The following is a 72,089-nucleotide window of genomic DNA, read 5'->3' as shown; positions in this document are numbered from 1 at the left end:
TTTGGTAATGAGACTTGGGAAAGTGAACCTCCCTTGCTCATTAGTGAACTAGATACCTGGATTCAGCAAACTCTACCTCAAAAGAAACAAGATCCTGGCAAGTTCTTAATACCTTGTACCATAGGCACCATGACCTTTGAAAAGGCTCTATGTGATCTGGGGTCAGGGATAAATCTTATGCCACTCTCTGTAATGGAGAAGCTGGGGATCATTGAGGTACAACCTGCCTTGTTCTCATTACAATTGGCAGACAAGTTATTGAGACAAGCTTATGGAATAGTGGAGGACGTGTTAGTAAAGGTTGAAGGCCTTTACATCCCTGCTGATTTCATAATCTTAGACACTATGAAGGAAGATGATGAATGCATCATCCTTGGAAGACCTTTCCTAGCCACAACAGAAGCTGTGATAGATGTCAACAGAGGTGAATTAGTCCTTCAATTAAATGGGGACTACCTTGTGTTTAAGGCACAAGGCCATCCCTCTGTGACAAAAGAGAGTTAGCATGAAGAGCTTCTCTTAGTTCAGAGTCAAGAAGAGCCTCCACAGTCAAACTCTAAGTTTGGTGTTGTGAGGCCACAACCAAACTCTAAGTTTGGTGTTAAGATCCCATATCCAAACTCTAAGTTTGGTGTTGGGACTATACAACATTGACCTGATCACCTTGTGGCTCCATGAGAGCCACTGTCAAGCTATTGACATTAAAGAAGCATTTGTTGGGAGGCAACCCAATTTTATTATTCTAATTTTTATTTTATTGTTATTTTATGTTTTATTAGGTACATGATCATGAGGAGTCACGAAAAAATAATAAAAATTAAAAACAGAATCAAAAACAGCAGAAGACAAAATTCGCACCCTGGAGGAAGCACAGGCTGGCGTTCAACACCAGTAAGATGCATCTGGCCGGCGTTCAACGCCAGAACAGAGCATCATTTTGGCGCTGAACGCCAGAAACAAGCAACATTCTGGCGCTGAACGCCAGGAATGTGCCTAGAGGAGAAAAGCTGGCGCTGAACGCCAGTAACAAGCATGAAACTGGCGTTCAACGCCAGAAACATGCTTTACATGGGCGTTGAACGCCCAGAATGTGCACCACACGGCGTTTAAATGCCAGAATGGTGTGCAAAGGCAATTTACATGCCTAATTGGTGCAGGGATGGAATTCCTTGACACCTCAGGATCTGTGGACCCCACAGGATCACCTCAGGATCTGTGGACCCCACAGGATCCCCACCTACTATATTCCCACCTTACCTCCTAATCCTATTTTTGTGATTTGTATACCTCAATTCCTCTTCCCAATCACCCCCTTCACCACTCACATCCATCCACTCTTCCCCATAAACCCCACCTACCTTCCGAAATTCAAAACCATTTTCCCACCCATTCCCACCCTAAATGGCCGAACAAACACTACCCCCTCTCCCTATATATACCCTTCCATTCTACTTCATTTTCACACAACACAACCCCTTCTTCTTCACCTAGGCCGAACCTACATCTCTTCCCCTTTACCATATTTTCTTCTTCTTCTTCTTCTTCTCTTCTTTCTTCTATTGCTCGAGGACGAGTAATATTTTAAGTTTGGTATGTGGTCAAAGCACAATCTTTTTTGTTTTCCACTACCATCAATGGCGCCTAAGGCCGGAAAAGGAAAAGGGAAGACAAAAGCTTCCACCTCCGAGTCATGGAAGATGGAAAGATTCATCTCCAAGAGCCATCAAGACCACTTTTATGATGTTGTGGCAAAGAAGAAGGTGATCCCTGAGGTCCCTTTCAAGCTCAAGAAAAATGAGTATCCGGAGATCCGACATGAGATCCGAAGAAGAGGTTGGGAAGTCATAACCAACCCCATGCAACAAGTCGGAATCTTAATGGTTCAAGAGTTCTATGCCAATGCATGGATCACTAGGAACCATGATCAAAGTATGAACCCGAATCCAAAGAATTATCTCACAATGGTTCAGGGGAAATACTTAGATTTCAGTCCGGAAAATGTGAGGTTGGCGTTTCACTTGCCTATGATGCAAGGAGATGAACGCCCCTACACTAGAAGGGTCAACTTTAATCAAAGGTTGGACCAAGTCCTAATGGACATATGTGTGGAAGGAGCTCAATGGAGAATAGACTCCAAAGGCAAGCCAGTTCAACTAAGAAGACTGGACCTCAAGCCTGTGGCTAGAGGATGGTTGGAGTTCATTCAACGCTCCATCATTCCTACTAGCAACCGATCTGAAGTTACTGTGGATCGGGCCATCATGATTCATAGCATCATGATTGGAGAGGAAGTAGAAGTTCATGAGGTCATCTCCAATGAAATCTACAAAATAGCCGACAAGTCCTCCACCATGGCAAGGCTAGCTTTTCCTCACCTTATTTGCCATCTATGTTACTCAGCTGGAGTTATCATAGAAGGAGACATCCCCATTGAAGAGGATAAGCCCATCACCAAGAAGAGGATGGAGCAAGCAAGAGAGACCCTTCACGGTTCTCAAGAGATGCATGAGAAAGCTCATCATCAAGAAATCCCTGAGATGCCTCAAGGGATGCACTTCCCTCCCAACAACTATTGGGAGCAAGTCAACACTTCCTTAGAAGATTTGAGCCACAATGTGGAACAATTAAGGGTGGAACATCATGAGCACTCCATCATTCTCCAAGAAATAAGAGAAGATCAAAGGGCAATGAGGGAGGAGCAACAAAGGCAAGAAAGGGACATAGAAGAGCTTAAGGACATTGTTGGTCCTTCAAGAAGAAGACGCCACTAAAGGTGGATTCATTCCTTGTTCTTATTTCTTTCTGTTTTTCGGTTTTTAATGTTGTGTTTATCTATGTTTTGTGTCTCTACTTCATGATCATTAGTATGTAGTAACCATGTCTTAAAGCTATGAATAAAATCCATTATTCCTTCACCTCTCTTAAATGAAAAATGTTTTAATTCAAAAGAACAAGAAGTACATGAATTTCGAATTTATCCTTGAATTTAATTTAATTATATTGATGTGGTGACAATACTTTTTGTTTTCTGAATGAATGATTGAACAGTGCATATGTCTTTTGATATTGTTGTTTATGAATGTTAAAATTGTTGGCTCTTGAAAGAATGATGAACAAAGAGAAATGTTATTGATAATCTGAAAAATCATGAATTTGATTCTTGAAGTAAGAAAAAGCAGTGAAAAGTAAAAAGCTTGCGAAAAAAAAAGAAAAAAAAGTGGCAAAAAAAATAGAAAGAAAAAGAAAAAGCAAGCAGAAAAAGCCAATAGCCCTTAAAACCAAAAGGCAAGGGTAAAAAGGATCCAAGGCTTTGAGCATCAATGGATAGGAGGGCCCAAGGAAATAAAATCCAGGCCTAAGCGGCTAAATCAAGCTGTCCCTAACCATGTGCTTGTGTCATGAAGGTCCAAGTGAAAAGCTTGAGACTGAGTGGTTAAAGTCGTGATCCAAAGCAAAAAGAGTGTGCTTAAGAGCTATGGACACCTCTAACTGGGGACTCTAGCAAAGCTGAGTCACAATCTGAAAAGGTTCACCCAGTCATGTGTCTGTGGCATTTGTGTATCCAGTGGTAATACTGGAAAACAAAATGCTTAGGGCCACGGCCAAGACTCATAAGTAGTTGTGTTCAAGAATCAACATGCTCAACTAGGAAAGTCAATAACACTATCCGAAATTCTAAGTTCCTAGAGAAGCCAATCATTCTAAACTTCAAAGGAAAAAGTGAGATGCCAAAACTGTTCAGAAGCAAAAAAGCTACAAGTCCCGCTCATCTAATTAGAATTAATATTCATTGATATTTTGGAATTTATAGTATATTCTATTCTTTTTATCCTACTTGATTTTCAGTTGCTTGGGGACAAGCAACAATTTAAGTTTGGTGTTGTGATGAGCGAATAATTTATACGCTTTTTGGCATTGTTTTTAGGTAGTTTTTAGTAAGTTCAAGCTACTTTCAGGGATGTTTTCATTAGTTTTTATGTTAAATTCACATTTCTGGACTTTACTATAGTTTGTGTGTTTTTCTGTGATTTCAGGTAATTTCTGGCTAAAATTGAGGGATTTGAGCAAAACTCTAAAAAATGGCTAACAAAAGGACTGCTGATGCTGTTGGAATCTGACCTCCCTGCACTCGAAATGGATTTTCTGGAGCTACAGAACTCCAATTGGCGCGCTCTCAATGGCGTTGAAAAGTAGACATCCAGAGCTTTCCAGCAATATATAATAGTCCATACTTTATTCGGGAATTGACGACGTAACTTGGAGTTGAACGCCAAGTACATGCTGCTGTCTGGAGTTAAATGCCAGAAAAACGTCACGATCCAGAGTTGAACGCCCAAAACACGTTATAACTTGGAGTTCAACTCCAAGAAAAGCCTCAGCTCGTGGATAGATCAAGCTCAGCCCAAGCATACACCAAGTGGGCCCCGGAAGTGGATTTATGCATCAATTACTTACTCATGTAAACCCTAGTAGCTAGTCTAGTATAAATAGGATAAGTTACTATTGTATTAGACATCTTTTGACTTTGTAGTCTTTGATCATTCGGTCTTTTGATCATGGAGAGGGCTGGCCATTCGGCCATGCTTGAACCTTTTACTTATGTGTTTTCAACAGTGGAGTTTCTGCACACCATAGATTAAGGGTGTGGAGCTCTGCTGTACCTCAAGTTTCAATACAATTATTATTACTTTCTATTCAATTCTCTTCTATTCTTATTCCAAGATATATGTTATACTTAACTTTGATGAATGTGATGATCCGTGACACTCATCATCATTCTCACCTATGAACGTACGTGACTGACAACCACTTCCGTTCTACTTTAGGCCGGGCGCATATCTCTTAGATTCCCCAACAGAATCTTCGTGGTATAAGCTAGATAGATGGCGGCATTCATGAGGATCCGGAAAGTCTAAACCTTGTCTATGGTATTCCGAGTAGGATTCTGTGATTGAATGACTGTGACGAGCTTCAAACTCCTAAAGGCTGGGCGTAATGACAAGCGCAAAAGAATCAAGGGATTCTATTCCAACCTGATTGAGAACCGACAGATGATTAGCCGTGCTGTGACAGAGCATAGGAACGTTTTCACTAAGAGGATGGGATGTAGCCATTGACAACGGTGATGCCCTACATACAGCTTGCCATGGAAAAGAGTAGGAAGGATTAGATGAATGTAATAAGAAAGTGGAGATTCAAGAGTAGCACAGCATCTTCACATACTTATCTGAAATTTCCACTATTGATTTACATAAGTATTTCTATCCCTTTTTATTTTCTATTTATTCCATTAATCAAATTTAAACCAATAATATGCCTAACTGAGATTTACAAGGTGACCATAGCTTGCTTCATACCAACAATCTCTGTGGGATCGACCCTTACTCACGTAAGGTATTACTTGGATGTCCCAGTACACTTGCTGGTTAAGTTGAACGTAGTTGTGATCACATATGCCAAAGAGCCATTAAATAAATCTCATGCAAATACAAAGAGGGCAATCACAATTTCGTCCACCAATACACCATTTATCTTTGATGAGAAGTGCATGCTTGTATTTGAAAACTTGAAAAAGAAGCTGTCCTCAGCTCCTATCATCACCCCACCTGATTGAAATTTGCCATTCGAACTAATGTGTGATGCATCTGATTTCACAGTTGGGGCAGTGTTAGGATAGAGAAAAGAAAATTTGGTGCATGTCATATACTATGCCAGCAAGGTCCTCAATGACACTCAACAAAATTATACCATTACCGAAAAGGAGTTGCTAGCAATAGTTTTTGCATTTGACAAATTTAGATCATACATCATTGGCTCTAAAGTGATTATTTTTACTGATCACACAGCACTCAAATACCTATTTGCCAAACAGGAATCAAAACCAAGACTAATCAGATGGATCTTATTGTTGCAGGAATTTAACATTGAGATTATAGACAAAAAGGGTGTAGAGAATAAGGTAGCAGATCATCTATCCAGGATTTCTTGTGAGAAAGGTGCTACACATGATACAAGTGTAAATGAGTTCTTCCCAGATGAACAGTTAATGTTGGTTCACAAGGTACCCTGGTTTGCAAATATTGCCAATTTTAAGGCAACTGGTGACTTGCCTCCTGGAATCAACAAACATCAAAGAAGAAAACTCATCAATGATGCTAAATATTTCATTTGGGATGAGCCATATCTCTTCAAGAAGTGCTCAGATAGAATCCTCAGGAGGTGCATTTCAGAAGAAGAGGGACGAGAGGTCCTATGGAATTGCCATAGTTCTAGTTTTGGAGGTCATTTTGGAAGAGAAAGAACTGCAGCAAAGGTACTACAATGTGGGTTCTTCTGGCCCACTATCTTCAAGGATGCTAAGGAACTGGTAAGGAGCTGCGACGAGTGCCAGAGGGCTGGAAACTTGCCCAAGAGAAATGAGATGCCACAGCAATTCATCTTAGAACTCGAACTGTTCAATGTGTGGGGGATCGACTTCATGGGACCATTCCCGACCTCATATTCAAACAAATATATTTTGGTGGTAGTGGACTATGTATCTAAGTGGGTGGAGGCCGTGGTAACCCCAACAAATGATAACAAGGTGGTCATAAACTTTCTTAGAAAGAATATCTTCAGCAGATTTAGAGTTCCACGAGCCCTCATCAGTGACGGAGGGAGTCATTTCTGCAACAGACCATTGGAAACCTTACTCCTAAGGTATGGGGTGAAGCATAAGGTTGCCACACCTTATATCACCCCCCAAACAAGTGGGCAAACTGAGATATCCAATAGAAAGTTAAAAAGGATCTTGGAAAAGACTATGGGGGCATCAAGAAAGGACTGGGCAAAAAAGCTAGATGATGCTCTTTGGGCATACAGGACAGCCTTCAAAACACCAATTGAGATGTCCCCATATCAACTGGTGTACGGATAGGTCTGTCACTTACCATTAGAGTTAGAGCACAAAGCCTTTTGGGCTCTCAAGATACTAAACTCCGACAGCACTACTGCTGGTGAAAAGAGGGTCTTGCAGCTGCAAGAACTGGAAGAGTTTAGGTCTCAAGCCTATGAAAATACTAAAATCTATAAGGAAAAAGCAAAAATGAGACATGATCTCAACCTGGCACCAAGAAGTTTCGAAGAAGGATAACATGTACTCCTCTACAACTCCAAACTGAGACTCTTCCCTAGAAAACTCAAATCAAGGTGGTCTGGACCCTTTTTGGTCACCAAAGTCTCACCTTATGGACACATAGAAATCATGGAAGAAAGCTCAAGGAGGACATTCACTGTGAATGGACAAAGACTCAAACACTACTTGGGCAGCATGGGGGAAGACCCCAAACAGAAGTATAATCTCAACTAGAGAAGCCACCGTCGAGCTAGCGATGTTAAAAAAGCACTTTGTTGGGAGGCAACCCAACCTGAGGTTATTTTTTTTCATTATTGTCTCAATAAAGGATTCAAGTAGAATTCTCTATTTTGTGAAGAGCTAAGTTTGGTGTTGCACACCAAAACCTTCCAAGGGTGAATGTGAAACTCTAAGTTTGGTGTTCCACCAAAGACCCCACCTGAAGAGTGCATTGCAACCCTGCATTGATACAGCATCTGCTCTAACAAACAAAGAAACTACTTGACAAATGTTTAATCTCTAATGCATGGTTTTCTTTTCTAATTCATAATCGTTTCTTAATAAAAGCACACGAGGTTTTGCATGTATTCAAATTGTTGCATTAGGCAAAGAACTAAGTTTGTTGTTCTCACACCAAATTAAGTTCAGAATTTCACAAGCATACATGCATGCTAACCATTTTCCAAGTACTTGAGGAAACAAGCAACTTCAAATAGTTTTACAGGAAGTCAATCAATCTCAGGAAGGAACCATACATCATCATCCAAGGAAGACATCAAGAGGTTGTATTAAACTATCTCTGAGTGTAGTGCTTATGATTGAATATTATTCTAAAGGATATCCATATTCTGCTTGTTCTCTCCTTAGTCACATATAAGTGTGTTGGTCAAAGTCCCTAGCTTTCACTTCATCTTGCTTATATGTATGCCTGTCCTTGTAAGTCAATTAAAAAGAAAATGTTATGAAAAATAAGAGTGGGTTTATCTTGTGAAGTGAGTTCTTAAGTTTGTGGTATGGTAATTAATTAGCTAAGTTGATTCACCAACAAAGTAATTAGGCAATTAAATGCTCTAAATCACATGCTTGGAACACATCCTATTGAGACTAACCAAATAACATGATCCTAATAAGAAAAGAGAAAGAACAACAATAGTTTGAAAAGGAAAGGAAAACAATAAAAAATAAGGCTAGGCACCAAGGGTTTGAATATTGAGGCATATGTCTGTGGTGTTCCTGTGCAAGGGATATGCTTGGATGAATAAGCTCTCAGGGGTGCTTTATCACTTGGTAACTTGGGTTAACTAACCCGGGATTATCAGCTGAAAGTCCACTATCGAGAGCAACCTTTGCTACAGAGCACTTAGTAACCCAAAGAGGTGTTGGACACCAATGTCTCAAGAAAGAAAAAAATAACAAACCATGTGCCTATGGTGTGCATGTTTGGGGAAAAGAGACTTGAGGGAGTAAGTCCTTAGGGGTGTCTCAACACCTAGCACTTTGAACCAACTAGTTCGGGAGTGTTGGCTGAAAGCTTATCTTAAACCTTTTTTTTTTTGAAACAAAACGCTGGGTGCTCCCCTTAGTGTTCACAACTCTTATTCACTCAACCATCATACAATTCACAAAAATGCAATTTTGATATTATTCATCTACTACTAAACACAACATGTATATGACTAAGCTAACAATTAAATTGTACAAACAAATTTGTATGAAACATCTACCTACAATGGTAACTCAAATCACTTATTAAGTAAATGAAAAAGATTGGAAAGAGTTTACCATGGTGGGGTGTCTCCCACCTAGCACTTTTAGTTTAAGTCCTTAAGTTGGACATTTGAGAAGCTTGTTGTCATAGTGGCTTGTGTTTGTACTCATCCTTGAATCTCCAAGGATCTTTGCTTCTCAAGTGGTTGACAGAATTTCCAACCATTTTTATCAGGTTTGGGTAGAATTCTACCCAAAATACGAGTTCCCATATTTGGTCTTCACATATCGAACCGGGATCCCATATCTTATTTTCGCATCCATCCGTTAGTTGAGTTCCATGATTTTGTCGGATGGGTAGTTGACACATGAATTTCTCTTTACTCCACCAATGCCTCCTTCTAGATCCACACAAGGTGGTCCTTGTCCCAACATCATCCCTATACCTTGAGGCCTTGACCTTAATGAGCTTAACACCTACTTTCCAACCACTACACAACTCATTCTTACTTTTAATTCCACAAAGAGTTCTAAGTTGACCATCATTTTCAATCAGACCATATTCAAGCGAGAAATTAAAGCTTAGAGATAGAGATTTTACCCACTTAAATGTCGTGTTGGATGGTGACTTGGGAAGGAAGGCTTCCCCACACTTAGACAATGCAAGATCTACCTCTTTGTGCTCTTCTTTGGTTGTTTCCACCTCTTCACAAGCTTCTTCAACTTCAACCTTTTCCCTTTTGTTACATGGCTTGATGTTGACATATTGTTTAATGGGGGGTGATTCAATTTTAGATAGGAATTCATCGATGAATGAATTCATCTCTTGATCAACCTCTTCATATTCTTCAATTTCGATATACACCATGCCATTTTCGTTTTCCGTGGGAGGTAGTACACACTCTTCTATAGCTTCAACTTCATGTCCAATGGGAGGGGATTCCATTGTAGAGAGGAATTCATCCATGATTGAATCCATCTCTTGATAAGCTTCTTCCAAGTTTTCAATGATGGTATGCCTTGGAAGTTGCGCACCCTCCTCAACATCAATTTCAAGCTTCTTGGAAAAGTGCTCCATGATGCTACATTCCCATGGACTTTCAACATCCCCTAGATCTTCAACCACTTCTTCCTTTTCTTCAATGATCATAGGCTCCTCCAATTGTTCCAACACAAATTTCGACTCTCCCTTCTTTTCCACCGAGTTTTCCAATTTCTCCTTCATGCTTTGCTCTTCTTTTGACTTTTCACATGGGATCATGGAAGTACTTTGAGCATTCAAACATCGGTAGGCTAAGGTGGACACTACCTTGGTCAAGTTGGTCACAAACTCAAGTGTATCCCGCTTCATGGCTTCTTGTCTTTGAAGTAACAAAGTAAGAGAATCGTCTATTGGTGCTTGTGGTGGGTAGGAAGGTTCATCATTTTGGAGAGAGGGTTCATAATAGGAAGGTGGTTCTTCTTGGTAAGGTTGTGGAGATTGTGTGTATCGAGGTGGTTCTTGGTAGCAATCTAGATAGGGTTGTGGTGGTTCTAAAGGTTCTTGCTCATAATCGTCATAAAAGTATGGTGTGGACGGTTGGTCATATGACGGATATGGATCATAGGAAGGTGCTTGGTATGGAGAGGCTTGTGAGTATGGTTGAGGTTTATGTTGAGGATAAGATTCATAGGCATATGGTGGTGGTTCTTGGAAGTCACAAGGTGATTCACCATAGCCATTGGGTTGATATGCATCATAGGATGGCTCTTCTTCATAGTGCATTGGTGGAGGTTGTTGCCATGAAGCTTGATCATATGCATATGGCTCCTCCCACCTTTGATTGTTCCATCCTTGATACACATCCTCATTAAAGCTCTCATTACCTACAACATAATTAGAACCAGACTCATAGCCAAAGTGAGAATTCATGATGGAAAGAGAAAATAAAATTCTACACTAGCAAATGAAGCAAAAAGCAAGATATTTACACTATTCACATATGTGCAACAACCAATAACATAACACCATTGCAAGTCCCCGGCAACGGCGCCATTTTGACGATTGGATTTTTGACGGTTTAGAATTTCACTAATAAAATCTCGTTGTAAAGTATAGTTTCTAAACCAAACAATAGTCCTTTCGTACAAAAAGTTGTTTGTCACTAGTACAAACCCCTAAAATTTATAAACCGAAGTATTGGACCTCGGGTCGTTCTCCCTAGGATTACAATAAAGTGTCTTGTTATTGGTTTGAGTTATTTTGGGGTTTTGGATAAGAAGCATGAAAAGTAAATGGCAATGAAAATAAACTAACAACTATAAAAGGCTCTTGGCAAGGTATGAAAATTAGAAGTCCTATCCTAGTTATCCTTCTCAATTGTGATGAGGATTGTCCATTGCTCCCACTTAGTTAACCCTTACTAAATAAAGGAAAGTCAAGTGGATGAATCAATTTGGTTCCTCAAGTCCTAATCATTTCCTAAAGGAAAGACTAGCTTTAGAGGTATTCAAATCAATTAGCAACTTCTAATTATCAATCAACAAAGGAATTAGATAACTCAAGAGTCACTAATTACTCAACCTAGGCCAAGAGGAACAAAATCTATACTAAAATCCAACCAAGCATTTCATCAAACACTTGGAAGGCACAAAAGAAAAGCATAGTAAATTGACAACAAGAATAGAATCTAACAACAATTATTGCAAAGAATTAACAACAACAATCAAGAAAATTACAATTATCATGAATTACCTCAAATTGCATTATTGAAATGAAACTAAGGAACAACAATCTATCCAAAACAAAATGAAGAATTACAATTATAGAAACACATAACTAGAAAGAGAGAGATAAGAAGATTGAGAATTGATAAAGGAAAATTGAATCAAAGTATGAATTAAACCTAGATCTAGAAGAGAGATTAACCTAAACCTAATCCTAATTCTAATTCTAGAGAGAAGTGAGAGCTTCTCTCTCTAGAAAAACTAAACTAAAACTAAACTAGTGAGTGTGTATGTATGTATGAACATGTGTTGTCAATCCCCTTCAATCCTTGGCTTTTATGTGCATTTTGGCGCCAAAGTTGGTTGCTGAAACCTCTCCAAAATCGCCAGGCACGTGTTACATAAATGAAGTCATGTGCCCTCATCGGCGCGTGCGCGTCCTTGGCCTGTTTCGCAATGTGCGTGCGAGCGCCTTGTGCGCGTGCACGTGTATGGCCTGGATCAGCTCTTTGGATTTTTGTGCTTCTCTCCACTTGCATGCTTCCTTCCTTGCTTCCTTTGATCCATGCCTAGCCTATTTCAACCTGAGATTACTAGCAAACACATCAAGGCATCTTATGGAATCAAAGAGAAATTAGAATTCATCAAAATAAGGATTGAAAAGCATGTTTTTACACTTAGGCACAAATACGGGAGAGATAACAAAACCATGCTAATTTATAGGCTAAATGTGGCAAAAGGTTATCAAAATACTCTAAATTCAATACACAACAAACCGTCAAATTGGGGTTTGTCAACCTCCCCACACTTAAGCCTTAGCATGTCCTCATGCTAAAATAAGAAGGAACTAAGGGTTATGACATTTATTGAATGCAACTAAACTATATGAGTCCTATCTAAATGCAACTACCCTAAGCAAATGCAAATGCTTAATTCAAACATATCAAATTGCCAAGAGAGCATGTGTAAGCACAAGGGCTAGGCAATAGGAATTAATTCCAAACCACAATTGTATTGAACTATCAAAAAGAATTTAAACTTGCAAGAATATAGATAATATGGGTGAACACATGTAATTGAACTTTTGAACCCTCACCGGATGTGTATCCGCTCTATTCACTCAAGTGTTTAAGGGTCAATTCACTCAATTATCTTCTATTTCAAGCTTTCCAAAATTTGATTTTCTTCTAACAATCAACATTTATTCAATGCATGCATACATTCATCATGAGGTCTTTCATTTAGGTTGTAATGGGGTTAGGGTCAAGGTAGGCTCATTTATGGTTAAGTGGACTAGAATCGAATCTTTGATTAGCATAGACTTCCCCACCTAATTGTATAATGACCTATACAAGTTCAAACTATTCTAACTACCCATTCTTCACTTTTTCTTATATATTCATGCATCCTTATTTGACTCATAACACCTATGCATTGATTCCTTTTTATTGACTTCACTTTGGGGCAATTTGTCCCCTTTTTATTATTTTCCTTCTTTTTCTTCTTTTTCTATTCTTTTTTTTTCTATTCTCTTTTTTTTTCCTTTTCATCATTTTTTTTCTTTTCATTTCTTCTTTTCTTTTGTCAAACTTTACACAAGAACATCAATGCATAATGTCTATTCAATTGATCAATACACGAGTATGTACCCAATTCCTAATCATGAAAGTATACTACCCCTTTTATCCCATCCAATGTTCCCAAGCCTCACCAACTTTGAATAATAAACACTCTCACTAGCCTAGGCTAATCAAAGATCCAAACAAGGGCTTTTATTGGTTTTTCGCCTTGGGCTTGTAATGTGCTAAAATGAAAATAAGTTGGTTAAGCATAGGCTCAAAATTGGCTAACAATGGAGAATAAAGGGTTGGCTATTTGGGTAAGTGGCTAATGAAGTAATGGCCTCAATCACATAAATGCATAAATACAAGAAATAAATGGACATATAGAATCAAGCAAATCGAGGATTACAATCATAGAAAGAGAACAACTTCACACAAGAATGGAAAATAAGTGGTTATAAAATGTAACCACATCAATAGGCTCAAGTCTCACAAGCTTGTGTTCTTAGTTCAATACATGCTTCACAAAGTATGAAATTCAAGCAAGTTTTACCAAAAATTTTCCTTTCAATCAATTGGGTTAATGCCTATATTTAAACTTCTTGGAAAAATTCAATGTTTGGCTACGCATTGTTGTGATTGAAAAAATTCAAAAATTTCCTTAGTTCACCCTTTTATTTTTCACTTAAAATTGATTTCTCATGCAAAAAGGGTGACTAAATATTTGCAATCCAAAATATGATTTCTAATCACAACTACAACTAAAAGTAAAGATAAACACAAAAATGTATAAAGAAAAATCCAACTAAAAGTACGGAATCTATCATCCAAAATATCTAAAGATATCCAAAAGCATCAAAATATCTAAAATTCAAGATAAGCAATAAAAGTATCCAAAGCAAACTAGAAGTGCATCAAAATATATACAAAATATGCAAAATAAAATAACTAGGCTGAGAAGTTCACCGGTTCCCAAATAATGCTACCGGTGCCCTCCCCACACTTAAAACCAAGCATCGTCCTCGATGCTAAACCGGAGGATCAGTGGGAGGTACAACGATAAGCGCAGGCTCTGACTGTGGAACCGGCTCCTCCTGAGTCTCTGGTGGCTCTGTAGTGGCATGGGCATCCTGCTGAACCGGCACCTCCGCAGCCTCCTCCTGATGATCCTGGTCATCGGAGGCTGGAGAATCGGGAAGTGGGGGCAGCTCAAGGCCCTGGGCCACAAACATCTGGTCAATCCGATCCAAGCGGCGTCTAATATGGCGTTTCTCACGCTCTAAGAACCGGAAAAGACGCTGTACTAGGAGGTAAGTAGGCTCAGGTGCCGCTGGAGGAACAGTAGATGATGAAGGAGCTGCGGCTGTAGAGGATGATGGGGCAGCTGTAGGGGCTGAAGGTGAAGGTGTCCCCACAACAGCTCTGGCCCGAGAACGATGTCTAGCAAGTGGCCTCTCGTGCACCCAACCACCCCAGGGAATAGTAACCTCCTTGTCATCATCATCAGGGGGCGGGGGTCGCACATCATCATCCAACCAAGGAACCTCAGCTAGGGCCGCCATACTCGTGACCAATGTAGGAAATGGAAGTAGGCCACGAATATGCGCCCGCCACATACACTGCCGGATAAGCCTAGGGAAAGAGACCTCCTTCCCCTCCATGACACACCCAATAAGTAGGAGCATCTCCATAGGAATCTCAGAGAAGTGGGTGGTGGGAAGGACATAGCAAGCAAATATCATCTGCCAAGTCTTGGCCTCCCTAGTCAAATGAGTAAACAACATCCCTTTCGGCTTGGTGTTGTTGGCATCCATAACCCAAGTAGCCTCTGGTAATCCAATAACAGTCCTGAGTGCCTCATAATCAAAGGTCATGCTGTGGATGGCTAACTCAGCCTGCTGATGGGCACACAACTCATCCGAGACATGTCGGCACTGTAGCGCCTCCTCAATCACAGTCTCAGTGATCATAATCTCCCTACCCCTCACCTGAACCGAATCCAATGTCGGACGGAAGAAGTTGCAGTAAAATTCCTTCACCCAGGATACATTAATATCCCCCAAATCCCGGTCAACAAAGTTGATACCTAACTCAAGGATCCGACCGTCAATGGATCGTCTCACATCAGTAGGGAGAAGCAGCTTCTTCTCAATGTTCAACTTTGTAGTCCGATATTTAGAAAACCGGAGCTCACAGTAGAGATTAGGGAATTTGTCTGGATTGGTAGAAGGCAATAACTGGTTTTCCTTGTCCACATCATTCAGTGGATTCTTGGCATAATTCTTATATGTGGAAGGAAGAGAAGGGGTAGAGTGTTTTCTCTTTTTGGAGGTAGTGGCTATGGCTTTGCCTTTGTCAGACATCCTGAAAAATATGATAGGATATATAAGACATTTAGCATTTAACAAAGAAGCATGTTCAGGATACAATGCTCAAGAAACAATCATGATGTTGCAATGAATATGCAAAAGTGAATCAATAAACCAAGAAAGCAAGTTTCATTAAAATTAACAACTCATATTCAAAATACACCAATATCATCATAATTTTGAAAGAATTGTTAAAGGGTAAGCGGAAGTTAGATGGTTAAAAGAAATTAATGAGGTTAGAAAAATGGATTAGTGATATGATGATATATATGCATAATGAAAAGAAAAGATATGGTTCATGTTCACAAATATTGTGCAAATCCGGGAAGTCAAAAGGAAAACGGAAAGTTGCCCAAAATTAAAATGAAGACCAAAATGAAATTAATTTCTTTGAAAATCGGGCAGCATTCCGGCTTGAAATTGGACGTTCCCGGATATCAAATTACCACAATGAGCATAGAAAACAACATCAATTAGGCAAAGTGATATTGATATAGCATTCAGGCAACATGAAATGCACAAAATCAGTCCAAACATCAGCATACAACATCCAAATAGCAGACAGCAAATTAAGCACGAACGGAGCACTTATCAGGCCTAGAATCTTCTATCCAGCCCTAGCTACCTAACCGCAATTATCTCTATCTAACCTAACATGCAGAATTTGAATTTAAACTAACATACAATTGGACTAACTAACAGAAATTAAAGACTAACAGAAAAACAGAAAAAAAAATTGAGTGGAACCTGGGAGCAGAGGAACGAATAGTGGAAGAGAAATGGGGGGTGGGGCAATAGAGCCAGGGGCTGCGCCGCCGTGGACGGTGGCGAGGAGTGGCAGAAAAGGAGCGGCGGTGTGGGTTGCTGCGGTGGTTGTGCCGGACAGCTGTCAGGGTTGAGAGACAGAGAGAGAGAGGCTTAAAGAGAAAGAATGGTGGATGGGTGGAGGGAGAGAATCACCGGCGGTAATGGTGGAACGGCGGCGGTGAATGCTGTCGGCGGCAGAAGGGAGAGGAGGAGAGTTGGAGGCGGAGTGAGAGAAGGTTGAGAGTGAGTGGTGATAAAAGGGAGAAAGAGAAGAAGAAAGGAGGGTGGCCGGCGGTGGTGACTGTTGCTGTTGCCGCGGTGGTATGGAGGTTGAGAGGAGGAAGAAGATGATGGAGGTTGGGGAGGTGAAGTGCGCGACTGTGCAGCATGCGTCGCGTATTAGGGTTATCCCATCTTTTGAATCGACGCGCGCGCGCACTTTGCGCGTCCGCGTCCATTAAGAAAACTCGGGGCCTACGCGTGCGCGTAAAGTGTGCTGACGCGTGGATGATCGGAATAGGAAGGGACGCGTGCGCGTACAGAGCGCGCACGCGTGCATGGGGTTGGGCTAGAGACATAGAGGTGGCCCAACGCAGGCCTAACTCTCTGGAGAATGGCCTGGAAGTCGCGCATTCAGATCGGCGCGCACGCGGCATGTACGCGTCCGCGCGCAGTAAGAAAATTAGGAGGTCCACGCGTGAGCGTGCAGTGCGCTCTAGCGTGGGTGGCAGAATAGGTATTGGCGCGTACGCGTAGAGTGCGCACACGCGTACATTAGATTGGGCCTGAGGCTTAGAGTGGGCTTGAGGCACGCCCAACTCTCGGGTCCGTGGCCTAGATTGGTGGCAGCGCGTATGGACGCGAGCGCGGCAAGTGCGCGTCCGCGTGCATCGCTAAGATATGAAACGGCGCGTTGGCGCGATGTGCACGCTCGCGCAGACCGAGTTGGGCCTGGGGCCTAAAGCTAGCCCAGAGCCGGCTCAACTCTCTGGAGTTTGGCTCAAAAACCTGCAGCAGCGAATCGGCGCGGACGCGGCATGTGCGCGTCCGCGTGAACGTCCACGTTCTTAAAAACGGCGCGCACGCAGGTTGTGCGCGTCCGCATGGGTCGAGTTGGGCTTAAGGCCTAATGTTTGCCTAAGGGAGGCCCAACTCTCGGGAGTGTGGCTCGTGGTGCATCCTCACAGGGACGCGTGCGCGTACATGGTGCGCTCGCGTCCACCCTTTTTTTCCTCTTTCTTTTTTTTTTTTTTGAAACAAAACGCTGGGTGCTCCCCTTAGTGTTCACAACTCTTATTCACTCAACCATCATACAATTCACAAAAATGCAATTTTGATATTATTCATCTACTACTAAACACAACATGTATATGACTAAGCTAACAATTAAATTGTACAAACAAATTTGTATGAAACATCTACCTACAATGGTAACTCAAATCACTTATTAAGTAAATGAAAAAGATTGGAAAGAGTTTACCATGGTGGGGTGTCTCCCACCTAGCACTTTTAGTTTAAGTCCTTAAGTTGGACATTTGAGAAGCTTGTTGTCATGGTGGCTTGTGTTTGTACTCATCCTTGAATCTCCAAGGATCTTTGCTTCTCAAGTGGTTGACAGAATTTCCAACCATTTTTATCAAGTTTGGGTAGAATTCTACCCAAAATACGAGTTCCCATATTTGGTCTTCACATATCGAACCGGGATCCCATATCTTATTTTCGCATCCATCCGTTAGTTGAGTTCCATGATTTTGTCGGATGGGTAGTTGACACATGAATTTCTCTTTACTCCACCAATGCTTCCTTCTAGATCCACACAAGGTGGTCCTTGTCCCAACATCATCCCTATACCTTGAGGCCTTGACCTTAATGAGCTTAACACCTACTTTCCAACCACTACACAACTCATTCTTACTTTTAATTCCACAAAGAGTTCTAAGTTGACCATCATTTTCAATCAGACCATATTCAAGCGAGAAATTAAAGCTTAGAGATAGAGATTTTACCCACTTAAATGTCGTGTTGGATGGTGACTTGGGAAGGAAGGCTTCCCCACACTTAGACAATGCAAGATCTACCTCTTTGTGCTCTTCTTTGGTTGTTTCCACCTCTTCACAAGCTTCTTCAACTTCAACCTTTTCCCTTTTGTTACATGGCTTGATGTTGACATATTGTTTAATGGGGGGTGATTCAATTTTAGATAGGAATTCATCGATGAATGAATTCATCTCTTGATCAACCTCTTCATATTCTTCAATTTCGATATACACCATGCCATTTTCGTTTTCCGTGGGAGGTAGTACACACTCTTCTATAGCTTCAACTTCATGTCCAATGGGAGGGGATTCCATTGTAGAGAGGAATTCATCCATGATTGAATCCATCTCTTGATAAGCTTCTTCCAAGTTTTCAATGATGGTATGCCTTGGAAGTTGCGCACCCTCCTCAACATCAATTTCAAGCTTCTTGGAAAAGTGCTCCATGATGCTACATTCCCATGGACTTTCAACATCCCCTAGATCTTCAACCACTTCTTCCTTTTCTTCAATGATCATAGGCTCCTCCAATTGTTCCAACACAAATTTCGACTCTCCCTTCTTTTCCACCGAGTTTTCCAATTTCTCCTTCATGCTTTGCTCTTCTTTTGACTTTTCACATGGGATCATGGAAGTACTTTGAGCATTCAAACATCGGTAGGCTAAGGTGGACACTACCTTGGTCAAGTTGGTCACAAACTCAAGTGTATCCCGCTTCATGGCTTCTTGTCTTTGAAGTAACAAAGTAAGAGAATCGTCTATTGGTGCTTGTGGTGGGTAGGAAGGTTCATCATTTTGGAGAGAGGGTTCATAATAGGAAGGTGGTTCTTCTTGGTAAGGTTGTGGAGATTGTGTGTATCGAGGTGGTTCTTGGTAGCAATCTAGATAGGGTTGTGGTGGTTCTAAAGGTTCTTGCTCATAATCGTCATAAAAGTATGGTGTGGACGGTTGGTCATATGACGGATATGGATCATAGGAAGGTGCTTGGTATGGAGAGGCTTGTGAGTATGGTTGAGGTTTATGTTGAGGATAAGATTCATAGGCATATGGTGGTGGTTCTTGGAAGTCACAAGGTGATTCACCATAGCCATTGGGTTGATATGCATCATAGGATGGCTCTTCTTCATAGTGCATTGGTGGAGGTTGTTGCCATGAAGCTTGATCATATGCATATGGCTCCTCCCACCTTTGATTGTTCCATCCTTGATACACATCCTCATTAAAGCTCTCATTACCTACAACATAATTAGAACCAGACTCATAGCCAAAGTGAGAATTCATGATGGAAAGAGAAAATAAAATTCTACACTAGCAAATGAAGCAAAAAGCAAGATATTTACACTATTCACATATGTACAACAACCAATAACATAACACCATTGCAAGTCCCCGGCAACGGCGCCATTTTGACGATTGGATTTTTGACGGTTTAGAATTTCACTAATAAAATCTCGTTGTAAAGTATAGTTTCTAAACCAAACAATAGTCCTTTCGTACAAAAAGTTGTTTGTCACTAGTACAAACCCCTAAAATTTATAAACCGAAGTATTGGACCTCGGGTCGTTCTCCCTAGGATTACAATAAAGTGTCTTGTTATTGGTTTGAGTTATTTTGGGGTTTTGGATAAGAAGCATGAAAAGTAAATGGCAATGAAAATAAACTAACAACTATAAAAGGCTCTTGGCAAGGTATGAAAATTAGAAGTCCTATCCTAGTTATCCTTCTCAATTGTGATGAGGATTGTCCATTGCTCCCACTTAGTTAACCCTTACTAAATAAAGGAAAGTCAAGTGGATGAATCAATTTGGTTTCTCAAGTCCTAATCATTTCCTAAAGGAAAGACTAGCTTTAGAGGTATTCAAATCAATTAGCAACTTCTAATTATCAATCAACAAAGGAATTAGATAACTCAAGAGTCACTAATTACTCAACCTAGGCCAAGAGGAACAAAATCTATACTAAAATCCAACCAAGCATTTCATCAAACACTTGGAAGGCACAAAAGAAAAGCATAGTAAATTGACAACAAGAATAGAATCTAACAACAATTATTGCAAAGAATTAACAACAACAATCAAGGAAATTACAATTATCATGAATTACCTCAAATTGCATTATTGAAATGAAACTAAGGAACAACAATCTATCCAAAACAAAATGAAGAATTACAATTATAGAAACACATAACTAGAAAGAGAGAGATAAGAAGATTGAGAATTGATAAAGGAAAATTGAATCAAAGTATGAATTAAACCTAGATCTAGAAGAGAGATTAACCTAAACCTAATCCTAATTCTAATTCTAGAGAGAAGTGAGAGCTTCTCTCTCTAGAAAAACTAAACTAAAACTAAACTAGTGAGTGTGTATGTATGTATGAACATGTGTTGTCAATCCCCTTCAATCCTTGGCTTTTATGTGCATTTTGGCGCCAAAGTTGGTTGCTGAAACCTCTCCAAAATCGCCAGGCACGTGTTACATAAATGAAGTCATGTGCCCTCATCGGCGCGTGCGCGTCCTTGGCCTGTTTCGCAATGTGCGTGCAAGCGCCTTGTGCGCGTGCACGTGTATGGCCTGGATCAGCTCTTTGGCTTTTTGTGCTTCTCTCCACTTGCATGCTTCCTTCCTTGCTTCCTTTGATCCATGCCTAGTCTATTTCAACCTGAGATTACTAGCAAACACATCAAGGCATCTTATGGAATCAAAGAGAAATTAGAATTCATCAAAATAAGGATTGAAAAGCATGTTTTTACACTTAGGCACAAATACGGGAGAGATAACAAAACCATGCTAATTTATAGGCTAAATGTGGCAAAAGGTTATCAAAATACTCTAAATTCAATACACAACAAACCGTCAAATTGGGGTTTGTCACACGTTAAGCTAATTAACGTAACCACTAACGTGGAATGGGGACAAGCTTGTAGCATTAATGAAAAAAGTGATCGTCAATAATGCCTTCGATGCCATCATAGCCCACGTTAGTTGCCATGTTAAGTATATTAACGTGGTAGCTAACGTGGAGGAAAAGAGGAGCTCCAATGTTAGTGGTAAAAGTGAACGTCACTAACGTTCTACAAAGGCACATTTAGCCACGTTAAGAGCCATGTTAATCCAATTAACGTGAACTCTAATGTGTGGGAGGAAGCAATCGCCAACGTTAGTGACACTCACCTTTGTCACTAACGATGGACTAAGCCAAGAGTGCCCACATTAGTGGTCATGTTAAGACCACTAACGTGAAGAGTAACATGGAGCTAAGCATGATGGGCCAACATTAGTGACACTCAGCTTTGTCACTAACGTTGGAGATGGCAATCACCACCACGTTAGTGGTCACGTTAATCTAATTAACGTGAACTCTAACGAGGGAAGGAGGGCATTTGGAGCGTTAGTGACAAAGGTAAGTGTCACTAACGCTCTCGAAGCTTAGGCATGCCCACGTTAAGGGTCACGTTAGTTACACTAACGTGAACTCTAACGTGGGGAGAAGACCCAAAAGCCAACGTTATTGAAAAAGGTGAACGCCAATAACGTTTGCGAAGGACCAAGATGGCAACGTTAGTGGTCACGTTAGTGCCACTAACATTGAAGTTAACGTGGATCATTAGTGGGTAGGAACATTAGTAGAAAAGGTGATCATCACTAACGTTCTCGAACCCACATTCTCACTTGACGTTAACACTACTAACGTCCTAACTAACGTCTATGCCTAACTCACACGTTTTGCAAGCAAAGCTGAGCCCACTAAAGATTGTAAATACTTCAATTCAAGATCAAAGGCCCATATCCAAGACTTGAAGAACTAACTAGAAGATCAAGAAGAGTAGTATATATAGGAGTATTTTTGAACTAGAAAGGAGCTTGGCAATTTGGAGAACTACACCTTGTATATTCACTTTTCTGCACTTTTCTAGTTACTAGAGAATGTATTTTTTCTACCATTTTCCATTTCTATTTCCAGAGCTATGAACAACTAAACCCCCTTTCATTGGGTTAGGGAGCTTTGTTGTAATTTGATGGATCAATTATAGTTTTCATTCTTCTTCCTCTTTCTTTTCTCTTGATTTACTAGAAATTAAAGCTTTCTATCTTAATTCAATTGGTTAATTGTCTTAGAAATAAAACTCTCCATAATTGGATCTCCTCTGAGCCTTGGAAAAGGGATGAGGAGATCATGCTAGAAATGCTTTCTCATGTTGGACCAAATTGGGATTTAGACGGATATAGTGACATGTAATCCTCCTAACACTTTGATTTGGAAATACATGTGGTATAATCAGTGACTATACTTCATCTCTTCCCATGAGTAATTAAATCAAGGAATTGGGCAATTGTTCAAGCTTAGAGAGATTGGGTTGCCAAGGAATTGGGATCCAATCACCTAAGATTGCCAAGGAGATCAATGAATGCATTGATTGAGGAAGACATGAGAATAAATTTGATCCGGAGAATGCAACATCTCCTAAGCCCAATGAATTCCCCATTTCTGATCTTATCCATTCTCTTTACTTTCTGCCATTTATCTTCATGCTCATTTCCCCAAATCCCCCTCTAAGATTCTGTAATTTACCTTCTGCACTTTACTTTTCTGCTACTTAATTTTCTGTAATTCTTAACTCAATTTATGTTAGCTCAACTAGCACATCTTTCCAACTAAAGTTGCTTGACCAATCAATCCATGTGGGATTCGACCTCACTCCATTGTGAGTTTTTACTTGACGACAATTCGGTATACTTGCCGAAGGAAAATTTGTTGAGAGACAAGTTTCCGTGCATCAGCCAGCCTCTACTGCGAAGGTGCACTTTGCAGGATTAAGTTGCATGCCATGTTTTCTTATGGTATTGAATACTTGGGTGAGGTTGGACAGTAGCGACTCCTCGCTTTGTATTTTTACTAACATATCATCTACATATACCTACATTAGTTTTTCGATGTGCTCAGCGAAGATTTTGTTCATTAACCTTTGGTAGGTAGCTCCTGCATTTTTGAGTCCGAAGGGCATGACAATGTAACAGTAGTTTGCTTTGGGGTTGAAAATAAAGTTTTTTCTTGATCAGGCGGATACATTGGGATTTGATTGTATCCTAAATAAGCATCCATAAATGAGAGGTACTTGTAACCGGAGGAGGCGTCCACAAGAGTATTGATACTTGGGAGTGGATAGGGATCTTTTGGGCAAGCTTTGTTGAGATCAGTGTAGTCGGTGCACATCCGCCACTTCCCATTTGATTTTTTCACTAAGACCACGTTGGCTAGCCATAATGGGTATTTGACCTCTCTGATGAATCCTGCCTCCAGTAGGGCTCATACCTATTCCTCGATAGCTTGGGATCTTTCTGGTCTGAGCTTTCTATGCCTTTGCTGTACTGGCCGAGACCCTGAATATACTGCCAGTTTGTGGCACATTAGCTTGGGGACTATGCCCGGCATGTCTGCGGCTTTCCATGCGAAGAGGTCGACGTTATCTTTTAAGAACCGTATGAGGGACGTTTTTACATCCTCTTTAAGAATTGCACTGATGTTGGTCGTTTTGTCCGGGACATCTCCAATCTGGACTTTTTCTATCTCGCCTTCTGGTTTTGGACGGAATTCTTTTCGACCTCGAACTTCTCCGAGTTTGATGGTGTGGATTTCTTCTCCTTTGCCTCTGAGGTTTAGACTTTCGTTGTAACAGCGGTGGACCGTCTTCTGGTCTCCTTTTACCGTAGCGATCCCTTCTACAGTTGGGAACTTCATGGATAGGTGTGTAGTTGAGACTACTACTCTAAGCTGGTTTAGAGTTGTCCGACCTATTAAGGCATTGTAGGTCGAGTTCACGTCGACCATGATGTAGTCTATGTTGAGGGTCCTAGACCGATTCCCTTTTCCAAAGGTTGTGTGTAGTGAGATGTAACCGAGTGGTTGGATTGGGGTGTCTCCAAGTCCAAATAAGTTGTCCGGAAATGCTCTAAGCTCTTTTTCTTCTAGGCCGAGTTTGTCGAAGGCTGTATTGAATAAAATGTTGGCCGAGCTTCCTTGGTCCACCAGTGTTCGGTATAGATTGGCATTGGCCAACATGATAGTGATGACCATAGGATCGTTGGCGGACGAAATTGTGATCATCAATAATGGCTCCAAAGACTTGGTGCTCTTAAACATGAATTACACTTTGTCACAACTCCGCACAACTAACCAGCAAGTGTACTGGGTCATCCAAGTAATACCTTACGTGAGTAAGGGTCGATCCCACAGAGATTGTTGATATGAAGCAAGCTATGGTCATCTTGTAAATCCCAGTCAGGCGAATTTAAATAGATTAAGAGATTATTGGTTTAAATAATGATAATAAAATAAATAGAAAATAAAGATAAAGTTACTCATGTAATCTAATGGTGGGAATTTCAGATAGGTGTATGGAGGTGCTGTGTTCCTTTTGAATCTCTGCTTTCCTACTTCTTCCTTCTGGTTTTTCATCACTCCTTTCTATGGAAAGCTGTATGTAGGGCATCACCGTTGTCAATGGCTACATCCCATCCTCTCAGTGAAAATGGTCCAAATGCTCTGTCACAGCATGGCTAATCATCTGTCGGTTCTCAATCAGGTTGGAATAGAATCCCGTGATTCTTTTGTGTCTGTCACTAACGCCCAGCCCTCAGGAGTTTAAAGCTCATCACAGTCATTCAATCCCGGAATCCTACTCGGAATACCACAGACATGGTTAGACTTTCCGGATTCCCATGAATGTCGCCATCAATTCTAGCTTATACCACGAAGATTCGGATCAAGGAATCCAAGAGATATGCGCCCAGTCTAAGGTAGAACAGAAGTGGTTGTCAGTCACGCGCGTTTCATAGGTGAGAATGATGATGAGTGTCATGGATCATCACATTCATCAAGTTGAAGTGCAACGAATATCTTAGAACAGGAATAAATCGAATTGGATAGAAAATAGTAGTAATTGCATTAAAACTTGAGGTACAGCAGAGTTTCACACCCTTAATCTATGGTGTGTAGAAACTACACCATTGAAAATACATAAGTGAAAGGTCTAGGCATGGCCGAATGGCCAGCCCCCAGATCTAAGAACTAAACGTCCAAAGATTGAATAATACACTGGTAAAAAGTTCTATTTATACTAAACTAGCTACTACAGTTTACAGGAGTAAGTAATTGATGTATAAATCCACTTCCGGGGCCCACTTGGTGTATGTTTGGGCTGAGCTTGATCTATTCACGAGCTGAGGCTTCTCTTGGGGTTGAACGCCAAGTTGCAACATGTTTTGGGTGTTCAACTCTGGTTCGTGACGTGTTTCTGGCGTTTGACTCCAGAATGCAGCATGAAACTGGCGTTGAGCGCCAGTTTACGTCGTCAAATCTCGAATAAAGTATGGACTATTATATATTGCTGGAAAGCTCTGGATGTCTACTTTCCAACGCTGTTGAGAGCGTGCCATTTGGAGTTCTATAGCTCCAGAAAATCTATTTTGAGTGCAGGGAGGTCAGATTCCAATAGCATCAGCAGTCCTTTGTCAGCCTCTTATCAGAGTTTTGCTCAGGTCCCTCAATTTCAGCCAGAAAATATTTGAAATCACAGAAAAACACACAAAATCATAGTAAAGTCCAGAAATGTGAATTTAGCATAAAAACTAATGAAAACATCCCTAAAAGTAACTAGATCATATTAAAAACTACCTAAAAATAATGCCAAAAAGCGTATAAATTATCCGCTCATCACAACACCAAACTTAAATTGTTGCTTGTCCCCAAGCAACTGAAAATTAATTAGGATAAAAAGAAGAGAATATACTATAAATCCCAGAATATCAATGAATATTAGTTCTAATTAGATGAGTGGGACTTGTAGCTTTTTGCTTCTGAATAGTTTTGGCATCTCACTTTATCTTTGAAGTTTAGAATGATTGGCATCTATGGGAACTTTGAATTTCGGATAGTGTTATTGATTCTTCTAGTTAAGTATGTTGATCCTTGAACATAGCTACTTTTATGAGTCTTGGCCGTGGCCCTAAGCACTTTGTTTTCCAGTATTACCACCGGATACATAAATGCCACAGACACATGACTGGGTGAATCTTTTCAGATTGTGACTCAGCTTTGCTAGAGTCCCCAGTTAGAGGTGTCCAAAGCTCTTAAGCACACTCTTTTTGCTTTGGATCACGACTTTAACCACTCAGTCTCAAACTTTTCACTTGGACCTCCATGCCACAAGCACATGATTAGGGACAGCTTGATTTAGCCGCTTAGGCCTGGATTTTATTTCCTTGGGCCCTCCTATCTATTGATGCTTGATGAGCGGATAATTTGTATGCTTTTTGGCATTGTTTTTAGTATGTTTTTAGTATGATCTAGTTAGTTTTTAGTATATTTTTATTAGTTTTTAATTAAAATTCACTTTTCTGGACTTTACTATGAGTTTGTGTGTTTTTCTTTGATTTCAGGTATTTTCTGGCTGAAATTGAGGGACCTGAGCAAAAATCTAATTTAGAGACTAAAAAGGACTGCAGATGCTGTTGGATTCTGACCTCCCTGCACTCGAAGTGAATTTTCTGGAGCTACATAAGCCCAATTCGCGCGCTCTCAACGGCGCTGGAAAGTAGACATCCTGGGCTTTCCAGCAATATATGATAGTCCATACTTTGCCCAAGATTTGATGGCCCAAACCGGCGTTCAAAGTCACCCTCAGAATTCCCAGCGTTAAACGCCGGAACTGGCACAAGAATGGGAGTTAAACGCCCAAACTGGCACTAAAGCTGGCGTTTAACTCCAAGAGGAGTCTCTACACGAAAATGCTTCATTGATCAGCCCAAGCACACACCAAGTGGGCCCGGAAGTGGATTTTTATGTCATTTACTCATCTCTGTAAACCTTAAGCTACTAGTTCTCTATAAGTAGGACCTTTTACTATTGTATTGAGATATCGGGGTAGTTATCTTTGTTCTGATGCTATCTTAGATCGTTGGGAGGCTGGCCATTTGGCCATGCCTAGACCTTGTTCTTATGTATTTTTAACGGTGGAGTTTCTACACACCATAGATTAAGGTGTGGAGCTCTGCTGTACCTCGAGTATTAATGCAATTACTATTGTTCTTTTATTCAATTCCGCTTGTTCTTGTTCTAAGATATCACTTGTTCTTCAACTTGATGAATGTGATGATCCGTGACACTCATCATCATTCTCACCTATGAACGTGTGATTGACAACCACCTCCGTTCTACCTTCGATTGGGTGAATATCTCTTTGATTCCTGATACACGATGCATGGTTGATCGCCTGACAACCGAATGCTCACCTGACAACCGAGCCAGCCATTCCGTGAGATCAGAGTCTTCGTGGTATAGGCTAGAACTGATGGCGGTATTCAAGAGAATCCGGAAGGTCTAACCTTGTCTGTGGTATTCTGAGTAGGATTCAATGACTGAATGACTGTGACGTGCTTCAAACTCCTGAGGGCAGGGCGTTAGTGACAGACGCAAAAGAATCACTGGATTCTATTCCGGCCTGATCGAGAACCGACAGATGGATAGCCGTGCCGTGACAGGGTGCGTTGAACATTTCCACTGAGAGGATGGGAGGTAGCCACTGACAACGGTGAAACCCTTGCTTAAGCTTGCCATGGAAAGGAGTAAGAAGGATTGGATGAAGACAGTAGGAAAGCAGAGAGACGGAAGGGACCAGCATCTTCATACTCTTATCTGAAATTCCTACCAATGAATTACATAAGTATCTCTATCTTTATCTTTATGTTTTATTCGTATATCACCATACCCATTTGAGTTTGCCTGACTAAGATTTACAAGGTGACCATAGCTTGCTTCATACCAACAATCTCTGTGGGATCGACCCTTACTCGCGTAAGGTTTATTACTTGGACGACCCAGTACACTTGCTGGTTAATTGTGCGAAGTTGTGTTTATGCCAAGGTATTGAACACCAAGTTTTTGGATTCATTACCGGGGATTATTTGAGTTGTGAAAAGTATTGATCACAATTTCGCGCTACCAAGTTTTTGGCGCCGTTGCCGGGGATTGTTGAATTTGGACAACTGGCGGTTCATCTTGTTGCTTAGATTAGGTATTTTTTTCGGAATTCTTAAAGACGAATTCTAGAGTTTCATGATGATTTGTTGAAGTCTGGCTGGCTGTGAAGCCATGTCTAATTTCATTGGACCGAGGTTTCAACTTATCATCACAAGAGCATGTTGATTTCTATCAATCTTGCTGTTTGAGCTGTGATCTGCTAAGGCTTGGCTGGCCATTGGCCATGTCTAGTGTTTTGATACCTTTATTTTCTTTTTCCACTTAATTTTCGAAAAAGCACAAAAAAATTTAAAAATCATAAAAACCAAAAATATTTTTCCTGTTGAGACTCTATTCTCATTTTAAGTTTGGTGTCAATTGCATGTTTCTGTTTTTCTTGCATTCATTCATGTGTCTTAGTGATCTTCAAGATGTTCTTGATGATTTCATTACTCTGATCTTTAATTCCTCGTGACTTGAGTGTTTATGTGTCTCATATGCATTCTCATTAGTGTCAGTAGTATACAAATTGCTAAGTTTGGTGTCTTGCATGCATTATTATTTGATTTTAGTTGCATTTTGATTATTCCTCACTATTAAAAATCCAAAAATATTTTTAATTTGTGTCTTTTCAAGTCAATAATACAGAGAATTGAAGATTCAGAACATACAGCAGAGGAATTATACAGAAAAAGCTGGGCGTTCAAAACGCCCAGTGAAGAAGGACAGACTGGCGTTTAAACGCCAGCCAGGGTGCCTAGTTGGGCATTTAACGCCCAAAAGGGTAGCATTTTGGGCGTTAAACGCCAGAATGTGCACCATTCTGGGCGTTTAACGCCAGGATGGCACAAGAGGGAAGATTTTTTTTCAAATCAATTTTTTTTCAAGTTCTCAAAATTTTTCAAAATCAAATCTTTTTCAAATCAATCTTTTCAATCAAATCTTTTTCAAATCAATTTCTTTCCATTTTCAAAAATACTTGCTATCAATTAATGATTTGATTCAACATTTCAAGTATGTTGCCTTTTCTGTTGAGAAAGGTTTAATGTTTGAATCATATCTTTTCTTGTTAGCCAAGTTTTTAATTTTCAAAATCAAATCTTTTTTTTAAATGTTTTTCAAATCATATCTTCTCAATCACATCTTTTTAAAACTAATCATATCTTCTTAACCACATCTTGTTCAAAATAGTTTTCAATCAAATCTTTTTGATTTCTAATTTCAAAATCTTTTTCAAAAATCACTTGATCTCTTTCCCACTCTTGGTTTTCGAAAATTAATTAAAGTTTTTCAAAATGTTTTTAAAATTTTTTTTATTATTTTTGAAAATTTCTTCCCATCTTCTCACATCCTTCTATTTATGGACTAACACTATTCCTTAATGCAAAATTCGAACTCCATCTTCTTTGATAAGTTCGAATTTTCTACTTCTGCCTTCTATTTTTCTTTTCCTCTAACACCTCAAGGAATCTCTATACTGTGACATAGAGGATTCCATATTTTCTTGTTCTCTTCTCTTTCTTATGAGCAGGAGCAAGGACAAAAACATTCTTGTTGAGGCTGATCCTGAACCTGAAAGGACCTTGAAGAGAAAGCTAAGAGAAGCCAAGGCACAACTCTCTGTAGAGGACCTAACAGAAATCTTCAAAGAAGGAGAACCCATGGCAGCCAAAAACAACAACAATGCCAACAATGCAAGGAAGGTGCTGGGTGACTTTACTGCACCTACTCCCGACTTCTATGGGAGAAGCATCTTTATCCCTGCCATTGGAGCAAACAACTTTGAGCTTAAGCCTCAATTAGTTTCTCTAATGCAACAGAATTGCAAGTTCCATGGACTTCCATTGAAAGATCCTCATCAGTTCTTAGCTGAATTCTTACAAATCTGTGACACTGTCAAGACTAATAGGGTTGACCCTGAGGTCTACAAACTTATGCTATTCCCTTTTGCTGTAAGAGACAGAGCTAGGACATGGTTGGACTCTCAACCTAAAGAAAGCCTGGACTCTTGGGAAAAGCTAGTCAATACCTTCTTGGCAAAGTTCTTTCCACCTCAAAAATTGAGTAAGCTTAGAGTGGAAGTCCAAACCTTCAGACAGAAGGAAGGAGAATCCCTCTATGAAGCTTGGGAAAGATACAAACAATTAATCAGAAAGTGTCCTTCTGACATGCTTTCTGAATGGAGCATCATAGGTATTTTCTATGATGGTCTCTCTGAACTGTCCAAGATGTCTTTGGATAGCTCTGCTGGAGGATCTCTTCATCTAAAGAAGATGCCTACAGAAGCTCAAGAGCTGATTGAAATGGTTGCAAATAACCAATTCATGTACACTTCTGAAAGGAATCCTGTGAACAATGGGACTAGTCAGAAGAAAGGAGTTCTTGAGATTGACACTCTGAATGCCATATTGGCTCAGAACAAAATATTGACTCAACAAGTCAATATGATTTCTCAAAGTCTGTCTGGAATGCAAAATGCACCAAGCAGTACTAAGGAAGCTTCATCTGAGGAAGAAGCTTATGATCCTGAGAACCCTTCAATGGAAGAGGTGAATTACATGGGAGAACCCTATGGAAACACCTATAATCCTTCATGGAGAAATCATCCAAATTTCTCATGGAAGGATCAACAGAGACCTCAACAAGGTTTCAACAATAATAATGGTGGAAGAAACAGGTTTAGCAATAGCAAGCCTTTTCGATCATCTTCTCAGCAACAGACAGAGAGTTCTAAGCAGAATACCTCTGACTTAGCAACCATGGTCTCTGACCTAATCAAAACCACTCAAAGTTTCATGATTGAAACAAGGTCCTCCATTAGAAACTCGGAGGCACAAGTGGGTCAGCTGAGCAAGAAAATTATTGAACTCCCTCCTAGTACTCTCCCAAGCAATACAGAAGAAAATCCAAAAGGAGAGTGCAAGGCCATCAACATGGCCGAATTTGGAGAGGGGGAAGAGGCAGTGAACGCCACTGAGGAAGACCTCAATGGACGTCCACTGGCCTCCAATGAGTTCCCCAATGAGGAACCATGGGAATCTGAAGCTCAAAATGAGACCATAGAGATTCCATTGGACTTACTTCTGCCATTCATGAGCTCTGATGAGTATTCTTCCTCTGAAGAGGATGAGTATGTCACTGAAGAGCAAGTTGCTAAATACCTTGGAGTAATCATGAAGCTAAATGACAAGTTATTTGGAAATGAGACTTGGGAGGATGAACCCCCTTTGCTCACCAAAGAACTGGATGACTTGTCTAGGCAGAAACTACCTCAAAAGAGACAGGATCCTGGGAAGTTTTCAATACCTTGTACCATAGGCACCATGACCTTCAAAAAGGCCTTGTGTGACTTAGGGTCAAGTGTAAACCTCATGCCTCTCTCCGTAATGGAGAAGCTAGGGATCTTTGAGGTACAAGCTGCAAAAATCTCACTAGAGATGGCAGACAACTCAAGAAAACAAGCTTATGGACTTGTAGAGGATGTTCTGGTAAAAGTTGAAGACCATTACATCCCTACTGATTTTATAGTCCTAGAGACTGGGAAGTGCATGGATGAATCCATCATCCTTGGCAGACCCTTCCTAGCCACAGCAAAAGCTGTGATTGATGTTGATAGAGGAGAGTTGATCATTCAAGTGAATGAAGAATCCTTGGTGTTTAAGGCTCAAGGATATCCCTCTGTCACCATGGAGAGGAAGCATGAAGAGCTTCTCTCAAAACAGAGCCAAACACAGCCCCCACAGTCAAACTCTAAGTTTGGTGTTGGGAGGCCACAACCAAATTCTAAGTTTGGTGTTGAACCCCCACATTCAAACTCTAAGTTTGGTGTTGGGAGGTTCCAATATTGCTCTGAGTATCTGTGAGGCTCCATGAGAGTCCTCTGTCAAGCTACTGACATTAAAGAAGCGCTTGTTGGGAGGCAACCCAATGTTATGTTTTTATCTATTTTTCTTTGTTATTTTATATTTTTTGTAGGTTGATGATCATGAGAAGTCACAAAATCAATAAAAAAAGCAAAAACAGAATGAAAAGCAAAAAGAAAAACAGCACACCCTGGAGGAGAGCGTGCTGGCGTTTAAACGCTAGTAAGGCTAGCTGTTGGGCGTTTAACGCCCAGTCTGGCACCATTCTGGGCGTTTAACGCCAGAAAGGGGCACCAGACTGGCGTTAAACGCCAGAAAAGGGCAAGAAGTTGGCGTTAAACGCCAGAAATGGGCACCAGCCCGGCGTTTAACGCCAGAAATGGCTAAAAACGCATTTTTGCATGCCATTTGGTGCAGGGATGACTTTTCCTTGACACCTCAGGATCTGTGGACCCCACAGGATCCCCACCTACCCCACCACTCTCTCTCTTCTTCACCCATTCACCAATCACCTCAACACTTCTTCCCCAAAAAAACCCTTCACCTATCAAATCCCATCTTTCTCTTCACCACTCACATCCATCCTTCATAAAATCCCACCTACCTCACCATTCAAATTCAAACCACTTTCCCACCCAACCCACCCATACATAGCCGAACATCAACCCTCCCCCTCTCCTATATAAACCCATCTTCACTCCTTCATTTTCACACAACCTAAACACTACTTCTCCCCCTTTTTGGCCGAACACAAAGCCATTCCCTTCTTTCTCATTTCTTCTTCTTCTACTCTCTTCTTTCTTATTTTGCTTGAGGACGAGCAAACCCTTTAAGTTTGGTGTGGTAAAAGCATTGCTTTTTGTTTTTCCATAACAATTTATGGCATCCAAGGCCGGAGAAACCTCTAGAAAGAGGAAAGGGAAGGCAAAAGCTTCTATCTCCGAGTCATGGGAGATGGAGAGATTCATCTCAAGGGTGCATCAAGACCACTTCTATGAAGTTGTGGCCTTGAAGAAGGTGATCCCCGAGGTCCCTTTTTCACTCAAAAAGAGTGAATATCCGGAGATCCGACATGAGATCCGAAGAAGAGGTTGGGAAGTTCTTACCAACCCCATTCAACAAGTCGGAATCTTAATGGTTCAAGAGTTCTATGCCAATGCATGGATCACCAAGAACCATGATCAAAGTGTGAACCCGAATCCAAAGAATTATCTTACTATGGTTCGGGGGAAATACTTGGATTTTAGTCCGAAAAATGTAAGGTTGGCATTCAACTTGCCCATGATGCAAGGAGATGAACATCCTTACACTAGAAGGGTCAACTTTGATCAAAGGTTGGACCAAGTCCTCACAGTCATATGTGAAGAGGGCGCCCAATGGAAGAGAGATTCAAGAGGGAAGCCGGTTCAATTGAGAAGGCATGACCTCAAACCCGTGGCTAGAGGATGGTTGGAGTTTATCCAACGCTCAATCATTCCCACTAGCAACCGGTCCGAAGTTACCATAGACCGGGATATCATGATTCATAGCATCATGATTGGAGAAGAAATAGAAGTTCATGAGGTTATATCTCAAGAACTTTATAAGGTGGCGGACAAATCTTCTACCTTGGCAAGGTTAGCCTTCCCTCATCTCATTTGTCACCTCTGTTATTCGGTTGGAGTTGACATAGAGGGAGACATCCCTATTGATGAGGACAAGCCCATCACTAAGAAGAGGATGGAGCACACAAGAGACCCCACTCATCATGAGATCCCTGAGATACCTCAAGGGATGCACTTTCCTCCACAAAACTATTGGGAGCAACTAAACACCTCCCTAGGAGAATTGAGTTCCAACATGGGACAACTAAGGGTGGAGCATCAAGAACACTCCACCATCCTCCATGAAATTAGAGAAGATCAAAGAATCATGAGAGAGGAGCAACAAAGACAAGGAAGAGACATTGAGGAGCTCAAGCACTCCATAGGATCTTCAAGAGGAAGAAAGAGCCGCCATCACTAAGGTGGACCCGTTCCTTAATTTCCTTGTTCTTTATTTTCCTGTTTTTCGAATTTTAGTGCTTATGTTTGTCTATGTTTGTGTCTTGTGATCATTAGTGTCTTAGTGTCTATGCCTTAAAGTTATGAATGTCCTATGAATCCATCACCTCTCTTAAATAAAAAATGTTCTTAATTGAAAAAGAGTAGAATTGCATGAATTCTGAATTTTATAACAGTTTAATTATTTTGATGTGGTGGCAATACTTTTGTTTTCTGAATGTATGTTGAAACAGTGCATATGTCTTTTGAATTTGTGGTTCATGAATATTGGCTCTTGAAAGAATGATGAAAAAGGAGACATGTTACTGAGGATCTGAAAAATCATAAAAATGATTCTTGAAGCAAGAAAAAGCAGTGAATACAAAAAAAAGAGAAAAAGAAAAAGAAAGAGAAAAAGAAAGAAATAAAGTTGTGATCCAAGGCAAAAAGAGTGTGCTTAGGGTCCCTGGACACCTCTAGTTGGGGACTCTAGCAAAGCTGAGTCATAATCTGAAAGGGTTCACCCAATTATGTGTCTGTGGCATGTATGTATCCGGTGGTAATACTGGAAGACAGAGTGCTTCGGGCCACGGCCAAGACTCAATTAGTAGCTGTGTTCAAGAATCATCATACTTAACTAGGAGAATCAGTGACACTATCTGGATTCTGAGTTCCTAAAGAAGCCAATCATTCTGAATTTCAAAGGAAAGAGTGAGATGCCAAAACTGTTCAGAGGCAAAAAGCTAAAAGCCCCGCTCATCTAATTAATACTGATCTTCATAGATGTTTTTGGAATTCATTGCATATTCTCTTCTTTTTTATCTTATTTGATTTTCAGTTGCTTGGGGACAAGTAACAATTTAAGTTTGGTGTTGTGATGAGCGGATAATTTGTACGCTTTTTGGCATTGTTTTTAGTATGTTTTTAGTATGATCTAGTTAGTTTTTAGTATATTTTTATTAGTTTTTAATTAAAATTCACTTTTCTGGACTTTACTATGAGTTTGTGTGTTTTTTTGTGATTTCAGGTATTTTCTGGCTGAAATTGAGGGACCTGAGCAAAAATCTGATTTAGAGACTAAAAAGGACTGCAGATGCTGTTGGATTCTGACCTCCCTGCACTCGAAGTGGATTTTCTGGAGCTACAGAAGCCCAATTCGCGCGCTCTCAATGGCGTTGGAAAGTAGACATCCTGGGCTTTCCAGCAATATATGATAGTTCATACTTTGCTCAAGATTTGATGGCCCAAACCGGCGTTCAAAGTCACCCTCAGAATTCCCAGCGTTAAACGCCGGAACTGGCACAAGAATGGGAGTTAAACGCCCAAACTGGCACCAAAGCTGGCGTTTAACTCCAAGAGGAGTCTCTACACGAAAATCCTTCATTGCTCAGCCCAAGCACACACCAAGTGGGCCCGAAAGTGGATTTTTATGTCATTTACTCATCTCTGTAAACCTTAGGCTACTAGTTCTCTATAAGTAGGACCTTTTACTATTGTATTGAGATATCGGGGTAGTTAGCTTTGTTCTGATGCTATCTTAGATCATTGGGAGGCTGGCCATTCGGCCATGCCTAGACCTTGTTCTTATGTATTTTCAACGGTGGAGTTTCTACACACCATAAATTAAGGTGTGGAGCTCTGCTGTACCTCGAGTATTAATGCAATTACTATTGTTCTTCTATTCAATTCCGCTTGTTCTTGTTCTAAGATATCACTTGTTCTTCAACTTGATGAATGTGATGATCCGTGACACTCATCATCATTCTCACCTATGAACGTGTGACTGACAACCACCTCCGTTCTACCTTCGATTGGGTGAATATCTCTTGGATTCCTGATACACGATGCATGGTTGATCGCCTGACAACCGAATGCTCGCCTGACAACCGAGCCAGCCATTCCGTGAGATCAGAGTCTTCGTGGTATAGGCTAGAACTGATGGCGGCATTCAAGAGAATCCGGAAGGTCTAACCTTGTCTGTGGTATTCTGAGTAGGATTCAATGACTGAATGACTGTGACGTGCTTCAAACTCCTGAGGGCGGGGCGTTAGTGACAGACACAAAAGAATCACTGGATTCTATTCCGGCCTGATCGAGAACCGACAGATGGATAGCCGTGCCGTGACAGGGTGCGTTGAACATTTCCACTGAGAGGATGGGAGGTAGCCACTGACAACGGTGAAACCCTTGCTTAAGCTTGCCATGGAAAGGAGTAAGAAGGATTGGATGAAGACAGTAGGAAAGCAGAGAGACGGAAGGGACCAGCATCTTCATACTCTTATCTGAAATTCCTACCAATGAATTACATAAGTATCTCTATCTTTATCTTTATGTTTTATTCGTATATCACCATACCCATTTGAGTGTGCCTGACTAAGATTTACAAGGTGACCATAGCTTGCTTCATACCAACAATCTCTGTGGGATCGACCCTTACTCGCGTAAGGTTTATTACTTGGACGACCCAGTACACTTGCTGGTTAGTTGTGCGAAGTTGTGTTTATGCCAAGGTATTGAACACCAAGTTTTTGGATTCATTACCGGGGATTATTTGAGTTGTGAAAAAAATTGATCACAATTTCGCGCTACCAATGCTCAAAGCCTTGGATCCTTTTTACCCTTGCCTTTTGGTTTTAAGGGCTATTGGCTTTTTCTGCTTGCTTTTTCTTTTTCTTTCTATATTTTTTTCGCCACTTTTTTTCGCAAGCTTTTGCTTTTTCGCTGCTTTTTCTTGCTTCAAGAATCAATTTTTGTGATTTTTCAGATTATCAATAGCATTTCTCTTTGTTCATCATTCTTTCAAGAGCCAACAATTTTAACATTCATAAACAACAAGATCAAAATTATGCACTGTTCAAGCATTCATTCAGAAAACAAAAAGTATTGTCACCACATCAATATAATTAAACTAAATTCAAGGATAATTTTGAAATTCATGTACTTCTTGTTCTTTTGAATTAGAAACATTTTTTATTTAAAAGAGGTGAAGGATTTATGGAATTATTTATAGCTTTAAGACATAGTTACTAACTACTAATGATCATAAAGTAGAGACACAAAACATAGATAAACATATAACATAAAAACCGAAAAGCAGAAAAATATAAGAACAATGAATGAGTCCACCTTAGTGGCATCTTCTTCTTGAAGGACCAACAATGTCCTTAAGCTCTTTTATGTCCCTTCCTTGCTTCTGTTGCATGATCCCTAGTGATTTTGGTGCTCCTATCCTTAGTTGCTCCCAATAATTGTGTGGAGGACAATTTATCCCCTGAGGTATCTCAGGGATCTCTTGATTTGCAGTCAAATGTTCTATCACTGAGCTATAAACCCTTTAGATGAGTCTTTTCATCTCCCATGACTCAGAGGTGGAAGCTTTTGTCTTCCCTTTTCTCTTTTTTTTTTTTGAGGTTTCTCTGGCCTTAGGTGCCATCAATGGTTATGGAAAAACAAAAAGTTATGCTTTTACCACACCAAACTTAGAAAATTGCTCGCCCTCGAGCAAGAGAAGAAAGAAAAGATGAAGAATAAGAAGAAGATATGGAGGAGATGGAGGGATGTGTGTATTTGGCTATATGGGTGGGATTGGGTGGGAAAGAGAATTTGAATTTTGAAGGTAGGTAGGGTGTATGGGAAAGAGTGGATAGATGTGAGTGGTGTATGAAAAACAGAAGGGATGACCATGAATGGAGAGAGAGAGAGGGTGAAGTAGGTGGGGATCCTGTGGGGTCCACAGATCCTGAGATGATCCTGTGGGGTCCACAGATCCTGAGGTGCCAAGGATTTACATCTCTGCACCAATTAGGCATGTAAAATGCCTTTCCATGCAATTCTGGTGTTTAAACGCCGAAGTGATGCATGTTCTGGGCGTTCAACGCCCAACTGCAGCATGTTTCTGGCGTTGAACGCCAGTTCTATGCTTGTTTCTGGCGTTCAGCACCAGCTCCATGCTCTGTTCTGGCGTTGAACACCAGCCAGATGCTCCTTACTAGCGTTTAAACGCCAGTAAGTCTTTCCTCCAGGGTGTGATTTTTCTTCTGCTGTTTTTTATTCTGTTTTTAATTGTTGTATTTTTTTCGTGACTCCCCATGATCATGCACCTAATAAAACATAAAAGAATAATAAAATAAAAAATAAAATTAGATAAATAAAAATTGGGTTGCCTCCCAACAAGCGCTCTTTTAATGTCACTAGCTTGACAGTGGGCTCTCTTGGAGCCACAAAGGTGATCAGGTCAATGTTGTGGACTCCCAACACCAAACTTAGAGTTTGGATATGGGGGTTCAACACCAAACTTAGAGTTTGGTTGTGGCCTCCCAACACCAAACTTAGAGTTTGACTGTGGGGGCTCTGTTTGACTCTATACTGAGAGAAGCTCTGCATGCTTACTCTCCCTTGTTACAGAAGGATAGCCGTGTGCCTTAAACACAAGGTAGTCCCCATTCAATTGAAGGACTAATTCTCCTCTGTTAACATCTATCACAGCTTCTGCTGTGGCTAGGAAAGGTCTTCCAAGAATGATGCATTCATCCTCCTCCTTCCTATTGTCTAAGATTATGAAATCAGCAGGAGTGTAAAGGCCTTTAACCTTTACCAACATGTCCTTTACTAATCCATAAGCTTGTCTTACTGACTTGTCTGCCAATTGTAATGAGAATAAGGCAGGTTGTACCTCAATAATCCCCAGCTTCTCCATTACAGAGAGTGGCATAAGATTTATGCCTGACCCTAGGTCACACAGAGCTTTTTCAAAGGTCATGGTGCCTATGGTACAGGGTATTAAGAATTTTCTATGATCTTGTTTCTTTTGAGGTAGAGTTTGCTGAACCCATGTATCAAGTTCACTAATGAGTAAGGGAGGTTCACCTTCCCAAGTCTCATTACCAAACAACTTGGCATTCAGCTTCATGATGACTCCTAGATATTGAGCAACTTGCTCTCCAATTACATCTTCATCCTTTTCATAGGAAGAATAATCTTCAGAGCTCATGAATGGCAGAAGGAGATTTAATGGAATCTCTATGGTCTCTATATGAGCCTCAGATTCCTTTGGATCCTCAATAAGGAACTCCTTCTTGTTTGAGAGACGTCCCAGGAGGTCTTCTTCACTAGGATTTTCATCCTTCTCCTCCCTTGTGCATTCGGCCATATTGATTACATCAATGGCCTTGCACTCTCCTTTTGGATTTTCTTCTGTATTGCTTAGGAGAATACTGGGAGGAGTTTCAGTGACTTTCTTACTCAACTGGCCCACTTGTGCCTCCAAATTTCTGATAGAGGACCTTGTTTCACTCATGAAACTTAAAGTGGCCTTAGACAGATCAGAGACTAAATTTGCTAAATTAGAGGGGCTCTGCTCAGAATTCTCTGTCTGTTGCTGAGAAGATGATGGAAAAGGCTTGTTATTGCTTAGCTTGTTTCTTCCACCATTATTAAAGCCTTGTTGAGGCTTTTGTTGATCCTTCCATGAGAAATTTGGATGATTTCTCCATGATGAATTATAGGTGTTTCCATAAGGTTCACCCATGTAATTTACCTCTGCTATTGCAGGGTTCTCAGTATCATAAGCTTCTTCAGAAGCTGCCTCTTTAGTACTGTTGGATGCATTTTGCCATCCATTCAGACTTTGAGAAATCATGTTGACTTGCTGAGTCAACACTTTGTTCTGAGCTAATATGGCATTCAGAGCATCAATTTCAAGAACTTCCTTCCTCTGAGGCGTCCCATTATTCACGGAATTCCTCTCAGAAGTGTACATGAATTGGTTATTTGCAACCATGTCAATAAGTTCTTGAGCTTCTGCAGGCGTTTTCTTTAAGTGAATGGATCCACCTGCAGAATAGTCCAATGAAATTTTGGAAAACACAGATAGACCATAATAGAATATATCTAATATGGTCCATTCTGAAAACATGTCAGAATGACACTTTTTGGTCATTTGCTTGTATCTTTCCCAAGCTTCATAGAGGGATTCACCATCTTTTTGCTTGAAGGTTTGAACATCCACTCTAAGCTTGCTCAACTTTTGAGGAGAAAAGAATTTATCCAAGAAGGCCGTGACCAGCTTATCCCATGAGTCCAGGCTATCTTTAGGTTGTGAGTCCAACCATGTTCTAGCTCTGTCTCTTACAGCAAAAGGGAAAAGCATGAGCCTGTAGACTTCAGGATCTACTCCATTTGTCTTAACAGTCTCACAAATCTGTAAGAACTCAGTTAAAAACTGATAAGGATCTTTATATGGAAGTCCATGAAACTTGCAGTTCTGTTGCATCAAAGCAACTAATTGAGGTTTCAGCTCAAAATTGTTTGCTCCAATGGCAGGAATTGAGATGCTTCTTCCATTAAATTTGGACGTTGGTTTAGTGAAATCACCAAGCGTCCTCCTTGCATTATTGTTGTTGGGTTCGGCTGCCATCTCCTTCTCTTGTTCGAAGATTTCAAAAAGGTTGCCTCTGGATTGTTGTAATTTAGCTTCTCTTAGTTTCCTCTTCAGAGTCCTTTCAGGTTCTGGATCAGCTTCAACAAAGATGCCTTTTTCCTTATTCCTGCTCATATAAAAGAGAAGAGAAAAAGAAAAAGGAAGAGGAATCCTCTATATCTGGACAAAGAGGATCCTTATTATTAGTAGAAGAAGAAAGGAATAAGAGTGGAGAATCCAATCACAAGGGTGAGGATAGAGGCAGTGATTGCAGATGAAGAGATGTGAAGAGAAATGTTAGTAAATAAATAAATAAATAGAAGAAGAGAAGAGAGAGAGAATTTGAAAATAATTTTGAAAAAGTAGTTAATGATTTTCGAAAATTAAAGATAAGATATAATTAAAATTAAAATTTAAAACAATTAAAAAGAATTTTTGAAAAAGAGATGAGATATTTTCGAAAATTAAAGAGGGAAAAATAGTTAGGTGGTTTTGAAAAAGCTAAGAAACAAACAAAAAGTCAAATAATTAGTTGAAAAAGATATTAAAATCAAATTTGAAAATATAAGAAGATAAGAAGTTAGAAAAGATATTTTAAAATCAAATTTTTGAAAAAGATAAAATTTTGAAAAAGATATGATATAAAAGATAAGATAAGATAGATTTAATTTTTAAAATTAAAATTAATTACTTAACTAACAAGAAATTAAAAGATAAGATTCTAGAATTTAAAGATTGAACCTTTCTTAACAAGAAAGTAACAAACTTCAAATTTTTGAATCAATCACATTAATTGTTAGCATAATTTTCGAAAATAAAGATAAAATTTAATAAAAAGATTTTTGAAAAATATTTTTAAATTTTCGAAAATTATAAGATAAAAATGAAAAAGATTTGATTTTTGAAAAAGTTTTTGGAAAGATATGATTTTTAAAATTGAAAATTTAACTTGACTTGTAAGAAACAACTAATTTTAAAATTTTTTGACTAAGTCAACTCAAATTTTCGAAAATTATGAGAAAATTAAGGAAAAGATATTTTTTATTTTTGAATTTTTAATTATGAGAGAGAAAAACATAAAAATGACTCACAACATAAAAATTATGAATCAAAACACATGATGCATACAAGAACTCTATGAATGTCAAGATGAACACCAAGAACACCTTGAAGATCATGATGAACATCAAGAACATATTTTTGAAAAATTTTTGATGCAAAGAAAACATGCAAGACACCAAACTTAAAAATCTTTAATGCTTGGACTCTAACAAACGAAAAATGCATATGATAAAACCACAAAAAATACAAAACAAGAAAACATCAAGATCAAACAAGAAGACTTACCAAGAACAACTTGAAGATCATGAAGAACACCATGAATGCATGAATTTTTGAAAAAATAATGCATAAATTTTTAAAAACATGCAATTGACACCAAACTTAAAAATTGACTCAAAATTCAAACAAGAAACAAAAAATATTTTTGATTTTTATGATTTTATTATTTTTTGTATTTTTATTATTTTATTTTTTTCTTTCGAAAATAATTTTTGGGAAAAACGAAAACAAAGAAAAATTTTGAAAACTTTTTTTTGAAAAGAAAATTACCTAATCTGAGCAACAAGATGAACCGTTAGTTGTCCATACTCGAACAATCCCCGGCAACGACGCCAAAAACTTGGTGGACGAAATTGTGATCATCAACAATGGCTCCAAAGACTTGGTGCTCTTAAACATTGATGAGCGAATAATTTGTATACTTTTTGGCATTGTTTTTAGTATGTTTTTAGTATGATCTAGTTAGTTTTTAGTATATTTTTATTAGTTTTTAGTTAAAATTCACTTTTCTGGACTTTACTATGAGTTTGTGTGTTTTTCTGTGATTTCAGGTATTTTCTGGCTGAAATTGAGGGACCTGAGCAAAAATCTGATTCAGAGACTAAAAAGGACTACAGATGCTGTTGGATTCTGACCTCCCTGCACTCGAAGTGGATTTTCTGGAGCTACAGAAGCCCAATTGGCGCGCTCTCAACGGCGTTGGAAAGTAGACATCCTGGGCTTTCCAGCAATATATGATAGTCCATACTTTGCCCAAGATTTGATGGCCCAAACCGGCGTACAAAGTCACCCTCAGGAATTCCAGCGTTAAACGCCGGAACTGGCACCAAAATGGGAGTTAAACGCCCAAACTGGCACTAAAACTGGCGTTTAACTCCAAGAAGAGTCTCTGCACGAAAATGCTTCATTGCTCAGCCCAAGCACACACCAAGTGGGCCCGGAAGTGGATTTTTATGTCTTTTACTCATCTCTGTACACCTTAGGCTACTAGTTTTCTATAAGTAGGACCTTTTACTATTGTATTGAGATATCTGGGTAGCTATCTTCATTTTATGCTATCTTAGATCATTGGGTGGCTGGCCATTCGGCCATGCCTAGACCTTGTTCTTATGTATTTTCAACGGTGGAGCTTCTACACACCATAGATTAAGGTGTGGAGCTCTGCTGTACCTCGAGTATTAATGCAATTACTATTGTTCTTCCATTCAATTCCGCTTGCTCTTGTTCTAAGATATCACTTGTTCTTCAACTTGATGAATGTGATGATCCGTGACACTCATCATCATTCTCACCTATGAACGTGTGACTGACAACCACCTCCGTTCTACCTTCGATTGGGTGAATATCTCTTGGATTCTTTAACCGGAATCTTCGTGGTATAGGCAAGAACTGATGGCGGCATTCAAGAGAATCCGAAAGGTCTAACCTTGTCTGTGGTATTCTGAGTAGGATTCAATGATTGAATGACTGTGACGTGCTTCAAACTCCTAGCAGGCGGGGCGTTAGTGACAGACGCAAAAGAATTGATGGATTCTATTCCGGCCTGACCGAGAACCGACAGCTGATTACCCCATGCTGTGACAGAGCATAGGCAAACGTTTTCACTGAGAGGATGGGAGGTAGCCATTGACAACGGTGAAACCCTACATGAGCTTGCCATGGAAAAGAGTAAGAAGGATTGGATGAAGACAGTAGGAAAGCAGAGAGACGGAAGGGAAGGCATCTTCATGCGCTTATCTGAAGTTCCTACCAATGAATTACATAAGTATCTCTATCTTTACTTTTATGTTTATTTTCGTTCATCACCATATCCATTTGAGTTTGCCTGACTAAGATTTACAAGATGACCATAGCTTGCTTCAATACTAACAATCTCCGTGGGATCGACCCTTACTCGCGTAAGGTTTATTACTTGGACGACCCAGTGCACTTGCTGGTTAGTTGTGCGAAGTTGTGTAATGCCATGGTATTGAACACCAAGTTTTTGGGGTTCATGACCGGGGATTATGAGAGTTGTGAAAAGTATTGTTCACAATTTCGCGCACCAAGTTTTTGGCGCCGTTGCCGGGGATTGTTCAAGTTTTGAGCAAGCTTTTGGTAACATCAGTGCCAAGGATTGTTCAGTTTGGACAACTGACGGTTCATCTTGTTGCTTAGATTAGGTATTTATTTTTTTCGAAATTCTTGAAGATGAATTCTAGAGTTTCATGATGATTTGTTGAAGTCTGGCTGGCTGAGAAGCCATGTCTAATCTCATTGGACCGAGGTTTCAACTTATCATCACAAAAGCTTGTTGATCTTTATCAATCTTGCTTTTGGAGCAGTGATCTGCTAAGGCTTGGCTGGCCATTGGCCATGTCTAGTGTTTTGGACCGAAGCTTTCTTTGAGAGCTTGGTTGGCTGTGAAGCCATGTCTAATTCCTGGACCGGAGTCTTAGACTAGCATTGCACTGATTCTTAGAATTCTCATTAAGAATTTTGATATCTTTTTCCACTTAATTTTCGAAAAACACAAAAAAAATTTACAAAAATCATAAAATCCAAAAATATTGTATGTTTCTTGTTTGAGTTTAGTGTCTCATCTTAAGTTTGGTGTCAATTTCATGCATTCATTCATATGTATTAAGGATTCTCAAGTAATTCTTGATAATTTTCGTGCTCTGATCATTGAATTCAATTGACTTGAGTGTTTTGTGTGTCTCATATGCATTCTCATGTTGTTAGTGTCAGTAGTATACAAACTGCTAAGTTTGGTGTCTTGCATGCATTGTTATTTGATTCTTATTGCATTTTTCTTATTATTAAAAATCCAAAAATATTTTTAATTTGTGTCTTCTCAAGTCAATGATACAGAGAATTGAAGATTCAGAACATACAGCAGAGGAATTATACAGAAAAAGCTGGGCGTTCAAAACGCCCAGTGAAGAAGGACAGACTGGCGTTTAAACGCCAGCCAGGGTACCTGGTTGGGCGTTTAACGCCCAAAAAGGTAGTGTTTTGGGCGTTAAACGCCAGAATGTGCACCATTCTGGGCGTTTAACGCCAGGATGGCACAAGGGGGAGGATTCTGTTTTCAATGCAAATTTTTTTCAAGTTTTCAAAGTTTTTCAAAATCAAATCTTTTTCAAATCATATCTTTTCAATCAAATCTTTTTCAAATTCAATTTCTTTCTATTTTCAAAAATACTTGCTATCAATTAATGATTTGATTCAACAATTCAAGTATGTTGCCTTTTCTGTTGAGAAAGGTTTAATGTCTGAATCATATCTTTTCTTGTTAGTCAAGTTTTTAATTTTTCAAAATCAAATCTTTTTAAAATGTTTTTCAAATCATATCTTCTCAATCACATTTTTTTAAAACCAATCATATCTTCTTAACCACATCTTTTTCAAAATAATTTTCAATCAAATCTCTTTGATTTCTAATTTCAAAATCTTTTTCAAAAATCATTTTATTTCTTTCCCACTTTCATTTTCGAAAATTAAGTAATGTTTTTCAAAAATGTTTTCAAAATTTTTACTTAATTTTCGAAAATCACTTCCCTTCTTCTCACATCCTTCTATTTATGGACTAATAATATTCCTTGATGCAAATTTCGAACTCCATCTTCTTTGATAAGTTCGAATTTTCTACTTCTGTCTTCTACTTTTCTTCTCCTCTGACACCTAAAGGAATCTCTATACTGTGACATAGAGGATTCCACATTTTCTTGTCCTCTTCTCTCTCATATGAGCAGGAGCAAAGACAAAAGCATTCTTGTTGAGGCTGATCCTGAACCTGAAAGGACCTTGAAGAGAAAGCTAAGAGAAGCCAAAGCACAACTCTCTTTAGAGGACCTGACCGAATTCTTCAAAGAAGAAGAACACATGGCAGCTGAAAACAACAATACCAACAATGCAAGGAAGGTGCTGGGTGACTTTACTGCACCTACTCCCGATTTCTATGGGAGAAGCATCTCTATCCCTGCCATTGGAGCAAACAACTTTGAGCTTAAGCCTCAATTAGTTTCTCTAATGCAACAGAATTGCAAGTTCCATGGACTTCCACTGGAAGATCCTCATCAGTTTTTGGCTGAGTTCTTGCAAATCTGTGACACTGTCAAGACTAATGGGGTTGACCCTGAGGTCTACAGACTTATGCTATTCCCTTTTGCTGTAAGAGACAGAGCTAGAACATGGTTGGACTCTCAACCTAAAGAAAGCCTGGAGTCTTGGGAAAAGCTAGTCAATGCCTTCTTGGCAAAGTTCTTTCCACCTCAAAAATTGAGTAAGCTTAGAGTGGAAGTCCAAACCTTCAGACAGAAGGAAGGAGAATCCCTCTATGAAGCTTGGGAAAGATACAAACAATTAATCAGAAAGTGTCCTTCTGATATGCTTTCTGAATGGAGCATCATAGGTATTTTCTATGATGGTCTCTCTGAACTATCCAAGATGTCTTTGGATAGCTCTGCAGGAGGATCTCTTCATCTGAAGAAGACGCCTGCTGAAGCTCAAGAACTGATTGAAATGGTTGCAAATAACCAATTCATGTACACTTCTGAAAGGAATCCTGTGAACAATGGGACTAGTCAGAAGAAAGGAGTTCTTGAGATTGACACTCTGAATGCCATATTGGCACAGAACAAAATATTGACTCAACAAGTCAATATGATTTCTCAAAGTCTGTCTGGAAAGCAAAATGCACCAAGCAGTACTAAGGAGGCTTCATCTGAGGAAGAAGCTTATGATCCTGAGAACCCTTCAATGGAAGAGGTGAATTACATGGGAGAACCCTATGGAAACACCTATAATTCTTCATGGAGGAATCATCCAAATCTTTCATGGAAGGATCAACAGAGACCTCAACAAGGTTTTAATAACAACAATGGTGGAAGAAACAGGTTTAGCAATAGCAAGCCTTTTCCATCATCTTCTCAGCAACAGACAGAGAGTTCTAAGCAGAATACCTCTGACTTAGCAACCATGGTCTCTGATCTAATCAAAACCACTCAAAGTTTCATGACTGAAACAAGGTCTTCCATTAGAAATTTGGAAGGACAAGTGGGTCAGCTGAGCAAGAAAATTACTGAGCTCCCTCCTAGTACTCTTCCAAGCAATACAGAAGAAAATTCAAAAGGAGAGTGCAAGGCCATCAACATGGCCAAATTTTGGGAGGAAGAAGAGGCAGTGAACGCCACTGAGGAAGGCCTCACTGGGCGTCCACTGGCCTCCAATGAGTTCCCTAATGAGGAACCATGGGAATCTGAGGCTCAAACTGAGACCATAGAGATTCCATTGGACTTACTTCTGCCATTCATGAGCTCTGATGAGTATTCTTCCTCTGAAGAGGATGAGTATGTCACTGAAGAGCAAGTTGCTAAATACCTTGGAGCAATCATGAAGCTAAATGACAAGTTATTTGGAAATGAGACTTGGGAGGATGAACCCCCTTTGCTCACCAAAGAACTGGATGACTTGTCTAGGCAGAAACTGCCTCAAAAGAGACAGGATCCTGGGAAGTTTTCAATACCTTGTACCATAGGCACCATGACCTTCAAGAAGGCCTTGTGTGACTTAGGGTCAAGTGTAAACCTCATGCCTCTCTCTGTAATGGAGAAATTAGGAATCTCTGAGGTGCAAGCTGCAAAAATCTCACTAGAGATGGCAGACAACTCAAGAAAACAAGCCCATGGACTTGTAGAGGATGTTCTGGTTAAAGTTGAAAACCATTACATCCCTACTGATTTCATAGTCCTAGAGACTGGGAAGTGCATGGATGAATCCATCATCCTTGGCAGACCCTTCCTAGCCACTGCAAAGGCTGTGATTGATGTTGATAGAGGAGAGTTGATCATTCAAGTGAATGAAGAATCCTTGGTGTTTAAGGCCCAAGGATATCCCTCTGTCATCATGGAGCGGAAGCATGAAGAGCTTCTCTCAAAACAGAGCCAAACAGAGCCCCCACAGTCAAACTCTAAGTTTGGTGTTGGGAGGCCACAACCAAACTCCAAGTTTGGTGTTGAACCCCCACATTCAAACTCTAAGTTTGGTGTTGGGAGGTTCCAACATAGCTATGAGCATTTCTGAGGCTCCATGAGAGTCCTCTGTCAAGCTACTGACATTAAAGAAGCGCTTGTTGGGAGGCAACCCAATGTTTTATAATTAACTATTTTATTTTGTTATTTTCTCTTTTTTGTAGGTTGATGATCATGAGAAGTCACAAAATCAATGAAAGAAAGCAAAAACAGAATGAAAAACAGGAAGAAAAACAGCACACCCTGGAGGACGCACCCACTGGCGTTTAAACGCCAGTGAGGTTAGCTGTTGGGCGTTTAACGCCCAGTCTGGCACCATTCTGGGCGTTTAACGCCAGAAAGGGGCACCAGACTGGCGTTAAACGCCAGAAATGGGCAAGAAGCTGGTGTTAAACGCCAGAAATGGGCACCAGCCCGGTGTTTAACGCCAGAATTGGCACAAAACGTGTTTTTTCTTGCCATTTGGTGCAGGAATGACTTTTCCTTGACACCTCAGGATCTGTGGACCCCACAGGATCCCCACCTACCCCACCACTCTCTCTCTTCTTCTTCCCCATTCACCAATCACCTCAACACCTCTTCCCCAAAAACCCCTCACCTATCAAATCCCATCTTTCTCTTCACCACTCACATCCATCCTTCATACAACCCCACCTACCCCACCATTCAAATTCAAACCACTTTCCCACCCAAACCCACCCTCAAATGGCCGAACATCCCTCTTCCCCTCTCCTATATAAACCCTCCTTCACTCCTTCATTTTCACACAACATACACACCACTTCTCCCCTTCTTGGCCGAAAATTAAAGCCATTCTCTTTCCCCTCATTTCTTCTTCTTCTACTCTCTTCTTTCTTCTTTTGCTCGAGGACGAGCAAACATTTTAAGTTTGGTGTGGTAAAAGCATTGCTTTTTGTTTTTCCATAACCATTTATGGCATCCAAGGCCGGAGAAACCTCTAGAAAGAGGAAAGGGAAGGCAAAGGCTTCCACCTCCGAGTCATGGGAGATGGAAAGATTCATCTCAAGGGATGCACTTCCCTCCACAAAACTATTGGGAGCAACTAAACACCTCCCTAGGAGAATTGAGTTCCAACATGGGACAACTAAGGGTGGAGCACCAAGAACACTCCATCATCCTTCATGAAATTAGAGAAGATCAAAGAATCATGAGGGAGGAGCAACAAAGACAAGGAAGAGACATTGAGGAGCTCAAGCACTCCATAGGATCTTCAAGAGGAAGAAAGAGCCGCCATCACTAAGGTGGACCCGTTCCTTGATTTCCTTGTTCTTTATTCTTCTGTTTTTCGAATTTTATGCTTATGTTTGTCCATGTTTGTATCTTGTGATCATTAGTGTCTTAGTGTCTATGCCTTAAAGTTATGAATGTCCTATGAATCCATCACCTTTCTTGAATAAAAACGTGCTTAAATTGAAAAGATAAGAATTGCATGAATTTTAAATTTTATAACAGTTTAATTATTTTGATGTGGTGGCATTACTTTTGTCTTCTGAATGTATGCTTAAACAGTGCATATGTCTTTTGAATTTGTGGTTCATGAATGTTGGCTCTTGAAAGAATGATGAAAAAGGAGACATGTTACTGAGGATCTGAAAAATCATTACAATGATTCTTGAAGCAAGAAAAAGCATTACTATTCAAAAAAAAAAAAGAAAATTTCGAAAAAAAAGAGAGAGAAGAAGAAAAGAAAACGAAAAAAAAAGAGAGAAAAGAAAAAAATAAAGTTGTGATCCAAGGCAATAAGAGTGTGCTTAAGAACCCTGGACACCTCTAGTTGGGGACTCTAGCAAAGCTGAGTCACAATCTGAAAAGGTTCACCCAATTATGTGTCTGTGGCATGTATGTATCCGGTGGTAATACTGGAAGACAGAGTGCTTTGGGCCACAGCCAAGACTCAAAAGGTAGCTATGTTCAAGAATCATCATACTTTACTAGGAGAATCAATAACACTATCTGGATTCTAAGTTCCTAAAGAAGCCAACCATTCTGAATTTCAAAGGATAGAGTGAGATGCCAAAACTGTTCAGAGGCAAAAAGCTAAAAGCCCCGCTCATCTAATTAATACTGATCTTCATAGATGTTTTTGGAATTCATTGCATATTCTCTTCTTTTTATCTTATTTGATTTTCAGTTGCTTGAGGACAAGCAATAATTTAAGTTTGGTGTTGTGATGAGCGGATAATTTGTATACTTTTTGGCATTGTTTTTAGTATGTTTTTGGATGAAGACAGTAGGAAAGCAGAGAGACGAAAGGGAAGGCATCTTCATGCGCTTATCTGAAGTTCCTACCAATGAATTACATAAGTACCTCTATCTTTATCTTTGTGTTTATTTTTGTTCATCACCATATCCATTTGAGTTTGCCTGACTAAGATTTACAAGATGACCATAGCTTGCTTCATACTAACAATCTCCGTGGGATCGACCCTTACTCGCGTAAGGTTTATTACTTGGACGACCCAGTGCACTTGCTGGTTAGTTGTGCGAAGTTGTGTAATGCCATGGTATTGAACACCAAGTTTTTGGGGTTCATGACCGGGGATTATGAGAGTTGTGAAAAGTATTGTTCACAATTTCGCGCACCAAACATAAATTACAATTTGTCACAACTCCGCACAACTAACCAGCAAGTGTACTGGGTCATCCAAGTAATACCTTACGTGAGTAAGGGTCGATCCCACAGAGATTGTTGGTATGAAGCAAGCTATGGTCATCTTGTAAATCCCAGTCAGGCGGATTTAAATGGATTAAGAGATTATTGGTTTAAATAATGATAATAAAATAAATAGAAAATAAAGATAAAGTTACTCATGTAATCCAATGGTGGGAATTTCAGATAGGTGTATGGAGGTGCTGTGTTCCTTCTGAATCTCTGCTTTCCTACTTCTTCCTTCTGGTTTTTCAGCACTCCTTTCTATGGCAAGCTGTATGTAGGGTATCACCGTTGTCAATGGCTACATCCCATCATCTCAGTGAAAATGGTCCAAATGCTCTGTCACAGCATGGCTAATCATCTGTCGGTTCTCAATCAGGTTGGAATAGAATCCTGTGATTCTTTTGCGTCTGTCACTAACGCCAAGCCTTCAAGAGTTTAAAGCTCGTCACAGTCATTCAATCCCGGAATCCTACTCGGAATACCACAGACAAGGTTAGACGTTCCGAATTCCCATGAATCCTCCATCAATTCTAGCTTATACCACGAAGATTCTGATCAAGGAATCCAAGAGATATGCGCCCGGTCTAAGGTAGTACAGAAGTGGTTGTCAGTCACGCGCGTTCATAGGTGAGAATGATGATGAGTGTCACAGATCATCACATTCATCAAGTTGAAGTGCAACGAATATCTTAGAACAGGAATAAATCGAATTGGATAGAAAATAGTAGTAATTGCATTAAAACTTGAGGTATAGCAGAGCTCCACACCCTTAATCTATGGTGTGTAGAAACTCCACCGTTGAAAATACATAAGTGAAAGGTCCAGGCATGGCCGAATGGCCAACCCCCAGATCTAAGAACTAAACGTCCAAAGATTGAATAATACACTAGTAAAAAGTTCTATTTATACTAAACTAGCTACTAGGGTTTACAGGAGTAAGTAATTGATGTATAAATCCACTTCCGGGGCCCACTTGGTGTATGTTTGGGCTAAGCTTGATCTATTCACGAGCTGAGGCTTCTCTTGGGGTTGAACGCCAAGTTGCAACGTGTTTTGGGCATTCAACTCTGGTTCGTGACGTGTTTCTGGGGTTTGACTCCAGAATGCAGCATGGAACTGGCGTTGAGCGCCAGTTTACGTCATCAAATCTCAAATAAAGTATGGACTATTATATATTTCTGAAAAGCTCTGAATGCCTAATTTTCAACGCCGTTGAGAGCGCGCCATTTGGAGTTCTATAGCTCCAGAAAGTTTATTTCGAGTGCAGAGAGGTCAGATTCCAACAGTATCAGCAGTCCTTTGTCAGCCTCTTATTAGAGTTTTGCTCAGGTCCCTCAATTTCAGCCAGAAAATACCTGAAATCACAGAAAAACACACAAACTCATAGTAAAGTCCAGAAATGTGAATTTAGCATAAAAACTAATGAAAACATCCCTAAAAGTAACTAGATCATACTAAAAACTACCTAAAAACAATGCCAAAAAGCGTATAAATTATCCGCTCATCAATCGTCATGTCCTATGATGACGCCAACTGCGTCCTCTTTAGTAAAGGTGATAGCAGGGAGGTCGGGTGCCTCCTCTCCTCCAATATGGTACACTTCTTTGAGGTGTCTTTTGCGAGATGATTTGGAGATTCATCCTCCCGCGAATCCCCATGTATCATGTGAACATGCCTCTCTGGGGTACGAAGTGATCGTTCTGAGTGGCCAACCTCTTTGTCTCTTCTTCTCTTTCTGGGCTCATCTGTCTTATTGGCTAGGTACTGATCTAGTCTCCCCTCCCTTACCAATTTCTCTATGACATTCTTCAAGTCGAAGCACTCGTTGGTGGGATGTCCATAGATTCGATGGTATTCACAATATTCTGTCTGATTTCCTTCTCCCTTTTTGCTTTTAAGTGCACGGCGTGTTGGGATCTTCTCCGTGTGGCATACTTTTCTGTAAACTTCCACAAGAAACACCTGGAGAGGGGTGTAATTATGGTATTTTTTAATCTTCTCTCCATGCGGATCATCTTTTTTCTTGGAATCTTTGTCTTTATCTCAAGAGGAGTTGGAGAATCTGGATTTTGAGATTTCTCCTAGTCGAGAGTTTTTCTCCATGTTGATGTATTTTTCTGCTCATTCTTGTACTTCATTCAGAGATGTGGGATGTTTCTTTGATATAGATTGACTAAAAGGTCCCTCTCGTAGGCCATTGATGAGACCCATAATGGCTGCTTCGGTTGGCAGACTCTGAATGTCCAGACATGCTTTGTTGAATATTTCTATGTAGCTACGAAGACTTTCCCGATCTCCTTGCTTGATCCCTAGTAGACTTGGGGTGTGTTTAGTTTTGTCTTTCTGAATAAAGAATCTGGCTAGAAACTTTTTGGCTAAGTCGTCAAAGCTTGAGATGGACCTGGAGGACAGATTGTCGAACCATTTAATTGCTGCCTTGGTTAAGGTGGTCGGAAAAGCTTTGCACCGAGTTACGTCTGAGGCATCGCTGAGATACATTCTGCTTCGAAAGTTGCTGAGATGATGGCTGGGATCTAATGTACCATCATATAAAGTCATATCGGGAGGTTTGAATTTTTTTGGGATTTTGGCCTTCATGATCTCTTTGGTGAATGGGTCTTGGTCCTTGCGGGAATTATCCTCGTGACTGGGTCGAGTAATTCTAGTTTTGATACCAGCTTCGAGCTTTTGGAGCTTGCCTTCTAATTCGCAGCGTTGCCTAACTTCCCTTCGTAGGTCTTTCTTGGCTTCCCGCTGATATTCGACCTCTTTTTCGAGTTGTTTTAGGCGATCCTGAAGTGCTTCCATGGGTCCCGTGCTTGGGGAGTCTTTGTCTTTGTTAGGTGAGAAGTATCATCTAGTGTAACCTCCATGTTCTTGTGTGGTGTTCTGTTTTCCACATTAGAGTCATGGTCGTTGTTCAGGTTATCCGTCGTGATGATGGGATGACTTCCAAGTTCCCCGGCTACGGCGCCAATGTGCCGAGGGTTACCTGAAATTGTAGGTCGATCTCGGACGAGATCTTTTGTACTGATCGGAGATGACGGGTCCGGCTTGTGCATGGCGGCCAGAGCTGGCGTGTCCGACTTGTTGGGCTGGCAATGCTGCTGATCCTTTGTCACCGGAGGGTGGTGGTACCTGCAAGGGACTCCGATGCTTAAGTTAGCAAGGGTATTAAGCAGGTTTTTAGTAGAATCAGAGTATGAGTTATACCTGGGTGCTCCAGTGTATTTATAATGGTGTGGAGTGACCTTTCTGGAGATAAGATAGTTATCATATCTTATCTTATCTTATCTTATCTTTGAGTGAGGTCATCTTATCTTCAAAGGAACCACCCTTATCTCTATAGGCTTGGACTGCCTTAGGATTTGGGTCGTGTTCCTCTGTTGGGCCCTTTTTGGGCTCTTCCTGGTGATTTGGCCGAGCTCTTCGAGAAGAGGTCGGATTATCCTGACCTAAAGAGGTCGATCGATTTGTCAGTAGAACATCCTGGGTCGGATAGCTCGACCCAGGATATGAACAAATTCCAAACGCAAGCTCTTCCCTGGGAAGCTCAAGTCAAGATGGATGGGACCTTTTGTGCTTACTAATGTGTCACCTTATGGTCATATAGAGCTCCAAAATAGACACCCAGACAAAAGATTCACCGTTAATGGACAGAGACTTAAGTATTACCTGGGGGATGACATTGAGCAAGAAAACTCTACTCTGCTGCTAACATAATAGTAGTAATGTCAAGCTAATGACGGTAAAGAAGTACTCCTTGGGAGGCAACCCAATCATAAGTAGAGTACTATCGTCTTCTTTCTTGTGTTTATTATTAATTTTTAGTTTAGTTTCTATTAATTTTCATAGTTTTTCATTGCTTTTTAAACGTTTGTGATCACGTGTAGCACTTTGAATAGAGATAGAGATATTTAGAATTGAAAACAGAACACCCAGGAAAGAGCCCATTGCTGGCATTGAACACCAGACAAGAGGAAAGCTGGGCATTCAATGCCCATTGAGGGCAGCATCTCTGGCATTGAACGCCAGAAAAGGCAGGGAGCTTGGCATTCAACGCCCATTGAGGACCACTTGTTGGCGTTGAACACCAAAATAGGGCCAGCATGGGCGTTCAATGCCCATTCAGGATTACATGTTGGTGTTGAATTCCAGAATAGGGGCAGCAAGGGCGTTCAACACCCATTGGAGAGCACTTGTTGGCGTTAAACGCCAAAATATAAGACAGCATGGGCGTTCAACACCCTTGAAGGAGCTACGAAGATCCATCTAATGACCCTCCCTGGCGTCCAACGCCAGAATTGGGTGTTGAACGCCCAGGAAGGGGAGGGGCAAAATTCAAATTTGCAAGGGAGGAAGAAGGGGTTGACTTTTCAAACTATATCTTTTCAAAACCTTATATTTTCTTCAAATATCTCTCCATATCATAGTTTCTTTTATTTTAATTTACATTTCCTCCAAGTCCTTAAGGACATATGTCTGCCTGGAACTCAGTGGATAAACAACAAGAAAGGTCAACCAAACTCAGTTGCTAGAGGATGGTGATGATTGGATTTTTGACGGTTTAGAATTTTCCAAATGAAATCTCGTCGAAGTATAGTCTCTAAACCAACAATAATCCTCAAAGATTGTTTGTCACAAGTAACAAACCCCTAATTTTATAAACCGAGGTATTTAAACCTCGGGTCGTTCTCCCTAGGAATTGTAATGAAGTGTTTTGTTATTGGTTGTGAGTTATTTTTGGGGTTTTAATAAGAAACATGAAAGATAAATGGCAAGAAAGTAAACTAAGGCCTAAGAAGGTCTTGGCAAGGGTTGGTGGTCAAGGATCTCTATCCTAATCACTAACCACAGTATGAGAATTGGCAAGGATTAATCTCATTAAATCATCCTCTAACTAGTAGTAAAGGAAAGTCAAATAAGCTATATCAATCCTAGTCCATAAGTCCTAACTCTCCACTAATTCAATTAGTGAGAACTAGAGTCAATGGATCCCAATCATCAATTACTTGGACATTAGTAACTCAAGAGTTCCTAAGTTACCTTTCCAAGCCAAGAACATAAAACTCTACTCTAGAATCCAACCAAGCATTTTCTCAAACACTTGGAAGGCATAAAAGAAAAGCATAGTAATTTGACAACAAGAATGAAATCTAACAACAATTATTGAAAGGAATTAACAACAACAATCAAAAGAAACACATTTATTATGAATTACCTTGATTGAATTGAAAGAGAGTGGAAGAAACAAAAGTAGATCTACAACAAAACACAAGAACAACATAAAGGAAATTACAACAAAAGAATAGAAGAAGGATGAATCTAACAACAAGGAATTGAAAGGTAGAAGTAGAAGAAAGCAAAGATTAAAACATAGATCTAAGAACTAATCCTAATCCTAATCCTAGAGAGAAGTGAGAGCTTCTCTCTCTAGAAACTAACTCTAACTACTAAACTAAGCTAAACTAAACTAATGGTAACTAACATGTCCATCCCTCTTCAATCCTTGGCTTAAATAGGATCAGAAATGAGTTGGATTGGGCCCACAAGGCTTGTAAATTCGCTAGCCACGAGTTTGCATGAAGTGAATCACGTGCACCAATGGCACGTACGCGTACAGTGCGCGTATGCGTCCTTATACGTATAGCAACTATGGCAAATCTTATATCGTTTCGAAGCCCCGGATGTTAGCTTTCCAACCCAACTAGAACCGCATCATTTGGATCTCTGTAGCTCAAGTTATGGTCGATTAAGTGCGAAGAGGTCGGCTTGACAGCTTTTGCGTTTCCTTTATTTCTTCATGAGTTCTCCATTTCTACATGCTTTTCCTTCATTCCCTTGGTCCAATCCTTGCCTCCTAAATCTGAAATCACTTAGCAAACATATCAAGGCATCTAATGGAATCAAGGAGAATTAGATTTAGCTATTTTAAGTCCTAAAAATCATGTTTTCACTCTTAAGCACAATTAAAGGAGAAGTTATAAAACCATGCTATTTCAATGGATAAATGTGGGTAAAAGGTTATAAAATCCCCTAAATCAAGCACAAGATAAATCCTACAAATGGGGTTTATCAGATGGCTGGATTTCATTGGGCATTCCATACTCCCCACTAGCAACTGCTTTGAAATGACTATTATGCAAGCTATGATGATTCATTGCATCATGATGGGCAATGAAGTGGAAGTTCACCAATTAATCCCATGTGAGATGTACAAGTTCGCAAACAAGACTTCAACTCGAGCCAAGCTGGCTTTTTCACACCTCATCTCTCGCTTGTGTAGCGAGGCAGGAGTCCTGATTAATAGAGACACATGCATTACAGTAGATAACCCAATCACCAAAGAGAGCATGAAGTATACCAAGGGACCAACACCAGATAAAACTCAGCCATCAGACGACCCTCCTAAACGGAAAATGCCTGAGCAGCCTCCTGGAGAAGAGTGTCCCTACAATGGAATATTGGACTCAAATGGCAACATCTATTGAGCAGTTGAGATCCACCATGGACCAACTAAGAGAGGAGCGAAAGGACCTGTCTCGCATGCTTCATAAGTTGGCTGAAGAGCAAGAGAAGCAGGGGCGAGAATCAGAAGAGCTGAAGCGCCAAAAAACATCTTCTGAAGAGAGCAGTGACCACCATGATTAAGGTGGTTAAGTTTTCACCCCCTATCCAGTTCTTATTTCGGTACTTTATTTCCTGTTTTTCAATTCTAGATTGCATGATTACTAGTAGGATTTCCCACTTTCCAGTTTAGCAGTTAATTTTTATTACTATCAGTTAAGTATAAGATACTCCACTTATCATTCCATCAAACTTGAATAAAATTTTGTTCTTTTTTAGAAGCAGTAAAATACAAGAATTTTTGAGTTGATTATAATTCGTTCCTTCTAAATTCAAAAAGTGGTGGCATTGCATTTACTTTCTGAATGTATAAATTAACTGTGCATAATTATCTTGAAGTTAAGGGTGTTGACTCTTGAAAGAACAATAAACTTAGAGAAGTATTATTGGTTCTCAAAAAAATCCAACTTATTTATTCTTGAAGCAAAAGAAACAGCAAAAAAAAAAGAGAAAGAAAAAATCAAAAGAGAAGGGTCCAAGATTTTAAGCATCAATGGTTGGGAGGGTCAAAATTGGCCTAGAAAGTTCAAATGACCTGCTATGCCTAACTATATACTTATGGTGTGAAGGTGTCAAGTAAAAAGCTTGAGACTGAGCAGTTAAAGTCGTGATCCAAAGTAAAAGAGTATGCTTAAGAACTTTGGGCACCACTGTCTGAGAATTTAAGCAAAGTTAAATTTGAATCCAAAGGGTTCCCCCAGTTAAGTGCTTGTTGCATTTATGTATCCGGTGGTAATACTTGAAAAACAAAACGCTTAGAGTCACGGCTAGGCTAAAAAAGGTGCGAAGCACCAAAAGAAAAAGCTGTGTTCAAGAATCAAGAAAATCTAAAAGAAGAGAATCAATAATATCATCCGGATTCTAGTTACAAGGGACGCCAATATTTCTGAGCTTCAAAGAAAAGTGAGATGCCAAAACTGTTCAGACGTAAAGAGCTAATAGTCCCATTCAATATTTGGAACTGAGCTTCATTGACAACTCTGAGACTTATTGTATTTTTCTCTTCCAATTGTCCTATCTTATTTTTGGTTGCTTGAGAACAAACAATAGTTTAAGTTTGGTGTTCTGATGACGGAGCATCTTATACCCTTTTTCATATAATTTTTAGAGTGTTTTTAGTTATATTTTATTAAGTTTTAGTATGTTTTAGTGCAAAATTTACCTTTTGGATGCTACTATGAGTTTTTGTGTTCTTTTTATTATTTCAGATGGCTTTTGGGTGAAATTGGCAAGTTTTAGAAAAATATGATTCAGAGGCAAAGAAAAGACAACAGATGTTGTCAAATCCTGACCTTTGTGCATTCCAATGAGCATATCTTGAGGTACAAAGATTCAATTGACATGCTCTTAATGGCGTTGGAAAGCTAACTTTCAGAGCTTTCCATCAATATATAATAGTTTATACTTTTCTTTGGAGAGGACTGCCCAAAACGGGCATTGAACGCCCAAACTACTCCCTTTCTGGCATTCAACGCCCAAGGAGGACCAAGGCCAGCATTGAACGCCCAAAACTGGCGTTCAATGCCACCAAGGGAGCACAAGGCAGCACACACACCCCCTAGTGGGCGTTCAAAGCCCACTCACTCAAGTTGAACGCCAAGTTCAGTCCAAACACTCACCAAGTGGGCCTAGAAAGTGGATTTTCTAACCTTTAACTTAGTTTATCTCATTTTGTAATTTTTAATTATTAGATTAGTATATATAGAAGAAAATCACCCATGTTTAGATCTTCTTCATCATCTTCAAACCTATCACACATTTTCTCTATAAATTATGAGCAATTAAACCTCCAAAGTTAAGGATAGGAGCTCTGCTTATTCTCATGGATTAATATAATTACTTTTCTACTTTAATCACTACAAGAAAATGGAACATTTGTAACAAAAATTTTGTATCAAATTTAAAATTGTTGCAAAAAACCATTTTTTTGTAATAATAGTTGCTGATTGTTACAAAAAAGATATGTTTTGTAACAATATCACAAATTGTTACAAAACATCCAGATATTTTGTAACAATCTATTTTATTTCATTACAAATTATGGTAGTTTTCGTAACGCCGTATTGTGTTGTTACAAAATATTATAATATTTTGTAACAGAAAGTTAGATAGTTGCAAAAACTCGTAGTATTTCGTAACAAAATATTTTTTTGTTTCAAAAAATCAAATATTTTGTAACAAAATATTTTTTTGTCTGAAAAACTCAAATTATTTTGTAACAAAAAATTCATTTGTCACCAAATTCAACATTGTTTGTAACACGTTTTTTTTTGTGTCACAAAATATATGTATAATTTATAATTTTCTTTTCAAAATGTTAAAAACTTTAAGAATTAAAAAAATTGTCTGTATATTTTTTTTAAAATAATTGTATTTTGTTTCAGAAATTAAATAAATTGTTTATATAAATCATTTAAAATATATTTTTTATATTATTTTTTACATATTCATTAAATTTTAAATGATGTAAATATTAATTTATATGTCTTTATAAAATTAGTATATAATTTTAAATAATCAGAATTATAAGATAACTTAAAACTAATTTGTGAAATTTAAAATTTTTTTTATTAATTTATAACTATAAATAACAGTAATTAAAAATATTCCAAAAAAATTAAAAAAAGAAAATGCAGTGTAAAACCCTAAGAGTTAATATCTATAGTGAATGTAAAAAGTAAAAAAACCCTAAGTTCCCCCATTCCCCCACCTCACTCGAAGCCTCACACCCACCCACTCTCAAACCTTCGCGCCGTCGAAACCCTATCTACGAGGGAGAATGGAGCTGCTGCCGGAGGAAGATTCGCCGGCCTAGCCCCTGGGAGACGTCTCGGCGGTGTCGTGGTCCTCCACTCGCTCCTCAAATCTGCTTCGTCTGCGCCGCTGCTCACCTCTGTCCGTGTCGTCCTGGCCGTCTAGGCTCCCCTGCGTTCTGCCTTCTTCGCCTCCGCGTCGTACCTCTTCTGTATCTTCTACCTCCGTTTCTGTGGTCGTCTTGTTGGGTGACTCCTCTGTTGGCTGTGCTCTGTCCGTGCCGAAGCTCTGCTCGTGCCAAAGCTCTGATCGTGCTGTGAACTGTCCTCGCCTGTGGCCTGCGTCTTCGACGATGGAACGGCCCCAACCTTTCACTCAGTGTGGTTCTGCTGCTGACATTCTTCACTATAGAGGTGATTTTTTTCTTATATGTAGTTATTGTACAGTAATTTTGTGGACTTCATTGTTGCTGTTTTATTGTAGGTTTAGAAGAGAAAAATTGATACTAATTCCTAACTGTATCTGTATGTAAAAGTAGATGATTTAATATGTTGTTCTGTTTGTTCTTTTTTCTTTGTTGAGGCTTGTATATTTATGTTGGAAAACCTGAGTTACATAATAAAGCAGAAGAAGCTTTTATTAGTACTAATTTCTTTGTCTCCTAGCTTGATAGTGAAATAATGAAGATTTAATAAAAGGGTCTTCTTCTGGTGTTGTGTTGCAGTGTTTAATTTCATCTGGTTCTACCGTGCTTCGTTGGTCTGCTGCCGGTCTGCTCCGATCGTCTCCTCTGCTGAAGGTAAGTCCAGTTTAATGTAGATGAACCTTGATTCTGCTGATGTTGTGACTGAAGATATTAGTTTTATATCTGTTAGACTATATTAGTGTTATTAGCTTTTGCTTTCTTTTAACTCTGTTCGATTTTGTTTTTTTTTTTTACTTTTGTGTTTGTGAATTGAGTAAAGTAGGTAACTATTTGATCCTTAGTAACATAGAGATATGGATTAAATTTTGTTAATAATGTTGTGTATTTTACATTGCATTGAATTAGGATAGTTTATGCTGCTCTGCTCATCCGGCGTTGTCCTTTGCCTCTGCTGGTCTGATTCGGGTGTCCTTCTTCTCCTGCTGGTCTGGTCTGGTCCGATTACATTTCTGCTTAAGGTAACTTTAGTTTATTTGAGTATTGTTAAATATGCTGCTATCTGATAATCTTAGCTGAAATATTGAACATTGAGTCTGCTGAAGCTAACTTTAGTTTATTTGAGTATTGTTGGTTGATTATGCTGATGTTGTTTTGGTTGATAGTATTGGTGTGTAACATGGTTGATTATCTAATTTTTAGGTTATTGGGAGAGTTGATATTTTTGTTCTATTTTTTATTTCTGGGCTTTATTATATTGGTTCTATTTTTTGCACTTTTTTTGGTGATTTTGAAAGTGATAGTCCCGGTGATGCTATGTTATGTCATGCTGCTCTCTTTCTTTTCACTCTTTACATCCTTCTATCCATTCTCGTCTCCTGCAGAAATTAGTCCAATGGTCAATTACCAGAAATATTGGGTTAATTTTGATAGGCGTACTCCTGAGTTTAGAAAGTGCCTCGATGAATTATTTTTGGATATTGCCTTCTCTCAACCCGGTGTGAAAAATTAAATACGTTGTCCTTGTCCCAAATGCAACAATTTTATGTTCAAATTTAGAAATGAAGTTCATCATCATGTGCGCCAATGGGGGATAGTGACCTCTTATAAGACATGGGTGCATCATGGTGAGATACTTCAAGATACATCCACTATAGATGTGTCTGATCTAAATGAAATTGATTGTGAAAGGGAGAATGATTCTGCCACTTATGAGATGTTGTATAACATCTTTAGAGGAGAAACACTAGGGGAGACGCCGAGAGATTTCGCTACCAACGTAGATGAAAATATAGAAGAAGAACCTCATCAGGGGGCAAAGAGGTTCCAGAGGCTAATGAGGGATTATGAGCAAAGCCTGTATCCGGACAGTGGGATATCAAGGTTATCTTTCATTGTCAAGTTGTTTCAAATGAAATGTCGCTATGGATGGAGCAACAATTCAGTTGATGCTTTGTTGCTCTTTCTAAAAAGCATATTTCCAAAGGAAAACTCTTGTCCAACTTCATTTTATGATGCTCGAAAAGTGATTCGAGATTTGGGATTAGATTACGAGAAGATAGATGCTTGTGCGAATGATTGCATTTTGTTTCGGGGGCAAGAATATGCTGATCTTGATGAATGTCCAAAGTGTAAGCAATCTAGATGGGTGAAGGGGAGGGGGAATGAAAAGGATAACCTTCGGAAGAAGGTACCCCAGAAGATACTAAGATACTTTCCGTTAAAACCTAGGCTTCAAAGGATCTTCATGTGTGAAGAAACAGCGCGAGCAATAAGGTGGCACAAAGAGAAACGACTTGACGATGGAGTCCTAAAACACCCAGCAGATTCGATGGAGTGGAAGACATTCGATGAGGAGCACGAATGGTTTGCACGTGATGCTAGAAATATCAGGCTTGGAGTTGCTAGTGATGGATTCAATCCGTTCGGCAATATGAACATTTCCTATAGTACGTGGCCAGTTGTTCTCATCCCATATAACTATCCTCCTTGGATGGCTTTGAAACATTCAAATTGGATGTTATCTCTACTTATTCCAGGCCCTAAATCCCCTGGCAATTCTATTGATGTATACTTAGAACCGTTAATTGAAGAGTTGAAAGAATTGTGGGAAGGGGGTGTTGAAACATTTGATGTGGTTCAGAGATGGAACTTTAAGTTGTCTGCTGCAGTTTTATGGACAATAAATGATTATCCAGCCTATGCTATGTTATCCGGTTGGAGCACTAAAGGTGCACTAGCATGTGCGTGTTGCCACAGGGAAACTAGTTCTAAGAGGCTGAAACATGGACACAAGCATTGCTATATGGGACATCGCCGCTATTTGCCGCATGATCATCCGTGGCGAAGAAATAAGAGTTCTTTCGACAATACCAGGGAACTTGGCGAAGCACCTAAGCCACTCTCTGGTTATGATGTCGTAGAAGAATTCAAGACTTTTGAACAAACGGAGTTTGGGAACAATACTAAAAAGAGAAAGAAGTCTGAGCATGACAAGGTGGCTGGAAATTGGAAAAAGAAAAGCATTTTCTTTGAGTTGCCTTATTGGAAGACATTATTGTTACGTCATAATTTAGATGTAATGCATATAGAGAAGAACGTGTTCGATAATATACTGGGTACACTATTGAATATAGATGGAAAGACAAAGGACAATCTTAATGCACGGCTTGATCTTCAACTTATGGGTATCAAGAGAGACCTTCATCCTCGTAGAGTGGGCAACAAGTTTGTGATGCCGATAGCCAAATATACTTTGTCAAAGACTAGGAAGGAGAATGAAAGGCAACTTCTTTGTCAGTTCTTGAAAGAACTCAAGTTGCCTGATTCGTATTCATCAAATATTGGAAGGTGTGTGCACGTTGAAGATTGCAAAATTTATGGCTTGAAGAGCCATGATTGCCATGTCCTAATAGAACGGCTGCTACCACTTGCAATTCGTGAGCTTTTACCCAAAGAAGTTTGTGAACCGTTGATACATCTTAGTATTTACTTTGGAGAGCTTTGCTCCAAAGAATTGAAGGTGGACGTTCTAGACAAACTTGAAACCCAGATTGCAATCACACTATGTAAATTAGAGACCGTTTTTCCTCCGGCATTTTTTGATGTGATGGTTCACCTAACCGTTCATCTTGCCCATGAAGCTAAGTTAGCCGGACCTGTTCAATATCGCTGGATGTACTCTGTTGAGAGGTTAGCCCTTTAGAATTGACAACAACTTAGAATTTGCCTTATAGTATAGTTTAATCTAGGTTTCTAACATTCCTTAAAAATTCAATTCTAGATATTTGCGCACACTAAAGAGTTATGTTGGAAACAAAGCACGTCCTGAGGGGTCAATATGTGAGGGTTATATCTCGGAAGAAGCAATGACCCTTGTGGGGAGATATTTGGATGAAAATTCCAATAATTCTGACCCTGGCGAGAATGAACCTATGCGAGGCATAGCTGTGTTCAAAGTACTTTGCCAGTTTAGTTGTAAAGGGGCATACAAGGACTTAGTATCTTAGAGCACAGGGAAGCTCAATTCTATGTGCTGAAGAATTGTGAAGAAGTTCAACCATGGGTTGATGAACATATGGCAGTTTTAACAAGAGAAAATCCAAGATATCTGCAGAAAAGGCACAAGGATCAATTTGTGAAATGGTTTGAAAGGAAGGTAAATGAGTAAACTTTGATAATTGTAGAGTTGAAGAGTCTCTTGGTAGTTTTTAGTTTTAATTGCAATTCATTAATGTAGATTTCAGATCTACACAAAGTAGGGAGTGCACGGGTGAATAATCAGCTGCTTTCTCTAGCAAGAGGTCCTGATCGTCGTGCACATTTCTACAACACATGTGCTGTGAACGGTTTTACATTTCGAAGCAAAACCCATGAAGCCTCTTTGAAGACTCAAAATAGTGGAGTAGTTGTGAAGGGAGATGAATTGACTGGGGGTGTGGATTATTATGGCGTGTTGACTGATATTATTGAGTTAGATTATGTCGGAAGACATAAAGTGGTCTTATTTAAGTGTGAGTGGTTTGATGTTCCTCCAATAGGCCGAAATCAAAGTAGGGGATATAGTAAAGATGAGTATGGATTCATAAATGTGGATGTCACATATGTTAGATATAAGGATGAGCCTTTCATTTTAGCATGTCAAGCTGAACAAGTATACTATGTAAAGGCAATTAAAAGGCCTAATTGGTGTACTGTGGTCCGAGTAAAGCCTCGCAATACATATGATGTGCCCGAGCAAGATATCATGCAAGAAGAGGCATACCAACAAGCTGAAATGGGAAGCTTTAATCAAGTACCCAGTTCGGGTGATATGAATTTTTTGATGGAATTGGGTAGAGGTGACATAGAGGGATCAAGTGTGGACGTCCCTAAGTCTATGGAAGATAAAGAAGAAGAAGAAGAAGAGGAAGAAGAAGAAGAAGAAGAAGAAGAGGAATAAGAAGAAGAAGAAGAAGAAGATTCAAATGATAGTGATTGACTTCTTAGTATTTTTATTTTGGGGATTACAAGATCTTTGTAATTGCTAAATTATCCATTTTTTGTATAGGAGGATGATTGACCTTATCCACTTTTTGTATAGGATGGTGACTGCATTTAGAGTAGTTTGACTTTACGCTCTCACATCATATTTGCATTTGCTAAGTTATTCACTCTTTGTTCCACTTGTTTAACTTTTTTGAAAAGTATAATATATTTTGAATCATGTCCAACAAAATATTGATGTACTTTCCTGTGTGTAATTGTATATTAAATGATGTAGATATTTTATTATTTCATTTCTTTAATTTTATCTCTGTTAACTTTATTGTAGATTGCGTAACATAATGGCATCACGGAGATTGACAAGGGCTGCTGCATCTGGTTATACACCACGAGCACCTGTCCCAGCCCCGGCAGCCCGTGCCCGTGCCCCAGCCCCAGCCCCTGCCCCAGCCCCGGCAGCCCCTGCCCCAGCCCATGCAGCCCCAGCTCCTGGAGCCCCTGCCCCAGCCCCTGCAGCCCCTGCAGCCCCTGCCCCAGCCCAGGCAGCCCCTGCAGCCCCTGCCCCAGCCCCAGCAGCCCCTGTCCCAGCCCAGGCAGACCCTACTTCAGCACCACCCACTGCCCCCGTTGATAGGTGTATCGGTAAAAGGGGACCTTCGCGTGGGATTGCAACAAATAGGGTTATAAAAACAAAGACAAATGGGAAATTGGAATTGCCAATCTCTATGGAGAACTTAGCTCCTAATGGCATCCATGCTGATCTGTTTGCATCTGAAGTGGGGATTGTTACAAGACAAAATGCTCCTTTGGATGTAGAGAAATGGAGCCAAGTTGGAGATGATGTCAAGCAAAAAATATGCGACATTGTTTTGGTAATACATATTTATATTTTCTGCTATTATGTATATTAAAGCTTTTATTTCTGCTAACTAATTTTGACAAATCATATGTAGGAAATGTTTGATATAGCAGATACGCAGGTAACGCGCAATATGATTTTAGCTAAGGCTAACATATGTTATCGAAGTTGGCGCTCAAGACTGCGTGAGCACTATGAGTTGTATCAAACTGATGAGGAGCGCCTTCAAAATCCGCCAAACAATGTTCTACCGGAGACATGGGAGAATTTGGTATCCTACTTTGGAAGTCCTTCTTTCCAGGTTTGAATTTTTCATTGTGACAACCATTCAGGTGTGCTTATGTTGTTTTGCTATTTTAGGTCAATGCAAATAATTATACCTTACCTCTTTTTCTCTTTTGTGAGTTTGGTCTTCTATAGGAAAAAAGTTTAAGAAACAAAGATGATAGAAAGCATCACATTGTACCACATATTGTTGGTCGAAGGACATTTCAAGTTGTTAGACGTGATCGGGTAAATAGTCTTAAACTGTTTAATTTGGTCTTGAATTTTCTGCTATGTCACGTTTGTATACTTAACTACATGCTATATTTTAAACTTCCAAAAAATTTGCAGCGCCATCCTAGAACCGGTGTCGAACCTGACATTCAAGAATTGTGGCAAATTACTCATCAAAAGAGTAATGGAGAATGGGTCAATGAAAAAGCTAAACAAATTGATGTAATATTACTAACCTTTTCCTCTTTCAACTGCATGCAAGTTAAATTTTATCTCCATTTTCAAATCACAAATTGGATTGTGTAGGATGATATTAGCTCTATGCTCGATGAATCCTATGATTTGGAAAATCCTCTCACTCCAAATGAAGCTTTTCTACTTGTGAGAGGTGACAAAAGTGGTGCAAGTTATGGCATAAAGGCTACAGAGTCTAAGTTAAGGATTCAAGCACAACTTCAAGAGGCAATGCAAGACCGTGAGGAGCTAACAAAGGAAATAGATGTGCTCAAAGAAAAACTTGAAGAGCAACGAACGCGGCAAGAGGAAGAATTAGCTCAAATGAAAGCTCAATTGGAAGCTCAACAAGCTGTTGTGAACTCTCTCATGGCGCGCTTTGACAATGAAACAAACTAGACCCTAAAGGTACTCCTAAAGTTGCTTATGGCTTTAATACATTTTCGTAGATGATTCCCATTTTATACTAGTATACTTTAATTTGTTTATGGATCTATCTATCACATTTTGCTTGTGTCATGGTTGAAATATGACAAATGTCCTATTATTTGGTTTGATAAATTTGGTTGGGTATGGTTGAGATATAAGTTGCGCTTTGGTTGTGTTTGTTGGAACCGTGGACGGTGGAAATATCCAAATTTTAGGGGAGGTTCTGTCGAAATTTTTCTAAACATTTTGGATAAAACTTAGTGGAAAAAATAAAATCAGTGTTATATCTTGTTTCTAACTTCTTTGTTTCGGTTTTTCTTATTTACAGGAGTGCTGAAATGGAGATCATATGCTACCAAGAATTAGCTCAACAATATTTTGATGCATAGAGACATTAACCTATGTTAGAACTTCTATGTTTTGGTTGAACTTTGTATGTTAGAACTCTTATGTTTTGGTTGAACTAATCAATGTACTCACTAACTAATGTTATTTTGTTTCAAGACAATTTTAGCTAAAAAGATCTAGTTTGACTTATGTATGTTTTTGCATGTTATATACATGTAAACTTGCTTATTACCATTGTTAATATACTAGTTAATTTAAAAAATAATTTAGTAAATTATGCATGTAATTTGTAATAAAAAAAAAAGTAGTTACAAAATAATTAATTTCCTTTCGTAACTAAAGAAAACTATGTTACAAAATCATGTTACATTTTGCAACAAAATTTTTTGATAGGAAAAAAATTGACTGTCACGAAAAACACCTTCAATATCAAAAATTGTTACCACTTTTGTAACAGCTTATGTTTTTTTTTGTATCAAAAAAAAGTGTTACAAAATATGCTTTTGAATTGTAACAGTTCCATTTTTCGTTACAAAAACTTTTTGTAACGGGACTTACTGCAATGGACCCTTTTTTTGTTACAAAAAACTTTTGTATCAAAATATCGACGTTTTGTAACAATATTTTTTGTTACAAATACGCCTTTTTCTTGTAGTGAATATATGTTTGATTCTATTCTATGATGCATTGTCGTTCTTCATCCTTATGAATCTGGGGTGAAACGAAAGTATGACCCCTTATTCTACATGAGTTCTTGCGAATCCTTAACAGGATAGTATTGAGCTACAGCTTGAGAATGCATCACAGGTTTCAATAGAGTTTCTGGGCTAATTGGGATAAGTGACATAAAATCTCGTTAGTCATGGGTAATCTCGAATGACCACTGATCCTGGCATTTGGTGTGGATCAGAGGAGATTAATGACCACTAACCCTGGCTTTAATCACTTACAACCTTGCCATTGAATGAATCACTCATTGTTAAAGTAGACAGCAAGAAGTATAAATCTGGAAGGATAAGCATCTTCAAGGACTTAACTGATTCTCCATGATTATCTCTACACCAATTCTATACTACTTTTGTTTTATGTATTTACAATAACTACCATCTTTCTATTCTCCTGACTAAACCCAGCAAGATAACAATTGCTTGCTCAATCTGACAATCCTCATGGGATCGACCCTCACTCACCTAAGGTATTACTTGGACGACCTGGTGCACTTGCCAGTTCAGTTGTGCGAGTTCTAATTTCGCGCATCAGGTACCATTCATATCTTTGGATTTTGTATGCACATTGGGGAGGGTTTGGCTCATTGTAACATGGGGGAGGTAGTTGCCATGAGTGTTGCTCATACGCATATGGTTCCTCCCCCAATTGATTCTCCCACTCCATGATGTAATTTCAATTTGAAGTCATCATACCCTACAATATGATCACAACCAAACTCTAAGCAACAAGGGTGATAACTCATAGAAAAAGTAGAAAATAAAAGCAAAAGACATCAATAATCAAGAAAAACAAACACCTACGTATTAATAAAAATAACCAAATAACCAAAATGTAAGCTATTTATACTATTGACATATTCACAACAACAAAAAGTATGACACCAATTGCATTGTCCCCGGTAACGGTGCCAAAAACTTGATACGTGGAAATTACACCGGTTCGGAATTTCTCAATAGAAAATAAGCGTTTCGTTGCAAGTATAGACCAAACCGGCAATTAAATCCCACAATCAAAGTTTAATTCAAAGATTTGTCACAATAAATCACAAAATAACTGGGAGTTTTAACTCCCGGATCGTCTCCCTTGGAAAATGCAAATTAGGCGCACATTCTTGGTTGTGAATTCATGGGGATTTTGCAATCAAAGAACGAAAGATGAAAAGAACTAAGAAATAAAAGAACTAACAAATGATCGAAAAGAAAATTAATGCAATTAAAAAGGAAACAAGATCAAAACTAGTGAAAATGCATAAAAGAGCCTTGACTTGGGAATAAGAATTAAGGAATCCTATCATCGTCATAACCACAACTATGGTAACTATGATGAGTTAATCTCACTTCGTCAACTCCTAACATCGAGGAGTAAGCTAAGTCAAGCAAGCATAATTGACCTTAATCCATAAATCCTAGCTAACTTACCAATTAACTTGGTAAAAAGCTAGTGTCAATGGAAACAAGAATCAACTAACAACAGAAGAATTGTTACTAAATGTCGGACATTATGACTCTAGTATCTTAGGAACTCATTTCCCAAAACAAGGTGTGAAAATCTACTCAAAATCCATAATTGACATTTTCACAAACACCTTGTGGGCATAAAAACAAAACATGGTAAATTGCGAAGAAAAATGAAAACTATAACCAAACTATTCACAAAATCAACCATAAACATTCAATCAAGCATATATAAAGCATAAAACATTAAATTCATCAACCAAAACTTCAAGAAACAAAAATTGCATATATTAACAAAGTAACATGAAATAGAAGAAAATGTGACAAGAGTAATGTAATTAAAGATGAAATTAAAGAGTACTTACAAAATAGATGAGCAAAATCCAAGATCAAAACTGGAAATATAAAATGCTACAATGAAATTAAGTAAACACTAAGAGAGAATTTGAAGAGAGCTTTTCTACACTACTCATACTCCTAGCATCTAATGTGTGTAATGAAGCCCCCCTCCTTGATATGAAATGATGCACCCTTCATATAGTACTCTAAATCAGCTTCCAACCTTCCAAAATTGGGCCAAGAGAGCCCCAAATTCGTGAGCCATGTGCTTCATTAATGAACTCATGCGCTAGAACTTGTGCGTATGCACAGGAGGTTGTGCGTACGCACATTTGACTGTGTGCTTCTCCTTTATTTTCTTCATGTGTTCTCCCTTCTTGCATGCTTCTTTCCACTTTTGCCTATCCATTCTTGCCTTTAGGACCTGAAATCACTCACAAAACATATCACGATATCGAATGGAATAAAAGTGGGATTAAAATGATCAATTTAGGCACAAAAATGCATATTTTCACATTTAGGGAGAAATCACAAAAGTATGCTATTTTGGTGATTAAGTGTGACTTTATGTGATGAAATCCATCTAATTCAAGTAAAAAATTATCATCAAATATAGACTCATCAATTATCTCAGCTGCATTCCTACCTCCCGATCCTTCTAGGAGATGTACCTAGAAACTCACTTTTTGTCCTTATTGTCCCCCTTTGTTTCTTCCAAGGTCACGATGCATGCAGAGTGCTCGATCATCATGATGATGATCTTCACTCTTGGATCCTAAATCGGACACAATGTGTCCATCTTGTTGTGGATCGTCCGTCATTGTCAAAGGTCAAACTCCAAGTCCCTAACAACGACACCAATGTTCCGAGATGTTACTTGAAACCAAAGTAAATTAGGGCTTGGACGTGAGGTCCAAGTTTCTTTGGGTGAAAGCTTTGATTTATTCGCTAGGATGGTGATTTATCCAACGTCTTCGCTTGGACAGAGTAGGAGGACCTGCAATGGACTCCAATGCTTAAGTTAGCAAGAGTTTTAGATAGGTTTAGGTGAATTATAATTGAAAAATACCTGAGTCTCGTGGAATATTTATAGAGGTAGGTGATGATTTGGTCATCATTTCTATATCTCTTCACTTAGGGGTGTTCGTAGTGTGATTTGGATCAGTTTTGAGTCAAAACCTCATCTGATCTGAACACTATGTTTACTTGCGGTGCGGTTTGGATTGGATGATTTAAAAAAAATCTGATTCGATCCAATCCAATTTCGAACGGTTTGGATTGGATTGGATTTGCGGTTTTGTAAATTAAGAAAAATTATATATATATAACAAGTCTCAACATCAAATTTCAAATAGCCAACAATGACATAGCAAGTCTTAACAATATTTTAAAAAACCAACGATAACATAACAATAGAAATAAAATTATAGGTTAGTTAAAATAAATAAATCACATTTTGAACATAAAACATCTATTAAATAATAATAATACATGAAAAATATAAAAATGTATAACAAATTGAATATGTTATAAGTATAATTGTAAACATAATAATAAAATAATAATATTATAATACATTGTGCGGTTTGAATTTGATTGGATCGGTTGTGAAAAGTAGATCCGAAATCCGATCCGATTCAGCGGTTTGCAAAAAATAGAATCCAATCAAATCTGAATTAGTGCGGTTTTAATCGATTTTCGGTTTGAATTGAATTGGATGAGCGGTTTAATTTGGATCGGTTTGGATTTGAACATCCCTATCTCCACTTGCAGTAGTGGATAGTTTCTTCTTCAGTATTTGGGAAGTTATCCCACGTTGTTGTAATGGCTGAGTTATGAATAGTATTTAAAATTGTCGACGACAAGGTCTTGCTTGCCATGCAAGTCGGGCCAGGCACTGTAGATGACACCCATGTCTCGAGTAGATCGGGTAGGTTGACCTATATGATTTCCTGGATTGATCTTATTGGATCCGGTTGGCTTTTATGGATCGTCTGAGCAGTTGGATCAAATTTATTTGGACCATCACTTTATTTTTAG

At 39.3% G+C, this 72,089-nt stretch overlaps 3 non-coding genes across 3 annotated transcripts; 1 reads left to right on the top strand and 2 right to left on the bottom strand.

Moving 5' to 3' along the window:
• Positions 1-30,382: 30,382 nt before the first annotated feature.
• LOC112764665 (small nucleolar RNA R71) lies at positions 30,383-30,490 on the bottom strand. The gene has a single exon (XR_003183277.1). It is a non-coding gene; the product is annotated as a small nucleolar RNA R71 (small nucleolar RNA).
• A 9,622-nt stretch (positions 30,491-40,112) lies between these two features.
• LOC112764322 (small nucleolar RNA R71) lies at positions 40,113-40,216 on the top strand. The gene has a single exon (XR_003183107.1). It is a non-coding gene; the product is annotated as a small nucleolar RNA R71 (small nucleolar RNA).
• Positions 40,217-46,228: 6,012 nt separating this feature from the next.
• On the bottom strand, positions 46,229-46,336 carry LOC112766699 (small nucleolar RNA R71). Its single transcript, XR_003184517.1, has one exon. It is a non-coding gene; the product is annotated as a small nucleolar RNA R71 (small nucleolar RNA).
• Between the last annotated feature and the right edge of the window lie 25,753 nt (positions 46,337-72,089).

This window comes from Arachis hypogaea, chromosome 2 (genome assembly GCF_003086295.3).
Source record: "Arachis hypogaea cultivar Tifrunner chromosome 2, arahy.Tifrunner.gnm2.J5K5, whole genome shotgun sequence".
Classification (NCBI taxonomy): Eukaryota; Viridiplantae; Streptophyta; class Magnoliopsida; order Fabales; family Fabaceae; genus Arachis; species Arachis hypogaea.
This window is presented reverse-complemented; position numbering and strand designations above follow the sequence as displayed.